This window comes from Scaptodrosophila lebanonensis, unplaced genomic scaffold (assembly GCF_003285725.1).
Source record: "Scaptodrosophila lebanonensis strain 11010-0011.00,11010-0021.00 unplaced genomic scaffold, SlebRS2 tig00000061-arrow-pilon, whole genome shotgun sequence".
Taxonomy (NCBI): Eukaryota; Metazoa; Arthropoda; class Insecta; order Diptera; family Drosophilidae; genus Scaptodrosophila; species Scaptodrosophila lebanonensis.
This window is the reverse complement of record NW_022060554.1, coordinates 4,474,261-4,534,747: the sequence shown is the minus strand read 5'-3', so window position 1 is coordinate 4,534,747 and position 60,487 is coordinate 4,474,261. Positions and strand designations below refer to the sequence as shown.

The 60,487-nt window shown below is 37.2% G+C and overlaps 4 protein-coding genes across 8 annotated transcripts; 3 read left to right on the top strand and 1 right to left on the bottom strand.

Annotated features, from left to right (window-relative positions):
* Positions 1–10,041: 10,041 nt before the first annotated feature.
* On the bottom strand, positions 10,042–11,637 carry LOC115624677 (zinc transporter ZIP1). Of its 2 annotated transcripts, none has more exons than XM_030519475.1 (5): positions 11,332–11,637; positions 11,031–11,278; positions 10,776–10,974; positions 10,253–10,625; positions 10,042–10,188 (listed from the first exon to the last, which is right to left on the bottom strand). In XM_030519475.1, the coding sequence occupies exons 1-5, from the start codon at positions 11,569–11,571 to the stop codon at positions 10,178–10,180; spliced, it is 1,071 nt and encodes a 356-aa protein (XP_030375335.1). In that variant the 5' UTR covers positions 11,572–11,637; the 3' UTR covers positions 10,042–10,177. The 2 variants fall into 2 exon arrangements, with proteins under 2 accessions (XP_030375335.1, XP_030375336.1); XM_030519476.1 differs by having other exon boundaries at positions 11,031–11,291; positions 11,332–11,443.
* Positions 11,638–12,753: 1,116 nt separating this feature from the next.
* Positions 12,754–14,171, top strand: LOC115624732 (nitric oxide synthase-interacting protein homolog). The gene is made up of 3 exons (XM_030519558.1): positions 12,754–13,542; positions 13,601–13,709; positions 13,766–14,171. Exons 1-3 carry the CDS (start codon positions 12,830–12,832, stop codon positions 13,835–13,837), a joined length of 894 nt encoding a protein of 297 aa, XP_030375418.1. The 5' UTR covers positions 12,754–12,829; the 3' UTR covers positions 13,838–14,171.
* Positions 14,172–24,197: 10,026 nt separating this feature from the next.
* Positions 24,198–24,722, top strand: LOC115624858. Its single transcript, XM_030519703.1, has one exon. The coding sequence runs from the start codon at positions 24,198–24,200 to the stop codon at positions 24,720–24,722; it is 525 nt and encodes a 174-aa protein (XP_030375563.1).
* Positions 24,723–31,265: 6,543 nt separating this feature from the next.
* LOC115624706 (protein jim lovell) lies at positions 31,266–56,796 on the top strand. 4 transcript variants are annotated; one of them, XM_030519527.1, is made up of 7 exons: positions 31,513–31,544; positions 31,667–31,834; positions 33,348–33,534; positions 34,685–35,008; positions 37,880–38,791; positions 55,713–55,765; positions 55,841–56,796. In XM_030519527.1, exons 3-7 carry the CDS (start codon positions 33,415–33,417, stop codon positions 56,259–56,261), a joined length of 1,830 nt encoding a protein of 609 aa, XP_030375387.1. In that variant the 5' UTR covers positions 31,513–31,544; positions 31,667–31,834; positions 33,348–33,414; the 3' UTR covers positions 56,262–56,796. The 4 variants fall into 4 exon arrangements, with proteins under 4 accessions (XP_030375388.1, XP_030375385.1, XP_030375384.1 ...); XM_030519528.1 differs by lacking the exons at positions 31,513–31,544; positions 31,667–31,834 and adding an exon at positions 31,266–31,286; XM_030519525.1 differs by lacking the exon at positions 31,667–31,834 and having other exon boundaries at positions 31,267–31,544.
* The last annotated feature ends 3,691 nt before the right edge of the window (positions 56,797–60,487 follow it).

Sequence of the window (60,487 nt, the reverse complement as noted above, 5' to 3'; positions counted from 1 at the left end):
ACCCCCCCACTCCCCCCCCCACCTATTGACGATTTTCTATAACGCCCGTAATTCTTGGAATTTTGGTAGTCACATTAGGTTAGTGATTATATAACCGTATACCAAGTTTTATTATGATAGAATGATCGGAAAGAAAGTTATAGCCATATAACCAGACCCAATGCACACATACATACATATGTACAAGTACACAAACACGCATAAGGTACGATTCTGATGTAAATGTATGTATGCATGCATGGAATATTTTATATTTAATTTAGTTAATTAATTAAATTAAATTAATTAATTAATTTAATGACTTTTTTATGGGGTGGTACAGGGTATTTAAGAGTTGAGCCTGCTCGACTTTAGCATTCCTTTCTTGTTTAAAATTAAGAAGTTCTGCATCATCCTTGCTTTTTAGGCATTCTTCATTAAATGCCAAGCGAACTCTATTGCATTGCAAAGTTGGCATGGCGACAGAGCTTTTTATGTTATTTTTAAGTTTAAGTTCTGCAATGCGCACCTCTTGATTGAGATGGTTATGCTCGCCTGATCTTGGATTTGCTGTGCAAACATGATTGGTTTCATTATAAAAAATTGAAACATTGCACCCGTTCTCATAGCAAACGTATGTTTTGATTTTATCCGAGTTTTTCTTTGTATATAAGCTTTTATATTTATATAGATGGTTTTCTGTGCAAATAAGTGCACTTCCTCTTCGAGCTCCTTCCAAAAACTCAAATTCCATTGTTCGTAAATCTGAGAAACAATTATTCCTTTATGTGTAAATAAAATACAATTTTATGCCTGTTTACCTGTTGACTTCCTTTGTTCTATTTTTTTGTCGCTAAATAGTCATTTACTTCACATTTACTACAAATACATACATATGTTCGATGTTACACGGATAAATGCACAACTTAAGAAACACGCGACGTAGTTGTACTATTTGGGTAATCCCCAAATTTAATTTAGAGGAATTAGACTTGTGCTTTTTCTTTGCATTATAACGTTGCCACCTTGGTAATACCGGTGATACCGGCATTGTTTACTTTATCAGGCTCTAAGTATTTTTCAAATCAAAAATGATCAATTTAGAATGGAAACAATATTGCGCTAATAGAGCGTATTGTATTTGAAAATGTGTAATATATCATACAATATTATACACAAAAAATGTTTTGAATTTATTCTGTTGCAGCTACAAATATGATTTCAACACTCAACTAAAAGGAAAATAAGTAGGAGTAACCAATACTATGTTATGTTAATTTATATATTTTAAACTGAGTAGTTAAAGTATTGCCCCATATTGCTTGGCTAGGGCTTCCTGAGATGCAAGTTTCGAAGCTAAAAAGTACGGTTTTGCCATAGTTTTACCGCTGGTCACTTTCAATGATAGTCGAGTTCTAGCCCTTTTTTTCCGTACAATGTTTTTTTTATCGTTTAAGTATTAATCTTCACCACTGAAATTTTTCTTAGCGGGTGACCGTTTTAAATGTAGTTTATTAACAAATTCTCCTGGCTTGATTGCTGCTCTGGTCCCATTTTACAAAAAAAATTAAAAATGGACCTTCAAAGTTACCAAATCAAAATGAAATGCTTGTAAACGCAGATCAAAGGCATCTATATACATAAAACAGTTTGTCCTGACTGACTGACTGATTGGTGATCAACGCACAGCCCAAACGGTAAAGGCTAGGAAGCTCAAATTTGGACTCAAGTATCCTTTTATAGTCTAGGTGCCCACTAAGAAGGGATTTTGGAAAACTCGAGCTCCAAAGGGGGGATAACAGGCTCCAACGTTTGTATGAAAAATCTACAGTTTTCATCTGATTAAGTTCTTAGTTTGTATACTCTCAGAACAATTCCAAGAAAAACTGTATACTTATTTTTTTGATATTTTTTTTGGGGCCTAAAAAATAGTTTTCCTGTAAAAAAATGTTGGGGCACAAAAGCAAACCGCGTCAACAGCCCACACGGTAAAAGCCAGGATGCTGAAATTTGGGCTCAAGTATCCTATCATGGTGTAGATGCGCACTAAGAAGGGATTTTTTAGCCGATCGACATAAAACTTGGTTTCTGAAATCAATAAAAGAATACAAAGAAAACTGCATACTCGGTTTTTAAAATTTTTTGTTGGAGCTTGAATTATTGGGGTTTTCTTGGGGCACAAAAGGAAACCGCGTCAACAGCCCAAACGGTAAGAGCTAGAAAGCTGAAATTTGGGCTCAAGTATCCTATCATAGTGTAAATGTGCATTAAGAAAATTCGAGCTCCAAAGGGGGGAAAAGTAGCTCCAAAGTTTGTTTGAAAAATCTGCATTTTTCAACCGATCGACTTAAAACTTAGTTTCTAAAATCAATTAAAGAATACAAACAAAACTGCATACTTAGATTTTCGTTAGGGTTTTCATTAATAACTTTATACAGCAACAACAAATATCAAATAGTTGGGGACATCACATACACACACACACACACACAACAAGTAACAGTTCGTGTCTATGTGTGCGGTTCTCTACGTACGGTTGAAAAAGTAAAGAGAAACATACATATGTATGTATGTATGTATGTATGCCTGTGTATGAATATAGTATGTATGTACTACACAGCTGCATGGCTTCATTCATAAGGTACGTTGAAAAGAATGGAATCGAATTGAGTTGAGTAAGTGGAACATTGAAAATTAAATGAATTTGTATGAATATGAATGCGACTTGTGTCTCATAGCATACGACATTCATTGAAATGAGTTAGAATAATTGAAACGTAAAACGGAATGAAATAATTGACATCTCGGAAAACATTCGAGTTATTCGAGTTACTCTATTCTAGTTATTGTAAAATCTGCTCACTTTGGTCCGATAAAGGCCGAAATTGAGGAATACAAACCTTTGGATATGCCATCACCAGTGATAAATGGACAGTTGACCAATTGGCCTATATTTTTTATAGCCTGTACCCAAAGGGTGAACGGCTATACTAGTTTTGTGCGCATGTATGTAACACACAGAAGTAGGCGTGGCAGACCCCACAAAGTATATATATGTTGTGTATTAGGCCGCGTATATTTCCAGAATCTGTTACAATTCAAATGTGTAGCTAGAGGGCACAAGATCAATGTGACCAGGTGACACTTTTAAAATAATACTTAACAAGGTATCGAATACCTAACATGCCTCTCCTTAGCTTTGTCATAACACGCAATAAAATATATACATTTGCATTAATACATGTTTAACATTATGAGATATTTAACAATTAACAAAACAATTATTCATGGAGTTCAATAGAAATGTCATCATAAATTCAGGTCTAAATTCAACTTAATACATTTCATTTTGTTTTCTTAATTGCAAATATTTGATTTATAAGTTTCATTTTCTATTTTTAATTTTTAAGTGGAATGCTTAACAACCTTTCCCTCTAACGTGGTCTTAGCTGTCTTCTGGTTGGTGTTGGTTCAAAAGGAATTACAGTATCATTTTGAACAATCACTTTCGATTTGATTATCTTGTTTTTCTGTTGCAATGTGTTTGCTTTCTTGATTTCTAAATTGATTTAAATGTCGTTTTATTTCACGATTGTTATGAGTTAAGATACAACAATAAGATCGAGGTCCCAATTGTTGGCTAACTGTTGCTTGAGTCCAACTTGCCTTGTTGTTTTTATAGTCCCTTCTTTAAATCTTATGTCGCGATTACCTCTGTAACTCATGACACTATCCTCCTGCTTTTTGCTTATTTGATCATGTACAATTGGAGGTTTTAAAAACGAAAATCTGGTCTTTAGTTGTCTACCAAAGAAAAGTTTGGCTGGCGATTCGCCGGTCGTGCAATGAATCGTATTTCTGTAATCTATTAAAAATCTATTCAGGATTATGTCAAAACTAGAATTGCTGTTAACTTTAATGCTTGCATTTATTGATTTTTTACAGTCTTTACAAAGTTTTTAGCTTGGCCATTTGTCGCTGGATGACCAGGAGCTGTCAAAACATGCTTTATGCCATTGTTGGCCATGAAAATGCGAAATTCCTCTGAAGTAAATTATCTACCATTATCAGACACTAATACATCAACTAGACCATATCTGCAAAATAATTCTCTTAACGTTTTTATTGTAGACGATGACGTAATTTCCTTTGTTTTAAAAACTTCTACCCATTTAGAGAAAGAATCTACACATATCAATAAATAAAAATTATTTATTGGTCCTGCAAAATCTACGTGTATTCTACTCCATACCTGACCATTTGATTTCCACGGTATCAAAGTAGACTTTTCTGGACTTGGTTGTGATTCCTGACATGCGATACATTCTCTTATTAAATTTTCAATTTCTAAATCCATATTTGGCCACCATACGTATGAGCGTGCTAACATTTTTGTTTTCACCATTCCTAAATGAGATTTGTGGAATTCTTGTAAAACTTGATTCCTAAGTTTTGTTGGAACTATTACACGATGACCCCATAAGATACAATCGTACTCAACTGTTAGCTCATTTGCTTTATTTATGAAATTTGAGAATTCAGCCTTGTTCAATTTTTGTAGCGATCCAATTTTAATGGCTTTGCACACCTTTGAAAGGATTGAATCATGTCTTGTTTCACGAGCAATACTCTTGAAATTCAATTTAAACGGTATATCAGATTGAATGAAGTTAATATAATTGTATTCCTCATCTTCGTTTGATTTGTATAACTGAGGCATCCTTGAAAGTCCGTCAGCCTCGTTTAATGAACCCTTTATGTGTTGAACTGTGTATTGAAAACCGGACAACATTAAAGTCCACCTCTGCAAACGTGCAGACGCCATAAGTGGCAATCCTTTTTTATCTCCAAATATTCCCAAGAGGGGCTTATGATCAGTTCTCAAGATGAACTTGATCCCTAGAAGGTATTGTTTCAACTTCATTACACTATATACAATTGCGAGAGCTTCCTTATCCAGTGTGCTATAATTAATTTCACTTTTTGATAAGGCTCTGGAAACAAATGCTATCGGTTTAAGACCATCAGCAAATCTATGTGCTAGTACGCCAGATACGGCATTACTACTGGCATCAGTCGTTAAGACAATAGGCAAGTTTGCGTCATAATGCACTAAGACTTGTTCTGACGTTATCTCACTTTTAATTCTCTCATATGCTTTGTTACATTCAACTGTCCAAACAAATTTTGAATCTTTCTGCAACAGTACATATAATGGACTCATTATCTGTGCGAAGTTTTTAACAAACTTTGAATAATAACTCACCATTCCAATGAATGCTCGTAATTCAGATAAATTTTTAGGTGTGGGTGCTAGTAAAACGCTGGAAACTCTATCAACATTTTTGCTTAATCCGTACCTGTCTATTGAGAACACTAAGTAATTTTAGATTTGAAAAATTCACATTTGTTTGCATTTAAAGTTAGTCCGGCTGATTTCAGCTTGCTAAGAACTGTTTTTAAATTTGAAATGTGTTCTTGAAGATTGCTTCCTGTTACTGTAATGTCGTCCTGATAAACTACGACTCCTTTTATTCCTTGGAATAAACATTCCATTGCCTTTTGGAATATTGCTGCTGCTGTTTTTATACCAAAAGGTAATCGTTTGACTTTTAATAGTCCAATATGTGTGCTCCATGTGCACAACAACTGAGATTGCTCATTTAGGTGCAACTGGTTATAAGCATTGCTTAAATCAAGTTTAGTGTATAATACACCTCCTTGAAGTGCTGCAAAAATATCATCAATTCGTGAAACTTTGTAGTCCCCACAAATTTTTATATTGCCATTTGGCTTAAGAATCGGAACCAATGGGGTTCCCCAATCAGAACTATCAACTTGTTCTAAAACTCTTAACTCAATCAAAGCGCGTAATTTTTATTCAACGCGGTCTTACCATGCTAATGGTAGTTGCCTAGGCTTGAAAAATTTTGGCTTAGTGTTTTCCACTATTTGTAACGTAATTTTGCTCCCATTAAAAGAACCTAATTCGGGTCTAAACACATCTGCAAATTTACTTTTTATTTGTTTTGTAAGTACAGAGAATTGTTCACTTTCGCTAATATTGTTAACTTGAACTAATTCAAAATGAAACGATCTCAAAAATGTTCTACCAAGTAAAGCTGGACTCATTGTTTTCGCAACTACTATAACCATTTCTTTTCTTACGCATCGATATTCAATTGTTGCATCGTACTCACCGACAATTTCAATAAGACGACCATTGTAGTCCATGTATGGAACATTAAATTCTCTGAGCGGCTTCTTCATCAATGCTTTCTCATTAACTGAATATGGAATAATTGTACAAGATGCTCCAGTATCGCAAGTGACGTTCATGTGACAACCATCAATTGTAACCGGTAACACGTAAACTTCACCAGAAGAAGTTGGGGCCACGCTAAATACAGAAAAATTAAATTCATTTAGCTTAGTATCTAACATAGAATCTTCAGATTGTAAATTCGATACGCAATTTATTCGGTTTGAATTACATACGCTCGCCAAATGACCCTTCTTCCCACAAGTGTGACAATTTAGATGTTTGTACTTGCACTCTTCAGATCGATGATTTTACCAACCACAGTGCACACAGAATTTCTACTGCTTTTTACCTCTGCCTGCGTCGCCGTCACTACCGTCGCTGCTACTGCTTTTGGAGTTCATCCCATGTAATCTTCCGTTGCCCTTGAAACTTCCAGTGTCATAACTGCCGTTGCTTCTATTATTGCAGTTTCGCTTTTTTCTTTGCTTTGCGCTGCTTCTGTTCACGTAACTGTTGTTCTCTCCTGTCCTGTTTGCAAAATCTTTGGTCTCCATTATCATTGGCTTTCTTAGTGCGTTAGAAAGAGATAGACGTTCATCTTCTTCGCACATGCGTTCAAATATTGCATTAGGAAGACACATCACAAATTGGTTAAGTACGAATGCTTCCAAATAGACACCAAATTTACAGCTACATGCCAACTGTTTTAAACGGGCATACCATTCTGCAATTATCTCATTTTCGCCTTTGACTGCCATATGAAACTTTTTTCGTTCTCGAAAAACAAGTGTAAGTGGTGTGTAGTGCGTTGAAAGTATTTCGCCAATTTCCTTGTATGACTTTGATACAGGTGAATCTGGACTGCATAAACTGTGTAATACACCATACGGGCCTGTTCCAATTGATTTCAACAACGTTGATTTTTTTGCATTTTCTTCACTCACACTTTGATCGCACATGTGTATTTCAAATTTTTCTTTCCAAATTGAAAACGTTTCACTGTTTGGCACAAACTCGGGTATGCTTATCATGTGATAAAATTGTGGAGTTATAGGTGCTGCTGTAGTTATGCTTTTTTGTGTATAAAATATTTCATACATGCATACATACATTTACATTTACATCAGAATCGTGTCTATGCGTGTTGGTGTACTTGTACATATGCATGTATGTATTGGGCATGGTTATATGGCTATAATTTTCTTTCTGATCAACCTATCATAATGAAACTTAGTATACGGATATATAATTACTAACTAGATGTGTCTACCAACTTTTAGTTAAAAATTCCAAGAGTAACGGGAGTTATAGAAAATCTTGAATAGGGGGGAGTGGGAGGGTGCATCGGGAAAAATGAACAAACTCGTCCTTTCTCGGACTCAGGAGAATCTGTATACAAAGTTTGTGTATTCTAGCTCTTATACTTTCTGAGATCCTTGCGTTCATACAGACAGACACAAAGCAGCAACATCAACAACAGCTGCGGGCAGCGCTGCCGACAGAGCTGCAGGCAGTGCATGAGCAGCGATTTTACTTATGGCTATAATTTTCTTCAGAATTGACCTATTATGATGAAAATTGGCATACATAAGCACTAACTGGATGTAACTACCAAAATTGAATTAAAAATTCCAAGAATTACGGAAGTTATAAGAAAAAACACAAATTTCGGGGGAGTGGGGGGGGGGGGGTGTATCAAAATAAAAAAAACAAACTTGACCTGCCTAGGGCTTAGGGGAACCTGGATGCCAAGTTTGGTAATTCTAGCTCATGTACCTTCTGAGATCCTTGCGCTCATACAGACGGACGGACATGGCTATATCGACTCGGCTTGTCACCCTGATCAAGAATATATATACTTTGTCATTACCGTCTACATTTGAAAAGCTGCTCTAACCAAACTTTGCACACATAATTTCTATATAATTATCTACTTTTGTTTTAAATTTCATCTAAATCGGATGTAAGTACATATGTATGTATGTATGTACTAATATTTTCATTTGTCTGTACATATTGCTAAATTATAAACAATGCAAAGTAAAATAAGATTTTCACACAATTAAAAGGAATTATTTACATAATAAGCAACAATAAGAAAAACGCCGTTATACACATGCGTTGTACTTGATCTTTGCTTCGTTTCGGTTTTCCTATGCGGTGTTTGCAGTACTTGGTCTTTGCTTCACTAATCATCACATTGATTTTGTCAACTCTTCTCTCATCGTTTCTAGCGCACGCAATATTTGTATTGTGGGCGTATGAGTATAAGTACGATTGCAGAAAACAACAAGAATGTGCCATGAAAAAGTAAAGCATACACCGCATACACCCATGATAGAGTATAAAAGTGATCCAGTCATAGCAATACAAAAATGCCTTTTAAGTCAGTGACTGAATAGACAAAAAAGTATGCGGTGGCGATCACACCGCAACCGCTTTTTCAGTAAGTATACTTAGAGTCACAAAAATAGGCACTCATGCAGTTCTCTGATATGTACATATGTATGTAAACCAGATCTTTAACTGAAAGTTACTTCCCTGCTTGAAAGTACACACATACATATGTATTTGTTATTACTAAACCCTTGCTAGGAATTGACTTTCTGGTTTTTAAGCGGCACCTCTCGCTGATGCCAAATGATACACACCCCGTATTGTTCTCTTGGGATAATACATAACACATATGTATGTACATACGTATGTACAAGGTGTGTTCCAAAGTAAACAGGACTTTTTTAAAAAAAAAAAACAACAAATGGTTTTTTCGACAAAATCAATTTATTGTATTCAAAATAGTCTCCTTCTGCTTCAATACAGATTTTTGCACGATCCAAAAGCATGTCGGGCGAGAGTTTTAGCTCGTTGGCCGGTATGGCCGCCAGTATGCCGGTGCAAGCCTTTTGAATGGCCTCTACGTCTGCATAACGCTTTCCTTTCATAGGCAAACGCATTTTTCCGAAAAGGTAGAAGTCGCACGGTGCCATATCAGGTGAATACGGCGAGTGGTTAATGGTTAAAATGTGATTTTTGGTCAAACAATCGGTCACAAGCGTCGATCGATGAGAGCAATTTTTGGTCGTCAGTCAATCTGTGCGGAACAAACCGTGCACACACCTTTCGTAACCCCAAATGTTCGGTCAAAATGCGATAAATCGATGTTTTGGAGATGTTTAATTCCATTTCCATTAATTTCAATGATGATTTCGGGTGATTTTTATTGAATTCACGCACAGTTTCGATGGAATTTTCGGTGATCGCGAATTTTGATTGGCCCACATGTTGATCGTCATTTATGTCCTCACGACCACTTTGAAAACGTTGAAACCACTCGTGCACTCTGCTACGGGATAGGCAATCATCGTCATAAACTTTTTCCATCAATTGGAACGTTTCGGTAAAAGTTTTACCAATTTTAAAACAAAATTTAATGTTGGCTCTTTGTTCGAAGCTCATTTTCGCACCGATAACACAAACATACTGACACTTAAAACGCAATAGCTTCACTTCCAATCGATGAAATGTCATGAAATTCTCACTGGACAATCGATAAAGATAGCAGATTCTAACGCACCAGTCGACATATAGATAGCGCCACCAAGGGGCGCTGGATTCAAAAAGTCCTGTTTACTTTGGAACGCACCTTGTATATACGAGTACTACATTTCTTTTTTGTGGTTCCCATGCTTATTATAATGCCCATTTATAAAAATTGATGTGATAGATTTGATTTCGATTTTAAAATGCTATTCATGCCCAATTTGTTGCAAGACCCACACAGTTTTACATATAATCCGTTTGTGAGTTGGGCTATGGATTTATGGCTAGGTTCATACATAAATGGATAAAAACATTATCTTTTAAGGTACATAAATATATAAAAACATAATATTTGCAAGAACATTAAAAAAAAACATTACAAAAGAGATATTTCTAATCACCATCTAAAACCAAGGAAAAAAGTTATCTGTTAAATTAATAAAGTGGGTTTATTCTTGTTATACGCACCCGAGAGATAAAAGTTTATTATGCACATTGCTGTAAAGCCTGTGCCAACAGAAGCAAACTGCGCAAGTCCCGCCGCGCTCCTCCCTGTATTCTGATGCCAGCGTGCCTTTTCACGAGGAATCACTTCACAGACTGTGACGTAGAAAAGTGTACCACCAGCCAAGGCCTGAATAATTGGAAGACTCATTTTAGACCACCCAGTGGGCAATTCCACGATAAGCATGCCTATGCCAATGCCAAGAATGGCTCCAAAAGCGAACACTAATACACCAAAGAATTGGGAGCGAATACTCGTACTTGAACGCAACTCTAGGCCCAGACAAAATCCCATAACAAATTTATGGCAAGCCACAGCGCCAAGCAAAAAAAGCACCTGCCGGGTGGAATTTATGAAATTAGTTGCTTATCTAAAAAGATTAAAGCTACAGACACATAAGATACAAATGCGTATATTCTGGCGAGAAGTTTGATAAAACAAGACCAATATTATAAGCATTTGTGTCGCGATCCGTGGCAAACCAACCTTTGTTGCAGAATTTTGCACCCCGATTGTCAAGCCTTCTATGGCCGCATGCATGGATAAGGCCACAAAGAGACCCAAAGTACCAGTCATTGATTGCACACACGGCTCTTGGTGATTAATGTGGCTTGTGGGCATATTTAGATGCTCAACTCTGGGTACATCGCATATATAAGTTGAGCTCATCGGATCATTATTACCGCTGCATGAAATTCAACTAATTAAATAACTTGTATATTCTATCAAACACGAAATTACTTCTCATTGCGATGTGACGCCACTTCAGAAGCTAGCAAGGGTTCACGTTCATCGACTGCTCCATAGCTCTGAGTCGAAGTGGGTGTTCTTGTAGAAACTGTTTCACTTGATGAGTTAACAAATTGAGCGTGCTGATGGTGCGTGGCCCCGCCACAAAAATAATTTATAAATTCATCGATAAAATAAACAATGAAGAAGCCGGCGCACATAGAAACTTCGGCGAAATCTGACTCCATTTGACGACGTACCTGCTTGCAAAGACTGTATTTAAATAGTAAATAGTGAAGTAAGTTAAAATTACCTCCGGCAAAATGTGAACAAGGGCTGTGGCAAGCAACACGCCCCCACCGAAGCATAGTAGCAGCGAAGTTACAAGTGGAAATCGTTGACGATTCCGTTCCGAAATTATGGCGGGAATCATTCCGAACAAAAGACTCCCGAGACCAAGAACGAACATAGCTAAAAGCTTTTCATTGTCTCCGCGGCCAGTACGTTGCCACTCTGTACTGGTGCTACTATTTATGCTGGCAACCAAATCCATAGTCTACCGTTTAGTAATCCAATTCCAAAGTAGTCATATAAATATACAAACAAGAGCTGCTACACTACATATCAACGTTCCTTATCTAATAGAGATGAGAAATATTTATGTAACTGTTGTCACGGTGACAAAGAATGGAATCGATGTACCGAGCGATGTTTTAACGCGATGCATCGATGTTTTTTTTTGTTTTTTGCTTGCATCGCCGATCCATCGACGTTTGTCCAAACATTGAACATTTTTCATATTTTGGTGGAACGTGACATTTCTTTTCGTGGTCCACCGGAGAGGGTATTTTTATAATATAATTTTTTTATGATTTTATTGTATATTATATATATTATTATAATATTATTAAAATGCGCAACTCCAAAGCGCTAGATTGATTTGTTTTTAAAATACAAGTTCATTGAAAGTCAGGATTACGATTACTTTATTAGCTAATAACATTAAATAAAATAATATTTACACTATTAAATACATTTTTGATTCGAAATATCCTTGATGATTTTTTGCGTTAATGCTGCGTCAGAGTTATGGTTATGTATTTACGTACGTGTATATACTCGTGTGTGGGCAGTAATTCATTACATCATCAGCAACTGATACCGTATCAGTAATACGGCATTTTTTTGGCATTTCCACCATTTTTAATACCAATACAAAAAATATTCATTTCAAATTTTACTTAAATGCTTATAATAACTACAACCGAAGGAAATGACAACTTAGTCATCACTTCGCAAACTAAAACAGCAGATTTGTTCACTCATCATTGATTCATTTAAATAAAACTTCTTCCCATATTGGTTTTAAGTAAGAATGGTGGAATTACAAATCGAAAAGAATGTTCTTTTGTAGACATGTGGCAGCGCCGACTACGGCGCGCAGAGGCTAAATTTAAATTAAAATCTATGGTTAAATTTTCAAATAATTAACGGCTGACGATCAAGACGGATACCAGTTTTCAATATTATCGAACACTTGCTACATCAACAACACTAAAATTTCACAACACAGCTTCGCCACGCTGCGAAATTTCGGGACTGAGCATCAGGCCATCACTAGTTGGTCATTAAAAAAATATAGCAATCGATAGCACTGGTTACTAGTAATGATAACCGAAAAAGATTGGTGCCACCGATATGGATGTGGTGACCACCTCTATCTTATTATTCTGTCAGCTGTAACCATTTTACATTATAACTCTTGTTTGAAGGAAAACATTCGTTTGTGGGTATAACTAATTGTTATTAAAATGACTCGCCATGCACGAAATTGCACTGCCGGCGCCGTTTACACCTATAATGAAAAAAAAAGAGATGCGACTGAGTCAGGATACGGCACAAATGCTCAGCGGCTCGGAAAGGATTCAATAAAGTCTTTTGATTGCTGCTCACTTACTCTGCAGCCCTGCAGAAACCCAGTGGTGACCAAGCAGGGTTATCTTTTTGACAAAGAAGCCATTTTACAGTACATCATAACGAAAAAAAACGAGTACCACCGCAAACTTAAGGAGTATGAGCGCCTTCGAAGAGCGAAGGAGAATGAACTGGCACAACAAGCGGATAGCAAACAGCGTGAACGCATGGACGAATTCGTAAAAGCAGATAAACCTACTACTTTATCAAAAAAACATAAACTTACACATAATGCGACGACAGTGGTAGAAGCAGCTGGAAGCTCTATTTCAAACATGTCTAATGGTCATGAAAAAAAACTTCCCAGCTTCTGGCTTCCTTCGGAGTGCCCAAATGCCGGCGCTGCCATGGCAAAAATGCCAGATGCTACAATATTCTGTCCAGTATCACAACAGCCCCTAAAGTCAAAGGACCTAATTGATGTTAAATTTACGCTACTTAAAGATGGCGACACCAAGCGATCTCTTATAGCTAAGGATGCACGGTTTATGTGCCCTATCACTCACGATGTGCTCAGCAATGCAGTACCGTGTGCAGTACTAAGACCAACGTGAGTAGACTGGGTTTTTTAAATAAGTAAAGAATCAATATTGGTTATTTTATTACAGAGGTGATGTGGTAACCATGGAATGCGTAGAAAAGCTTATTAAAAAGGATATGATACACCCCTTGACAAATTGCAAGCTAAAGGAAAGGGATATAATACCACTACAGCGTGTAAAATAGTGAATGTTTACGAAAATTTCAATTGAAATAACCATTTTTATTTGCAGGGTGGTACAGGCTATGCTATTACCAATGACCGCTTGGAAGGCAAGGAAAAACGGCCAATGCTCCAAGTTTAAAGGCATTCTATGTTTTATATTTTCTTATGACACCATGTCGATATCACCAGCTAACAGGTGTTTCCCGTCGTCGCCGTTTTCATATTTAACTGATTTCCAGACAAAATGGCTGCCGAGTCCTACCACGTATTTATTTACTTTTCAATTTTGCAGTAGAAATTTACCTTTGGTCAGAACAACTTCATACTGATTGTGCGGCTTAAGCCGGTAACTTGCCGGTATGGCAAAATCAAATGGTTCACAACAATTTTACTTAAAAAAGAAAGACTTGTATCTTTCTATGCACGATTTATTGGCTCAAAAATAAAAACACGTTCGCACAGTTCAACTTCAATATTACAAGTGTTTTAATTATCGCGTTGGTATAGACAAAAAGGCCACCGTAAGCACAAACATAAGTGATCGCTTAGATCAAGCAAAATTGCCGGTAGGCAAAAGTATAAATGGTCCCTCGTCGCGACGGTCAAAGCAAACTTGTATATATGTATCCTTTGTACTTATATACAACGAACGCACTGGCTTATGCCAAATGCCTGTGGAGAGAATGTGTGTGTGTTCTTTTTTTTATAAAAAGAGTTTCGCTTTGTTGTTTTGTCAAACATGTATATAGATATGCTGGAATCGGTTTTGGAAACGTAAAGATGAAATCCTCTTTTATGATTTTGTTTGGCTTGTGTTGCATTTAAAGTTAAAACTTAAGCTAATGATATTTTTTTTCTTTGCGTTTTAAGTACAGTAATTGGGAGAGAACTCTGAGCGTCTGTTGTGGTAATTGACTCGGAAAATATGCAAATTATAATTATATAGATAGAGTTTAGTTTAGTTTTATTGAGCATATAGTTCGTATTCATGGCTGGCAAATAAATGGTTGGTTGTCTTTGAAGCTGCCTACGGAAAGTTTTCATTCATGAGTTTTATGCAACGTGATTTTACATATACAAAAAATTAATCAGTCTAAGTACATTTTTTGTATGTATTTCGTTTTTGTTTAGACCCCCCCAAGAAGATATTTGTATACTCGTATTTAGTTTTTTTTTCGTCTTAAACAATTTAGTTAGTGCCTTAAATAGAGCGAACCCCCGAGCTAAGCTTATGCGACTTTTTAACTAAAGTTTATAGTTGAACTTATTGTTTAAACTTTTTTCATTTTTGTAATGCCCCATTGTTATGCATACGCATAACAAATGCTGTGGACCTTATGTTAACAGCGATTCAGCGATAATTCAAATGACTTAAATCTGTAAATCTGTAATTAAAGTGCACAGCTTTGGAGGCAAAACATACAAAAACCGGAACACACATTGTCCACAAAAGTGAACCAAGGGCTCAGGAATTAGCATAGGCAACACAAGCAGTAGATAGGCTTAACAGAATCTCGGCCTAAAAATAGCGGCATGCAGCAGTGCTGCTGACCAATGCATCGTAGGCATATGTATATGAAACGACAGCATTTACGGGTGGGTGCGCAATACACTATATAAGAAAGGCTTCGAACAAGAACATATGGAGGGGAAATCCACTTGACACAGGATAGAATAAGACAAAAATTTGAATAAAAAAAAATTTGTCCGCATTGTACAAAAATCACGAAAAAAAAACAACTATTTTATGGCTACGGTTAATTTATCAGCTAGATTGCTGTGAAGATATTGTGTTGAGAATATACTTGTATATCTATATATATACATATATGGGCATGAAAATATTGTGTTAATATGCTCAATTTATAACCCTTAACTAGCCCTATATTTGGTGCTAAGGTTGATTTTGGGCAACGGGACAAACGGGGAAAATAAGTTGTTTTTGCGGCCACCAGTTCGCTGATTTTTTCGAAACCTGAGGCAATTTATATTAATGCGACTAATTTTAAAACGTTGTGCATTATTGTCTCTTCAAAATAGTTTTGGTTTAACAGTTCAGGAAATGCAGTTTCAGTTCTGAACTGTCGAAACAAAAACATAATTTCAAATTGTTAAATTTTACACGTTCGATGTCGCACGGGACCAACTTTATACAAGTATTAGTTCCACGATCACAAATCTTCTTATTTTTTAGAAAGTTTGTTACGTGTTATTGCATTTAAATGTTCATTATTTTGAATTTTTCCCTATTTTTCATGTGTTTTTTGTATAGTGCAAATAATTTGATAGTAAAAAATCGGCCAACAAAATCTTGCCCCCTGGACTAAATTCTGGCTACGCCCATGGGAGTAAGTACAATGTTTAGAGAATTAGAGTCAAATATTAAATTATTAGTACATAAATAAAAACTAGTAAATAAGACAAAAATTGTATAAATACTGAAGGAATTTCGGAAATAAAATTAGAATGAAATTGGAAATTTAAGCATTGGTTCCTTTTTGTTCTCCCAGAGATGCGTTTACACGGAAATTAAGTGTTAGCCCCTGGTAGTAAATAGTTTCTAGCTGTATAGCAAGCAACTATTTACATACACCTTGAGTGGGGCTCTGCCATGAATTCCCATCGAGACAGGTATTGGACCATAAAAGACCACTCCGCTCACCTCAAATGGCTACAGCCATGTAATCGGTCAGCGGGCTAATTTCCCATTATTTGGCTTACTAGAATTGGTTTATACCTAAAGCAATGCACACACACTGTCGTGCATTGACAAGTCAAAATAGTTGGCGAAGAATGCTAACTAGCGCAAATACTGCAAGTATAACATCCCAAATTGGCATCCCTTTGGCATAAGCAATGGAAATTACGAGGCCAAAGGGAACAATCTAGTTTTAAGAATCGTGGATCCTTAAACCAGTGCGAATCAGTCAATTCGGCCGTGGTGCAACCACGTGAAGCCAGAGCTGCTGGGTTATCTTCTGTAGGAAAATTTTTTTTTTTTTTAATAGCAGAGTGTGTTTTATTTAAAACTGTCCATCGTGGACAATCATTAAATTGGTTAAATAAGCTTGACAATTTATTATTTCATTTATTATGAAGTTGGAATATCTCGCTAGTCCCTGGAGAGGTCCAGAGGATGGGTCCTGAGCAGCCTCCTGGGCCGTTCGCTGTTGTCCAGCAGTTCATCGCCAAATTGTTGGGGTGGTCATGTAGCCTCTGCATGTAGAGCTTGCTGCTTTTCTTAATTTCGTCCTTCACCCAAGGCAAGCTGAGGACTTCATGAATAGTGTCGTTGTCGTGCAGAGGATGAGCGCTGGTGACGGTGCGGAGAGCTTTGTTCTCAAATGTCTGCATAATGCGGACTGGGTATTTGGTCGTTCCGAGAAAATTTTTGAAGCCAAAGCTCCTTCATTAAAATTTTTTCTCGCGTAATTATTGGTCACAGCAGACCAAGTGGGTCTTACAACTTCGAAACACAGTACCGGAATACATAATCACGAGGACTCAAAACTAGTCCAAGCGTTTTGGTATCCGCCTACGCCTATGAGAAGGTCGTCAGAATTTGAAACTGTTCGCAATTTGATGACCATTTGGTGAGCATAAATCCAAATGGCTTTAAAACTAAGTTTAGTTCGACGTATGCTACTGCAACTCCTCCACAGTTTCTGCACCAGGTCCACATAAAAGTCGCTGGCCAGAGATTTAAAAGCCATTGGATGCGAATCTGCGTGCAGCTTAAGTATTTAAGGCATCGAATACGAAACAGTACCATATGTTACCGTGTTTAGTCGGTATACTTTAAGTGGCTCTGTGGAATCTTTTCTCCAAATAATCAATTGGAAATTGCGGCTGCATTTGTCGACTTGTGTGTATATTCAAACGTCAAGCTTGCGACATGGATGTACCTACATGCAAGTGCATAAATGTACATACAGTGCATAAATATACATATGTATAAATATATATAAAACAGTTTGTCCTGACTGACTGACTGGTTTTTCGCTATTTTTCCTGGGGCCAGAAATGTAGGGTTTTTCCCGAGGATTGGGATCACGAAAAGCTATCTGAAATCAACGCACAGCCCAAATGGTAAGAGCTAGGAAGCTGAAATTTTGACAAAAATTGTTTTTTATGGTGTAGGTGACTAAGATGCGATTTTGGAAAATTCGAATGCCAAAGGGGGGAAAACGGGCTCCAAAGATTGTATGAATAATCTGCAATTTTCATTTGATTGGCTTCAAACAGGGTTTGTGTAATCTATAAAAGAATTCAAAAAACACTGCATACTTGGGGGTTTTTCCCGTGTAAAAATTGAAACACAATCAACACCTCACAGCCCAAACGGTAAGAGCTAGGAAGCTGAAATTTGAGCTCAAGTATCCCATCATAGTGTACGTGTGCACTAAGAAGTGTGTAAAATTCGAGCTCCAAAGGGGGGAAAACGAGCTCCAAAGTCTGTTTGAAAAATCCACATTTTTCAACCGATCGACTTAAAACGTGGTTTCTCAATCTCTATATATGTAAAACAGTTTGTCCTGACTGACTGATTGGTGATCAACGTATAGCTAAAACGGTAAAAGCTAGGAAGCTGAAATTTGGACTCAAGTATCCTTTCCAAAGGGGGGAAAAAGGCTCCAACGTTTGTATGAAAAATCTGCAATTTTCATCTGATTAACTAAGAACTTAGTTTGTATACTCTCAGAAAAATTCCAAGAAAAACTGTATACTTGGTATTTTGAAGTATTATTTGAGGACTGAAATATAGGAGTTTTCCTGTAAAAAAAGGAAGCACAAAAGGAAACCGCGTCAACAGTCCACAGCCCAAACGGCAACAGCTATGAAGCTGAAATTTGGGCTCAAGGATCCTATCATAGTGAAGGTGCCCACAAGGTGTTCCAAAGTGTGTTTGAAAATTCTGCATTCTGCACCGATCAACTTTAAATTTAATTTTTATAATCTATAAAATTTGTTTGGGCGCAAAAGAAAACCAGGACAACAGCCCAAACGGTAAAAGCTAGGAAGCTGGGGTCAAGTATCCTATTATAGTGTAGGTGCGTACTAAGAAGGGATTATTAAAAATTTCAGCTCCAAAATGGGGAAAACGAACTCCAAAGTTTGTTGAAAAATCCACATTATATATATTTATAAGCACATTTTACTTAGCCCAGCAAAGACGGGCAAGACCTGCTAGTCTCTATATATATAAAACAGTTTGTCCTGACTGACTGATTGGCAATCAACGCACAGCCCAAACGGTAAGAGCTAGGAAGCTGAAATTTGGACACAAGATCCCTCTTATAGTGAAAGTGAGCACTAAGAAGGGGTTTCGGAAAATTCGAACGCCAAAGGGGGGAAAACGGGCTCCAACGTTTGTATGAAAAATCTACAATTTTCATCCAATTACCTTCAAACTTAGTTTGTATATTCTCAAAAAGAATACAAAAAAAACTGTATACTTGGATTTTCAATATTTTTCCTGGGGCACGAAAAAAGGGGGGTTTTCCGTGGAAAAATTGAAACACAATCAACACCCCACAGCCCAAACGGTAAAAGCTAGGAAACTGAAATTTGGGCTCAAGTATCCTATCATGGTGTAGATGCGCACTAAGAAGGGATTTTGGAAAATTCGAGCTCCAAAGGGGGGAAAAGTAGCTCCAAAGTTTGTTTGAAAATTCTGCATTTTTGAATTGATCAACTTTAAATTTAGGTTTTATAATCTATAAAAGAATACAAATAAAACTGCATACTCGGTTTTTCAAAATTTGTGTTGGAGCTTGAATTATTGGGGTTTTAATATTTATTCATTTTTTCAAATGAAAAGTTTGTGTTATAAATTTTGTCCGATCGATTTCAAATTTGGGTAATATAATCTACGTAATTAAAGTTACAACTTTGCATTTAACGATTTTTAAAATATGCATTTTACAAATGCAGGTAGAACAAACAATACAAATATCAAACAGTTGGGGACAACTAAGTAAGCAATATGTTTTTTACTTGCCATATGTATATCAAATATCAAATAGTTGGGGACATCCCATACACACACTCACACATACATACAACAAGCAACAGTTCGTGTCTATGTGTGCCCATGCATACATACATATGTACAAGCATATGTATGTATGCCTGTATATGTATGTAGCATGTACATACAAAACAACAACAACAACTTCAAGTTGTTGGCTCGCTCTTCTTCTTTCGTTGTGACCATTTAATGTTAATTGCAAAGGCAAAACGCCAAAAGTTAACAGTTACCGTCGCTAGGCAACGACTGCGTAAGCGATAGTAAAGCAGAAACCGAATAACGGAGCTACGTATATTCTGCTTCGCATTGCGGGCAGATGTATGTATGTATGTATATGATTTGTTCTTATTGATGTCAATAAATAATTAGATTTTGTTATTTAAATATTCTGCTTATTGCATTCAAACTTCGATATTTTGATGGTATCGGTGGCTTCAACTATCGAAAGTTTTACTCTAGCAAATTGAGATGAGAATTGTTAGTGCTTTTTGATCGTGGCTCATCGTTGCACGGCATTGACACGAGTGCCGTGTTTCATATTCCGAGTTTGTGCGTGACCGTATTGACTCAATATGGCACAAAAGACTCAAATGTTATTTTAAAATTAGGATAAACCCTTATAATTATTCTCCTTTTTTGCACATAGTCTATCTTAAAACGTTGCGTTATCTCTATATATAAAACAGTTTGTCCTGACTAATTGGTGATCAACGCACAGCCCAAACGGTAAAATATGAAATTTGGACTCAAGTATCCTTTCATAGTATCCATCATAGTGTAGGAGCACACTAAGAAAGGCTTTTTTCTAGCTCCAAAGGGGGGAAAACGAGCTTTAAAAAATATTAGTTATAGTGGTCATGTTCGTTGAACGAAATAGTTTGGCAAGAACAAAAATGTAACGGACTACTGAACAATTTTTTGTCAAGAACAGAATGTTCATTTAAATACCTTAAATGCCTTCCTACTGGTAACTTATAAGGTGAAAACATGTGGGTAGGTTATGCACACACAAAATAAATACAATTGGAAACATTATATTGAGCCGGGTTAAGACGGGCAATACCTGCTAGTACTATATAAATACATAAATATACATACATATGTATGTATGTACATATAACCATACATAGTATTTATTGTACTTTATGTCCTAACTCTCGAATCGTACCAAAGCAATTTACTGTTTGGGAAATGAACTCTTTAGAAACTTTAGAGAATGTCGGAAGAGAAATATCATATAGTAAATAAACGTATAATTGTAAACACAAATACTGAGCCAGCAAAGACCGGTAAGACCTGCTGGTGTACACATATAAAAAGATTAATATTTTGATTAAATAATGTACGATGCATTTAAAAAATGATTTATGCAATGAAGAAACTTCAACAAATCCAACTCAGATCCATTTTAAGGCGAAATAGTGCGTCATAATAATACGCAATACTCGAGACATACTCGAGTAATACCTGAGTATAGCTCGCGCAATACCCAAACAATACTCGACCAATAACGGCACTATACTCGTTCGATCAAACGCTCATTCTGCAAAGCCTGGTTTGTTTAGATCAGGACCCAGTCATCTTAAACGAAGTGACCGAGCCTGAAGTGTTTGAAAGCAAACCAATCAAGGCTGGTACCCGTTCGCAACGAGCAGAATACTTGAAGTGACCCAGTCTGAACTGTTCGAATGCAAACCAATCAAGACCGGTGCTTGTTCGTAAAAATAGAAAGATTGGTCATGCAAGTTCGATCATAAGAAAAATGCTGAGACTACTCAACTCGTTCGAGCTCGTTTGCAGCCAAGCAAAGATCTGATTTGATTGAATTTTCAGCAAGGGTGCTCGAACATACATGTTGCAGTTCTCTGATACATACATACAAGTGCAGTAGCAACAAATAAAAAAGCTAAAGTCGGGTGTCCCGACTTTGAAATACAAGGTGCGTTCCAAAGTAAACAGGACTTTTTGAATCTAGTGCCCCCTATCTATATATCGACTGGTGCGTTAGAATCTGCTATCTTTATCGATTATGCAGTGAGAATTTCATGACATTTCATCGATTGGAAGTGAAGTTATTGCGTTTTAAGTGTCAGTATGTTTGTGTTATCGGTGCGAAAATGAGCTTCGAACAAAGAGTCAACATTAAATTTTATTTTAAAATTGGTAAAACTTTTACCGAAACATTTCAATTGATGGAACAAGTTTATGGCGATGATTGCCTATCCCGTAGCAGACTGCACGAGTGGTTGTGGTCGTGAGGACATAAATGACGATCGACGCTTGTGACCGATTATTTGACCAAAAATCACATTTTAACCATTAACCACTCGCCGTATTCACCTGATATAGCACCGTGCGAGTTCTACCTTTTCGGAAAAATGCATTTGCCCATGAAAGGAAAGCGTTATGCATACGTAGAGGCCATTCAAAAGGCTTGCACCGGCATACTGGCGGCCATACCGGTCAACGAGCTAAAACACTCGTCCGACATGCTTTTGGATCGTGCAAAAAGCTGTATTGAAGCAGAAGGAGACTATTTTGAATAAAATAAATTGATTTTGTCGAAAAAACCATTTGTTTTGTTTTTTTTTTAAGAAAGTCCTGTTTATTTTGGAACACACCTTTTTGTGTGTGTCTGTGTATGTATAACTTCCTGTTAAATCGACCTATCATAATGAAACTTGGCATACGGACTCATAATAACTCACTGGAAGTATTCTTTAAATTTGAAAAATTCCAAGAAATACGGGAGTTATGGAAAATCAATAATTGCGGTAAAGACAGGCATGTCTAGATCGATTTCTCTCGTCATGCTGATTCAGAATATATATACTTTAATAATACCCTACGGGTACAGGGTATAATAAGCCTGAGAAAGTACGAGTTTGTGTTTTTATACTCTGTACAAGAAATGTACAAGAGTATATTAGGTTTGCGGGAGCTGAAAAATATAACAGGCAGAAGGAGGCGTGGCAGACCCCACAAAGTATATATATTCTTGATCAGCATGACAAGACGAGTCGATCTATGTCTCCCCGTCTGTCTGTCCGTATGAACACCTGGATCTTAGAGACTATAAGAGCTAGAGACACAAAATGTTGCACAAAGATGAGTTATGTGTGTACGCTGTGCAAGATTGTTTCATTTTTTTGATTTTCCCCCACTTCCCCCTATGGTGGTTTTCCCAATTTTTCATTCGTATAATCGCCTATATCTCGGAGACTATAAGACCTAGGGGCACCAAATTTTAGTGCAAGATGCCTTATGTGAGTTCGCAGAAAATGTATATTTTGGAATTTCCCTCCCTCCCCCCTCTACCCCGAAAATCGTAACTCCCGTAATTCTTGGAATTTCGAACTAAAATTTTGCAAATACCCCAGTAAGTTATTATTTGTCCGTATTTCAAGTTTCACTATGATAGACCGATTTAACAAGAAGTTAAAGCCATAAATATATTTGCTGCTCCAGCGCTGCCCGCAGCTGTTGTTGATGCTGGTGCTTTGGTGGACTGAAAACATGCTTACACAGACACGATTAAACGCGCATAGACATTTATACACTCACATAGACGTAATTGCTATGTAAATGTGCAATTATACACCCTTTACGTGAGTTCGAATACCAAGAGAGGTAAAATCGATCGAAATTTTTTGTTTAATTCTCTCAATTTTTTTAATTTCTATAATTATTCTAAACATATGTACAGAGTATTTCAAAGTCGGAACACCCGTCTTTAGCTTTTTTACTTGTTTTCTGATGCCCCCACTCCCCTGCCACTCACAAATTTTTATAACGCACCTAATTCATGGAATTTTTAACTCAAATATGGTAGTCACCATAGTTAGTGGTTATGTGTCCGTATATAAAGTTTCGTTATGACAGATCAATTAGAAATAAAGTTATAGCCATTAATGTGATCTCCGACTAAGCTCTGCCCGCAGCTGTTTTTGTCTTAATATCTTTGTTGACTTAATTCTGTACTTCACAAATATGTTCCACTTATGTATGTATGTATGTATTGAACAATCTTTATTGAATTAATTTAATTTTTTAAAATTAATTTTTAAATATGTTAAATTAAAAATGTTTGTTTTATATTTTGGAGTGGGTACCCTGTACCCTACTGTATTTAAGAGTAGTGCCCGCCCCAACTCTAGCATTTCTTTCTTGTTATTTTTTAAGGAGTGGGTATAGGGTACACATATAACATTTGCAAAGTTATAGATTTCCAATATTGTCGTTTTAAATAACAATCTGTTAATGAATGGCATTGACACAATTTCAGCGCAATATTTATCAATTATGTATATGCTGCCTAAACATGTAGTTGATAAGGCATCGATATTCTTGGGGCCAGATAAACAACAATATAGACCCTGAAACCCACTGTAGAGGTAGTAGTATAAAAGCACATAGCAACATTTTCACAGCAACTTGCAATAAGAGCTCAAATTTAAAGAACATCAAGATGCTCCCGCTACGCAAAACTCTGTCATTGTTACTTGTTTTAGGTGTATCTTTAAAAAGCAAAGCCGATTATTATTCTCAGTGCGACGAGGTAGAATTAAACACCTTTTTAATGATACCGGACGATTGTGCGGCTTACGTATACTGTAACGGCGATGACTCCTTTCGTGACAGTTGCCCCGATCAAACGTATTTTGACGCGCAAGCTCAGGAGTGTGCATTCGACGATGAAGGCTTGTGCATGAGAAGCAAAAAAAATACAACTACACAGGCGACAGAAATCAGCAGTGATGGCGAATTAAACATGGAACAGGTGTCAACGATTGTAGTGACAACGACGGCATCAACTGGGCGGCCGCAGTGTAACGTCTCCGGCGATAGCTACCAGGCACATCCTGAGCGATGTGAATACTATTACCGCTGTATTAGTGGCTACCTCACCATAGTGCGCTGTCCTTACAGCTTCGGATGGGACTATACGGCGGAACAGTGCCGGCCCATCGGCGAAGCACAATGTTTTAAATAGTTTTATAAAAGATAAATCTTGCTTGTTGGGGGATGAGTAATAAATATTTCTTGTATATAAATTGAGTTTGTATCAGAGAACTGCAATGAGTATGTTCGAGCACCCTTGCTGAAAATTCAATCAAATCAGATCTTTGTTTGGCTGCAAACGAGCTCGAACGAGTTGAGTACTCTCAGCATTTTTCTTATGATCGAACTTGCATGACCAATCTTTCTATTTTTACGAACAAGCACCGGTCTTGATTGGTTTGCTTTCAAACAGTTCAGGCTGGGTCACTTCGAGTATTCTGTTCGTTGCGAACGGGTACCAGCCTTGATTGGTTTGCTTTCAAACACTTCAGACTCGGTCACTTATTATACCCTGTACCCAAAGGGTACAAGGGTATATTAGTTTAGTGCGAGTGCACATGGAACACACAGAAGGAGGCTTGGTAGACCCCACAAAGTATATATATTCTTGATCAGCATGACAAGCCGAGTCGATATAGCCATGTCCGTCTGTCCGTCTGTCTGTCCGTCTGTCTGTCTGTATGAACGCAAGGATCTCCGAAAGTATAAGAGCTAGAATAACCAAACTTGGTATACAGATTCTCCTGAGACCGAGAAAGGGCGAGTTTGTTCATTTTTTCTGATCCACCCCCCCACTCCAACCTATTAACGATTTTCTATAACTCCCGTAATTCTTGGAATTTTGAACTAAAATTTGGTAGTCACATTAGGTTAGTAATTATATAACCGTATACCAAGTCTCATTATGATAGAATGATCGGAAAGAAAGTTATAGCCATATAACCAGGCTCAATGCACACATACATACATATGTACAAGTACACAAACACGCATAGACACGATTCTGATGTAATTGTAAATGTATGTATGCATGCATGGAATATTTTATATTTAATTAGTTAATATTTAGTTAATTAATTAAATTAATTTAGTTAATTAATTTAATTAAATTAATTAATTAATTTAATTACTTTTTTGTGGGGTGGTACAGGGTATTTAAGAGTTGAGCCTGCTCGACTTTAGCATTCCTTTCTTGTTTTAAGATGACTGGGTCTTGATCTAAACAAACCAGACTTTGCAGAATGAGCGTTTGATCGAACGAGTATAGTGCCGTAATTGGTCGAGTATTGTTTGGGTATAGCCGAGTATAGCTTATTACTCGAGTATTGCGCAGGTTTTACCCGAGGATGACCGTATAAAAAATGCATGTATGTACATATTTATGTATTTGTAAGTGCATGTGTTGTTTGCAATTATGCGCAAACATGTACATATGTTGTGTATATTTTAAATAAAGAGGCACAGAATGAAAACAAAACATATTTATTTATTTGTATATTATGATATTCAGCATGATTTTATTTCTTAAACAAAAAAGAACGCTACAGTCGGGCAAGCCCGACAGTGAAATACCCTGCACCCATAGCAGAAGCAAAAAGAGGAAGAAGGAGAGCGAACTTGATGCTGCAGTTTGTGGGGGTTGTACTGGAGAGAATTTGTTTCGCTAATAACTTAACTTTAAACAACAGTAGATAATTATATATTCCAAAAAATAAAATAAACTCGTCCTTTCTCGGACGTAGGAGAATCTGGATACCAACTTTGGTTGTTCCAGCTTAGTTTCTGAGATCCTTGCGTTCATCCAGACGGACAGACGGACGGACGGACATGTCTAGAATATAGTATATACTTTATGGGGTCGGAGATGCCTCCTTCTGCATGTTACATACCTTGCACAAACCTAATATACCCTTTTTACCCTCAAATATCTTAAAGTAAACAAATTAATATAAATTAAAATAGCATAATTATTTTTAATTTAAATTAAAAGGAAGGTATTTCTTTTCGCTAATAGTTTTGTTGGAATCTTAATTTTTATGCATATACTTGTACTTGTGTATGAAGTTATTATTGAACTAATAGCCGAAAAAACAATAGAAAATGCAAGTGCAAGTCATTTCGGTCATACGGGCATGATTTAAATACGACGTTCGATCATTTTATACACGCAGGCAAAAAGTTTCGGTCACCGCCGCTCATTCTGAGTCTTTGCAGTTGTGAGTCGAACTGACTGGTTGGTGAGGGTTCGTTTAAAACCAACCATTGCTTGCATTCATGCAAGAAGTTTCGGTTACAACCGCTCACTTCTGAGTTTTTGCAGTTTTGATTCGAACTGAGTGTTCGTTGAGGGCTCGTTCGCAAGCAGTCATTGCTTGTCACTATACCCAAATGAAATAATCATACTTGTACCTAGTATGGGTAAATACTCGAGTATGACCGAAAATTTAGTACTCGTTGCAGTTCTCTGGTTCGTATGTACATAAGCTACAAATAGGTCCAAAGAAAACGGGCCAGCAGCCGACCTCCGTCTCCATTCGTTACCGTATGTATGTACTTGTCTGGCGTGTCATTATAAATCATCGGCTTTTCTGGTCAGATTTATTTTTGTAACTTTGTCGATTTGATGTTCATTGCAAATTAATAATCTGCCCGGCATAGACTGTATGTAGTACACAATTATTTTGCAATAAGCAGAACAACACAAGGCGATGAGCATGTATGTATGTATATATGTACATATAAATTTTTCTGGCAGTCCCTGCAACAGCGAAAGCACCACTCACATGCTGTGATTATAGAGCTACATACTCTTATAAGCAATTTCGCGACCGGACAACGAAACAACAATAACGAAGCAACAATAAACACTGACCGAATTTATACTAGTTTTGTGCGATTGTAGTATGCAACACACAGAACTCCTTCTGCTGAACCGCTACAGGGTGACAAGACGAGTCGATATATCCATGTCTATCTATCCGTCTGTCCGTCTGTTGGAACGCAAGGATCTCAGCAAGTACAAGAACAAGAATAACCAAAGTTGGTATCCAGATTCTCCTAAATAAATAAATATATAAAATAAATAAGTACGTTAGAGATTATTTGCCCCTATGCCACATTTCTTCTTGATAGCTCAATTTAAAAGGAAGTTAAATTAATTATTTGTATTTATAATTTATTTTTACCCGTACCCGTAGGGTAAAAAGGGTATATTAGGTTTGTGCAAAGTATGTAACATACAGAAGGAAGCATCTCCGACCCCATAAAGTATATATATTCTGAATCAGCATGACGAGAGAAATCGATCTAGACATGTCCGTCCGTCCGTCCGTCTGTCCGTCTGTCCGTCTGGATGAACGCGAGGATCTCAGAAACTATAAAAGCTAGAATAACCAAAGTTGGCATCCAGATTCTCCTAGGTCCGAGAAAGGACGAGTTTATTTTATTTTTTGGAATTTTCCCCCCCCTTCCCCCGCTACAGAATTTCGTCAATAGCGTCCACATTTCAAATGCTTTCAATGCTAAACCAAACTTTGCACACATAATTTATATATAATTGTCTAATTGTTGTTCAAAATTTTATTCAATTCGGTCAATTCTAAGAAAAGTTATTAGCGAAACAAATTCTCTCCAGTACAACCTCCCCAAACTGCAGCAACAAGTTCGCTCTTCTTCTTCCTCTTTTTGCTGCTGCTATGGGCGCATATAACTCAGTGACGGAAAATTACCTGGGTACAGGGTATTACACTGTCGGGCTTGCTCGACTGTAGCGTTCTCTCTTGTTTTTATTAAGAGTTGAGTCTAGAAACAAGAAAGGATGTTTTTTATAGATCCCCCCGCTTCCCAGCTATTAGCAATTTTCCATAACTCCCGTAATTTTTAGAATTTTTAACTTAAATTACCATTTAGTGCTGCTTTGGCTCAACTCTGTACTGCACAAATGTATTACCTAATTGTTGTATGTATATTGAATTCTACTGAAACTCTACGACTCTGTTATTAATTTTATACTTAATTTTATACTCCTTAGCAAAAGCCAATCTTTTGCATTTGTTCACCAGTTACATGTAATGTATGTGCATACATATGTATGCATGTACTCCGCTTTGTTAAACTGTAAATTTTTGACTGAATCTATGATTGGAATCTTGGTCGACCTATTATATTAATTTCATATTTCATATTTATTAGGAATGTCATTTTTATAGCCTGTACCCAAAGGGTAAATGGCTATATTAGTTTTGTGCGAATGTATGTAACACACAGAAGGAGGCGTGGCAGACCCCACAAAGTATATATATCGATCTAGTCCTGTCTGTCTGTCTGTCCGTCTGTCCGTCTGTATGTCTGTCAGTCTGTCCGTATGAACACCTTGATCTCAGAGACTATAAGAGGTAGAGACACCAAACTCACTCAAAATCAATGGCCAAGAGCTTGATCCGGTCCCTAAGCGATATACTATGTATAACATATATGCACCCAGTCACATACATACACAATTCAATTATCTAAAAATTTCAATATTGTACCTTCATTTTCAATGTCTTGTGCATAATTATCTTACTCATAAAGTTCACCCGCAAAAAAAAAAAATTTTAAAAATTCAATTAGCATTTTATTTTATTCGCCTAATGAGAATATGTAAGTTAGAGTAATATATGTGACGTATTGTGCTTAATTTTGCTAAGCATAGAAACTTACCGGGCTTTGGGTTCTTATTATTCCGTTCGGGGCTATTCCCAATGGCTGCCATTAACATTTGGGACACTTCTGTAATATTTATACACATGAAATGTACATGAAATGTACAGAAGTATATTAGGTTTGCGGGAGCTGAAAAATGTAACAGGCAGAAGGAGGCGTGGCAGACCCCACAAAGTATATTTATTCTTGATCAGCATGACGAGACGAGTCATGTCTCTGTCTCTCTGTCCGTCTGTCCGTACACCTGGATCTCAGAGACTATAAGAGGTAGAGACACCAAACTTTGCACAAAGATGCCTTATGTGTGTACGCTGTGTAAGTTTGTTTTATTTTTTTTATTTTCCCTCCACTTCCCCCTATGGGGGTTTTCCCGATTTTCCATTCGTATTATCGTCTATATCTCGGAGACTATAAGACCTAGGGATATTTAAAGTCCAAGGTGCCTTATGTGAATACGCAGAAAATGTGTTTTTTTGAATTTCAGTACCTCGCCCCTCTCCCCCGCAAATCGCGAATTTCTCTAACTCCCGTAATTCTTGGAATTTCGAACTAAAATGCAAATACCCCCAGTAAGTTATTATGTGTCCGTATGCCAAATTTCATTATGATAGACCGATTTAACAAGAAGTTATAGCCATAAATATATTTGCTGATGCAGCGCTGCTGCAGCGCTGCTCAAGCGCTGCCCGCGGCTGTTGTTGATGCTGGTGCTTTGGTTGACTGCACACATGTTTACACAGACACGAATAGATGCGCATAGGCATACATACACTCACATAGGCTTGGTAGACCCCACAAAGTATATATATTCTTGATCAGCATGACAAGCCGAATCGATATAGCCATGTCCGTCTGTATGTATGAACGCAAGGATCTCCGAAAGTATAAGAGCTAGAATAACCAAACTTGGTATACAGATTCTCCTGAGCCCGAGAAAGGACGAGTTTGTTCATTTTTTCTGATACACCCCCCCACTCCCCCTTATTAGCGATTTTCTATAACTCCCGTAATTCTTGGAATTTTAAACTAAAATTTGGTAGTCACATTAGGTTAGTGATTATATATCCATATACCAAGTTTCAATGATCGGAAAGAAAGTTATAGCCATATAACCAGGCCCAATGCACACATACATACATATGTACAAGTACACAAACACGCATAAGGCACGATTCTGATTTAAATGTATGTATGCATGCATGGAATATTTTATATTTAATTTAGTTAATTAATTAAATTAATGTAGTTAATTAATTAAATTAAATTAATTAATTAATTTAATTACTTTTTTGTGGGGTGGTACAGGGTATTCAAGAGTTGAGCCTGCTCGACTTTAGCATTCCTTTCTTGTTCCATATTTTTCATGTGTTTTTTGTATAGTGCAAATAATTTGATTGTAAAAAATTAGCCAAAAAAATCTTTCCCCCCCTGGACTAAATCCTGCCTACGCCCATGACTCGTCGTGCCATACTGATCAAAAATAAGTATATATACTTTGTGGGGACTGCCACGCCTTGTAACTCGGTAATATAATATTGATAGATATGTCATGTGCGTTTAAATGTTTATGCCAATAAATGCGTTTAGCTCAGCACTTAACTATCCCAGCGAAGACAAATTTTTGAATAACTAAATCATCTTGAAGCTTTCTTATTAGTCAAGAGCAACTTTTAGTGTTAAATTATACAAATTTCTCTTAGTCTTCTGTTGGCCAGCAAATTGCTCACTAATTAGAAAATGTATTTTTTGCTGAACATGGAACCAAAAAATACACACTAACACATCCGTCGTGCCAAAGAGTCTGGGGCTGATTAGAATTAGAGCGCAATAATCAAGCGAATAGTGGCGACGACGACAGCGCGCGCTAGCAAATCAAATCAGAAAAACAAATGGCAGCAGCGGCGGCTAAAGGCAACCACAAAAATTGTCAAGAGATGGACATTCGAAAAATCTCCAACTAAACCGAAAGTTCGGATTTTTTCATTTAGATGCGAGCAAACGGGTAACAAAGGTGCACGGAAATCACGCGTAATGAAAACGCCCGTGTTGAAGTTCTTTAAATTTTTAGAGGAAATTTTCAAGTAAATTATTTATAAATAGATAAACAAAAACAAAAGTTAACGCTAAAAAAACGTCACTAACATAACATTGAAAACAAACTTGAGTATACTATGATAATATAAAACAATAATAAAATTCGCGAAAATTCTAAAGATGTTCACGTAAAGCAATCGGGAACAAAAAGCGTGGCTGCGCTAAAAACAAATCTGTTAGTATACGAAAATAATAATATAAATTTTCAAAAGTTGTTGCAATCTGAGCTCGCAGTGGCTTAAAGCTAAGCCCGACGGTCCTTTAATAGTCAAATCGAATTTTTATACTGTATTCCAGCGCAAAGCCCTTCGCCATTTGTGGTCTATTAATAGCACAGCTGACACCCGTTCTGGGCTGCTGGATTATTTCTGAACTTATTGGCACGTGTGGGCCCTTGCCGACGAAAACAATATACAAAATTATACTAATGTATTTGAAAATGGAATGTCGCTTGAGGAATGTCGGGTGAGGAAGACGTAACATTTGTGAGAGTGCACTTTTATGGTCATTAACATATGTACAAAAACATTAAAGAAATATACTCAAAAGGTTTTCCCTTAATCCAGTTGCGCCAATCTTGGAATCGATCTGGAATCAAATGAGTGATTATGTGATTATTACGTATCAAAGCATTCCGATGACTTTGATGATGAAATTTTTGTTTTGAGGACTCAAACAACAAATTTTAGACTAACGAACATCGGGAGATGCTCTTGCTCGTGCTCTTCGCCATTCTTATTGGCGACAGATTTTTAAAAATAACAATCAAGCAATCAGAGCCAACGCTCTGAAGAACTTATTTCGGAAAATCAAATAACATCCGAAAATATCAAAGAGTTACAGTAGGACAGGCGAAGGCAAGGCACTTAGACTTTGTATGAACGAGCGCCAAAACAACAGCACTGCCTCTAATAGAAAAACACATGGATGTGATTCTATCGTGCAAATAATGGAATGAAGAAAATTCCGTCGTGAGGCAGACAAAAACAGCAGCTACACGTTGGGTACCAGGCGACCGACGACTTGTCACTCTGGGAGACCTCCAATGGGTTGCATCTTAAATTTTCACACAATTTCTTTGCATGCTAATGGTATAAAAATAAACGCGCGAACAAAATTAAGGGGCGTTTACCAAATATACAGCCGTGTGTACCCACATACGTGTGTATATGCATGCATAGTTCACTTGCCAAAACAATGGAAACCCAGAAACCCAGCTACGAGCTAATAACAACAACAACTACAAAACTGCAATTGTTTTACAGGCGCTCAAGCAGAGCAAGCCAGCTAGCCAGGCAGGCACTGGTATGCAACAAAATTTATTTCTTTTAAAAAAGTTTTATTTAATTGCATCCACAGGCAACAATATACTTGACAAGGTTTCTCTTCCAATTTGTCGTGAAGAAGCTGGTTTGTTTAAGTGTGCGTAACACATATGTCTGTATATATTTTAGAATTTCACTCCCTCACTTATTTTATGCAATTCAAATTATAGAAGTTACCTTGAGACATTTATTTTAAACTGCTCTTTGAATTCGTCAGCAAAGTTAACCGCAGGAAAACATACATTTTATTTTTTATATGTATTGTATGTATTAGTAATGATCCAATCGTTAAAAGGCGCATCTTCTCTCATAATAATGACATGACGAAATTAAAATCCAATTTCGCCTGCGTAGCCAACTCAGCATACCACGCGAATGAATAATAATAGTCCAAGTGCACTGCCAAATAATACGAAGAGAAAATTGTCGCTCTTAACAAGCGCGACTCTTAAAAGAAACAAGTGTGTGCCAAGCTTTCTGAATAAATAAACAAAAGTTCGGCAGATCATCGAAATGAAAACAAACTCATTATGAACATAAAATATTTTAGCATGTGCGGCAAGACGTTTGTGGTTACCGGCACGCGACACTTCTCTTTTCCGGGCTAAATGAAATGCTTTTTAAATACATACATATATACGTGTAACTTGCAGCCTTCACACAGGTCTCTAAAGATTATTAAGAAAACTACTAAAATAGACATATTAAAAGCAATCAATTATGGAACATGTGAATATAAGAAACGCGGCACAAACTAATCACCTGCCACACCCTCAACTAGAGGAACAACTACAAAATGAGAACCAACAGCAGTTCTGCTTGCGTTGGCACAATCATCAGGTAATTGCAATTAAACCGAGCTGATTGTGTAAGATTTTATAATATAATGATCTTGATACTGTGAGTGTAAGGGTTGGTAATACCAAGTCAGAAACATCCGCCCGTACTTTATTTGTTCTCACAGGATCTATTCTTTAAAAAAAATATGAATATGAATGAACAGCAGCAAGAACAAGAGCTAATGCAACAAAATGATAATCAAAATCAAATCAAACAAATAGAAAAGCTAAAGTCGGGTTTTCCGACTTTGAAATACTCTGTAGATAAGTATAGAATAATCATAATAGCTAAAAAAAAAAGTATATGCAGTGCAAAACAGAAGTGCAGTGCAAAGCAGAAGTGCAGTGCAAAGCAGAAGTGCAATGCAAAGCAGTACAAAAAGCAACAACTACAACAGCTGCAGGCAGTGCTTGGCCTGAGATTACATATATGGCTATAACTTCCTGTTTAATCGGCCTATTATAATGAAACTTGGCACACGGAGTTGTAATTCCTTACTGGGCAGATTTGCTGATTTCAATGAAAAAATGCAAGACATACAGGAGTTATGGAAAATCAGTGATTGCGGAGGAGAGGGGGGAGGAAGGGAAATTCTAAAATACACATTTTTATCATATTCACATAAGGTATCTTGGACTAAAACTTTGTATCCCTAGGTCTTATAGACTCCGAGATATAGGTGATTATACGAACGGCAAATCAGGAAAACCCCCATAGGGGGGAAGTGGGGGGTCAAAAAAATAAAATAAACTTGCACAGCGTATATACATAAGGCATCTTTGTGCAAAATTTGGTGTCTCTAGCTCTTATAGTCTCAGATCTAGGTGTTCATACGGACAGACGGACGGACAAACAGACAGACAGTCATAGATCGACTCGTCATGCTGATCAAGAATATATATACACGCCTCCTTCTGCCTGTTACATTTTCAGCTCGCGCAAACCTAATATACTCTTGTACATTTCATGTACAGAGTATAATAATCTTCCCCGAAAGTGACTCTTCATAATATATATATATATATATTTGAAACGCTGACTGGGCTATCTAAGGCTGGGGACAAATTTAGCCAGCTTGCTTGGAGACATATTTTTATTTAGCCTGACCCATTTGGCAGCTGAGAAATATAGTATACTTATTATTTTCCAGACGAGCCTGCTGAGCACGCTGCCCATGTTGCTGGATCAGTCGCATCTGACCGATGTGACCATTTCTGCAGAAGGCCGAATGTTGCGCGCTCATAGAGTTATACTCAGCGCCTGCAGCACTTTTTTCATGGATATTTTTCGCGCGTTGGATGCCAGTAGCCATCCAGTCATCATTATACCGGGAGCCAACTTCAACGCCATCGTTGCACTGCTCTCGTTCATGTACTCAGGAGAAGTAAATGTCTATGAGGAACAGATACCTATGCTGTTGAGTCTGGCCGAAACGCTAGGCATTAAGGGCCTGGCCGATGTTCAAAACAATAACGTAAGTGTAAACCATCGGTACCCTTCTAATACCCAATTAAAAACAAGTAAAAAAGCTAAAGTCGGGTGACTTTGAAATACTCTGTACATATGTTTAGAATAATTATAGAAATTAAGAAAATTAAAAATAAAAATGTTGATCGATTTTACCTCTCTCGGTATTCGAACTCACGTAAAGGAAAAATATAACAAACTTGGTGTCACTAGGTCTTGTAGTTTCTGAGATCCAGGTGTTCATACGGACAGATAGTTTAATTCATTAAATTAAATATAAACAAGAAAGGAATGCTAAAGTCGAGTAGGCTCAACTCTTAAATACCCTGTACCTACCACAAAATAGGAAAATGTGAAAAAATTTTAATTAATTTAAAAACATTATATTAATTAAATTAAATACAAATTATTTAATACATATATGTATATATTCCAAGAATTACAGGAGTTATGAAAAACATGAACTGTGGGGGAGCGGGTGAGGGAGATGTATAAGAAAAAACAAGAAAGGAATGCTAAAGTCGAGCAGGCTCAACTCTTAAATACCCTGTACCACCCCACAAAAAAGTAATTAAATTAATTAATTAATTTAATTTAATTAATTAACTAAATTAATTTAATTAATTAACTAAATTAAATATAAAATATTCCATGCATGCATACATACATTTAAATCAGAATCGTGCCTTATGCGTGTTTGTGTACTTGTACATATGTATGTATGTATGTGTGCATTGGGTCTGGTTATATGGCTATAACTTTCTTTTCGATCTTTCTATCATAATGAAACTTGGTATACGGATATATAATCATTAACCTAATGTGACTACCAAATTTTAGTTCAAAATTCCAAAAATTACGGGAGTTATAGAAAATCGTTAATAGGGGGGAGTGGGGGGGTGGATCAGAAAAAATGAACAAACTCGTCCTTTCTCGGGCTCAGGAGAATCTGTAGTTTGGTTATTCTAGCTCTTATACTTTCGGAGATCCTTGCGTTCATACAGACAGACGGACAAACAGACGGACATGGCTATATCGACTCGGCTTGTCATGCTGATCAAGAATATATATACTTTGTGGGGTCTACCAAGCCTTCTTCTGTGTGCTCCATGTTCACTCGCACAAAACTAATATACCCTTGTACCCTTTGGGTACAGGGTATAAAAACAAACTCACCCTTCCTCGGACTTAGGAGAATCTGGATACCAAGTTTGGTTATTCTTGCTCGTGTACTTGCTGAGATCCTTGCGTTCATACAGGCGGACAGACGGACATGGTTATATCGACTCGACTTGTCATCCTGATCAATAATATATATACATGTATACTTTGTGGGGTCTGCCACGCCTCCTTCTGTATGTTACATACATTCGCACAAAACCTTTTTACCCTTTGGGTACAGGCTATACATATTCATTTCAATTTACATCAATATTGTGTCTATGCGTGTTTGCGTACTTGTACATACATATGTATGTGTGCATTACATAATTAAGTCAAAGCAGCAACAAATACAGCTGCGTGCTTTGTTTGGGCAGAGAACATATTTATGGCTATAACTTTCTTCATAAGAGACATATCGTAATGAAACGCGGCACACGGACACACAATCACTAACTGGATGTGACAAACAAATTTGAATTCGAAATTCCAAGAAATGGGTGGGTTAGAGAAAATCGCGAATAGAGGGGTGGTGTGGGGGGGGGGGGGGGGGGCGGGGAGGTGTCTCGTAAGAAATAAACAAACTCGCCCTTTCTCGGACTTCGGAGAATGTACATACTAGGTTTGGTTATACTAGCTCTTAAACTTTCTGAGATCCTTGCGTTCATACAGACGGACATGGCTATATCGACTCGTCTTGTCCTCCTGATCAAGAATATATAATTTGTGGGGTCTGCCAAGCCTCCTTCTGTGTGTTACATGTACACTTGCACAAAATTAATATACCCTTTTACCCTTTGGGTACAGGGTTTAAAAAGAAGTACAAGGACTGATGCATTTTTAAAGATTATAGGCATAATAGACGAAAAGTGATAAACATATATCCACATGTGCTCGCCACTGTATGTCAAAACAGCAAAAGCTGCGGGCAGAGCTTTGGCTGATTTTATATTTATGGCGATAACTTTAAAATTTGCATATCACGATGAAACGATATACGAAGGGTGTACTTTGCGACCTGCTGTACGTTACAACAAGAGAGAACGCTACCGTCGAGCAAGCCCGACAGTGAAATACCCTGTACCCAGGTAAACTTCTGTCACTGAGTTATATGCGCCCATAGCAGCTGCAAAAAGAGGAAGAAGAAGAGCGAACTTGTTGCTGCAGTTTGGTGGGGTTGTACTGGCGAGAATTTGGTTTGCTAATAACTTTTCTTAGAATTGATCGAATTGAATAAATAAACAACAGTAGACAATTATATATAAATTATGTGTGCAAAGGTAGGTAGGTTTAGGTAGCATTTGAAATGTGGACGCTATTGACGAAATTCTGTAGCGTGGGAAGGGGGGGAAAATTAAAAAAATAAAATAAACTCGTCCTTACTCGGACCTAGGAGAATCTGGATGCCAACTTTGATTATTCTAGCTTTTATAGTTTCTGAGATCCTCGCGTTCATCCAGAGGGACAGACGGACAGGCGGACGGACATGTCTAGATCGATTTCTCTCGTCATGCTGATTCAGAATATATATACTTTATGGGGTCGGAGATGCTTCCTTCTGCATGTTACATACTTTGCACAATAATAATATACCCTTTTTACCCTAGGGGTACAGGGTATAAATATGTACACATAAGATTAAATTTAAGATTACATTTGCAATGATATAAAATTTAAAGTCCAATAAGAAAAATATACTTTGTTGTCATTATTTTAGATACCTAAGCAAACGAAAGACAATTCAGTTGATACGATGCACTTCGAGAAGGCAGCAGACTTAGAGACCCCTAGCAGGCAACCCACGCCTGTAGCGCCCACTTCCCAACTAAGTAGCCCGTGTTCATTTCTAGGGAATAAACTTACCGGATGCACACCGTTGGAGAACCTTTTTCTTAAGTCCCTACAACTCTATCCTAACCTTCTGCCTCAACCGTTGAACTTCTCGCAAACGGCGTTAGACAGAACAAATGAATTACTGACAAAATATCAGCAACAGTGCCAACTATACCAAGAGTCTCAGAATGAGGATTTATATACTGCGAAGCGCCTTAAGACAGTGCCGTCTTGCAATGCAACTGAGAGGTCGAGCCCCCTCCAAGCTCCACAACAACTACAACAGAAGGATGTTAAACGCATAGACAAGATTGTCGAGAGTCTACGAGGGATAAATAACAATATTAGTAACAGTAACAGCATCACCAGCCAGTCACCCAACGAATCTACGCCCAATTTGGCTAGCTCCCCAATTACAATGGCCCAGTCGCACTTTTCTCTGCAACAGCCGGTCAAATCCTCATCGACTTTCACTTCCACAAATGCAAAGCACCATTATACGAAACCACTCAGTTACAACGTAAATACGTCATCAATGGCAAACCATCACAACAATCATTCACCCTATATATCGCCCGAGGATCAAGCAAAGCTGCAGCAGCACATAGAACAATATGCCGCTTGTCAACGAGAAGCAGTGGCTGCAGCAGCAGCCGCCGCCTCATGCAGCATGGTCAGCGCTAAGTCGGAGCCGAATTTGCTGTCGTTAACGGAAAAGTTATCAGTCCCTGTTACATCAACAAAGGCGCCATCGAACTCAAAGATGTATGCCACCTGCTTTATATGCCACAAACAGGTACGTAAGGTAGATTTATACTGGACTGTTGTCCCCTGTTTGAACAGAAACAGACTGAGTGACAGATATTTAGATTTGTAGATGTGATTTCTGGTATGCGGGCTATCACCCACTATTTGGACCAAAGTTTGTTTGAAAAATCATCAGTTTTCCACCGATCAACTTCAAACTTCAACTTGGTTTGTGATCTATAAAAGAATACGAAAAAGCTTCTCACTCGGTTTTTTGAAATTTGTCTTGGAGACTGAATTATTGGGGTTTTAATATTTATTCACTATTTTTCAAATGAAAAGTTTGTGTTATTAATGTTGTCCGATCGATTTCAAATTTTGTATCCGTAATCAACATAACTATGTATATTCGAAATATAGAAATATGTATGTTTTGCTGTTTTACTTGCCACACCACAGAGATGGGCAAATTCGGTGCTTTTTATTGTTCGTGGCACATGGCTGCACTGCGTGGACACGAGTGCCGTGTTTCCAATTTCGTGAGTGTTCGTGTTGACACAATAAAGCACGAAAAGACACGAACGTGAAAATGCAATGAAACCTAATATAATTAAAAGTTAGGAAATACGTTATGTTATGTAATTGTTAATATGTTAATATGTTATGTACATATATGTATGTATTTTATTGTTAAAACAACAAAGGAATGCTAAAGTCGAGCAGACTCAACTCTTAAATACCAGTACCACCCCACAAAAAAAATTTATTAAAGAAATTTAATTAATTAATTAAATTAAATATAAAATACAAAATAAAATTCCATACATTCATTTACATATACATCAGAATCGTGTCTATGCAAATGCAACAAATACACCTGCGGACACAGCTTGGGCTTGGTTATATGGCTATAACTTTCTTTCTAATCAACCTATCATAATGAACTTGGTATACAGATATATAATCACTAACTGGAGACTACCAAATTTTAGTTCAAAATTCTAAGAATTACGGGAGTTACAGAAAATCGTGAATAGGGGGGAGTGGGGGTGAGTCAGAAAAAATGAACAAACTCGTCCTCGGGCTCAGGTAAATCTGGATACCAAGTTTGGTTATTCTAGTTCTTATACTTTCCTTATACTTATATATACTTATATACTGAGATCCTTGCGTTCATACAGACAGACGAACGAACAGACAGACGGACATGACTATATCGACTCTGCTTGTCATCCTGATCAAGAATATATATACTTTGTGGGGTCTTCCACGCCTCCTTCTATGTGTTACATGTACACTCGCACAAAACTAATATACCCTTTTACCCTTTGGGTACAGGGTATAATAATTACGAATTGTTGACTTTTGAACACTATCCCATCCCTGGTCTACATAATGGAGGGCATCTACTTAGCTTTCATAAATTAAATTATGGATTTGCCACAGTTTACAGCGATCAGTTGTTGTTTAACCAATATACGTCTAATTGATCTAAAGGTTGCATTACAGCCGTTGTATTTGTTGGAATAAAGCAAAATTTAATATTTGTACAGCTTTCAACATTAACGTGGCTTGTTGCATTGTCAATAAAGAGCAATGTTTTCCTATTTTGCTTTTTCACTTCACCATCGAGATGAGTGATTATTCGTTGCTAAAGCCCACTAGTCATCCATGCTTTTTTATTGGCATGATATGGCAGGTTGGTTTTTTTTTTTTTTTTTTTGGGGGGGGGGGGGTGGTGTAATTCTAAAAAAATAAAATAAACTCGTCCTTTCTCTCGTCATGCTGATTCAGAATATATATACTTTATGGGGTCGGAGATGCTTCCTTCTGCATGTTACATACATACACAAACCTAATATACTCTTTTTATCCTAGGTACAGGGTATAATAATTTTAACTTTGCTTATCAACATAAAAATGTATACACCTAGCCCTCCCTTAACGCTAACTCTTTTAATGCTAGCTCCGATTGCAAAATTGCTACCTTTTCTCTTTTAACGTGGTGGAATACCTCGTTCTAACGCGATTGACAAAATCGATTTTTTTATTTTGTCGATTATTGCATGAGTATCTTTGGGTATAGTATGTATCACCACACATGAGATGTGTGTGTAAAAAGGGAAGTTCCACTTTCTACACCATCAGAGTAAGAATGAGTGCATACTCATAAATAGTTGCTAAGGTGAGCAAAACATTATTTCTTCAGACGCGCACATAGAAAGACTTAAGAGCCACTAAACAGTCGAAAATTACAGATTTTGTTGCCACGCAAGGGGAGCCACCATATAAATGTTAATTACTAAAGCTGCTATAAATGCCACTAAATTAATTTCCATTTTATTTTAATATATATGTGTTATTTTTTTACTTTTGAAAACTTTTGCCATTTGAATAACACGACGCTTTCAAGGAACGTAACCCTCGCGTTAAGCGAGGGCTAGGTGTATATTCTTAATCAGGGTGACAAGCCGAGTCGATATAGCCATGTCCGTCTGTCCGTCCGTCTGTATGAGCGCAAGGATCTCAGAAGATACAAGAGCTAGAATAACCAAACTCTGTATCCAGATTCCCATAAGCCCTAGGCAGATCGAGTTTGTGTTTTTTTTTCTGATACCAAAAAAGGTCATGCGCAGAACAAAACAATATGTACACATTTCTATTCTCACAGAAATAAAAGACACTAGATAATTTTAAAATCAATTTCATAGATGGCGCAGCTAACTTTGATAATATTCATAGGAAATTGCAAAAAATATTATCAACAATTCTAAAAGAGGCTTCTATTGAAACTAATGGCGTCAAACTCAAATTGTTACTATAAAATGCATATTAATTGATTTAATTAAGTGTTTTGATAACTAGCTTAATTAACTAATTCTTGGCTAATATTGGATTAGCCAAAGTGGTGACCCCGACAATTTAAAAAGTTTTGACCAGCGTCAATTTGGCATTGAATGAACAACACTCGTTATAACTTACGATCGCTCACGAGACGCAAATTAATTTTTATGGAGAACGAGCACAGCTACGAAAATGAAAGAGGATTATAAAATTCAAATACGCGATCTCCAGCATCAACACATTCATCAAGCTAGTAACTACAACGAAACTCGTGCATTTAAGGGACGCACTAACATACAATTGCCAAAATTCACGCGCAACTACCCAAACCTATGGTTTGCTCAAGTTGGGAGACTGTTTCGGTTGCATGATATACACCATGATGTTGACAAATTTGACCTTGTAATAGTGCAACTGGAAGAAGATATAATCTTGGATTTTTAAGAGTTGGTTACAAATCCCCAAATACACAACAAATTTGATACTCTTAAAACAAGCCTAATACTTAAGGATGCAGAGTCGCCAGCATCGAAGTTACGCCGTTTACTGCATGGGGGCGAAACGTCAGGCTTAATGCCTACTGAAATCCTGGCCCATATGCGTCGTCTGGCTCCAGGGCCAGAAAATGAACAGCTAATTCATTCCTTATTTCTTGCAGAAATGCCGCAATCAATTCGTCCGGTGCTTACGGTTTGGCAAGAGACAGATCTGAGTAAACTGGCGCAAATAGCTGATTCTATATTGGAAGCTGGAGGATCTTCGCAAATATTTTTCGTAGGAGCCCAGCAGACGTCGATTATTAAGCCGTGTGAGCCGTGTGTAAAGAGCTAACCCTAAATATCCGCAAACTTAATGAGAAATTCGAGGATTTGCAAAGCCAAGTAAAACGCTCACAAACAGCAAGCCATTCTCGGGCTCACGCAGTTCTACAAACCAGAATCAACAGGCAGACTCGCATTGTTTTTATCATGGAAAATTCGGCGATATGGCACGAAAGTGCTTGCCAAGCTGCTCGCGTTATCAATCATTTCAAGCGTTAAACTTGTAGAGCTGTCGTCAAACACGCTGGAGGACGATAGCAAATTAAGTTCCAGCGTCGCAGACGACTCTCCTGTTCCAAGAAAGGAGAGCCGCTTACACATTAATGATCTCAACACATATTCGTTTTTTAATCGACTCTGGATCCGTGGTCTGTGATACCACGCACAGTGGTTAAACAAAAAACTCGTCAGAATAATATGGTACTTTACGCTGCAAACCAAACATTAATTAACACCTACGGGAACTATATATATGAAATAGACATAGGACTACGTCGTAAATTCAGCTGGTCGTTTATTATAGCTGACGTGGAGACGTGTAGACTACCGAAAGCTTAATGCAATTATGGTACCAGATCGATATCCAATTGCTCATATACATGATTTTGCAGAGCAGCTATTTGGGGAAACAATTTTTACGACATTGGACCTGGTCAAGGCGTATTATCAAATACCTATGGCTGAATGTGATGTGAAAAAGACAGCAATTTCTACATCATTTGGACTCATCGAATTTCTTTTCATGCCTTTTGGGCTAAAAAATGCAACTCAAACGTTCCAGAGATTTATGGACAGTATATTTCGAGGCCTTGATTTTGTATTCTGTTATATTGATGATATTCTAATAACATCTACAAGTGCAGACGAGCCAACATGGGTTGTGCATCAATGATAGCAGGTGTCAAATTGCTCAAGAAGAAATTCGATTTTTGAGCTATGTGATTAATAAAGAGGGCATAAAGCCACCCACAGATCGCATAGATGTCATTACAAACTACACACAACCGTCAACAATAAGCGAACTTGGACGTTTTCTGGGAATTATAAATTATTACAGGCGTTGTTTGCCAAACTGCTCTCACATACTAGCACCGCAGTATTATGGCCGCAACTTTGTTATCGTTTCCTTCCCCCAAGGCTGAGCTTGCATTGGTATGCAACGCCTCGGATGTTGCGATTGGTGCAGCGCTTGAGCAGAAGGTAAATGGTTCTTGGGACACTTTGCGATTTTTCTCAAAAAAATTTAAAAATGCCGAAAAAATTACAGCACTTACGACCGCGAGCTTTTTGCTATTTACGAAGCGGTTAAGCACTTCAAGCATTTATTGAACGCTCGCATTTTCGTTATTAAAACCGACCATAAGCCGCTCATTTATGCCTTCAGTCAACGTCTGGAAAAGGCATCGCCTAGGCAGATACGTCACCTTAATTACATATCGCAGTTTTCAACAACAAATGTATATGTTAAAGGCAGAGAGAATTGTGTAGCAGACGCATTTTCAAGATTGTGCGAAATAACAGTGCCAAGCACCATAAGTTTGGACGACATAGAAAAAGTCCAGGCAACAGACACGGAGTTACAAGAGCTGCTTGGAGGTGAAACATCACTCAATCTTCAGTCCCAAAAACTCGAAAACGATATCGCTGTTTACTGCGATACGTCTTTTGGAATCTTGCGCGTATGCATTCCACAAAGCCTTCGGCCCAAAATTTTTGCATCACTCCACGGCTTGTCTCCCGTTGGCCAGAAGCAATACCATTATGTGATATGACTGCTGAAACAGTTGCAGACGCCTTCTCCGAAAACTATCACAACTGATCAGGGCTCACAGTTTGAATCAGCTCTGTTCAAGAATCTCGCCGCTTTTGTTGGAGCTCAGCACATTCATACAACAGCGTACCATCCCCAATCCAATGGTCTCATAGAGCGATGGCACATATCCTTTAAGGCAGCTCTTAAGTGCAACGTTGGTACTCCTTGGACTGAACTCTTGCCAACCGTGCTTTTGGGGTTACGCATTTGTTTTAAGGAAGATTTGCAATCCTCAGCAGCAGAAATGTTGTATGGTACCAATCTACGTCTTCCCAACGAATTTTTTATGATATCGACACTGCAGCAGATCCGCAAGCATTTATCACAAAGTTCCGAACACACGTACGTCAGATACGCCCCACTCCAACTGCACATCATATGAAGCAAAAGATGTTTCGTTTAAAAGGTATGGAGGATTGTTCGAACGTGTTTATAAGAACAGATGCAGTCAAGGAACCTCTGGAAGCCCCATATACTGGTCCGTACGAAATTACAGACCGTGTAAGCGATCGTGTTTTTCTGGTAAGAGTAGAGTAGCAAGGATGTAGCCGTTTCCGTCGACCGGTTAAAACAGCCTTTTTGGTTAGAGATAATAAAGCACTGGAGGAGGAGGCTATGCGAACGACAAATAAGCCTCTTCAAACATATGAAAGAAATCGCCGAGTCCTTCCTAGGAAATCGTGACATGGTCACTTGGGGGGGAGTACTATGGCAGATCTGGCAGCCCACTGGTGGAAAAAAACGATGATGATTATCAACGATTGTAAAAGAGGCTTCGATTGAAACTAATGGCGTCAAGCGCACATTGTTACTATAAAATGCATATTAATTGATTTAGTTACATAAGTGTTTTGATAACTAGCTTAATTAACAAATTCTTGGCTAATATTGGATAAGCCAAAAGGCTGTTAACGTAATTATTTTCATACGAAATCAACTCTTAATGCTGCCAAAAGGTAATTTCATTCAGCTATAGTATCTTGTCGATGCAGCTAAGTATCGAGGCAGCTAAGCTTATTATACTGTACATACGTACACTGCCATGCACTTGAATAGGGACAAGATTTTCTAGCATTTGTATTGTGTTTTTCTATTTTGGGGAAAGGGCTGGCTTTAGATGCTTTGGTGTTTCAATTAGAATGCAGCAGGAGGGAACTGTTAAAATTTACAGTTAGCTTTTAATGATTAACAGTTATGAATTATCACTATTTTGCTTTTGACTATGCCAAAAACACACCATTTTTGCCATGCACTTAAATAGGGACAAAAACTTTAACATTCTATATGTTGCAAGCTAATTAAAAAATGACCTTACAGTTTTTTTTATTATATTAATATTGGCTTTATTAATAATGTGTGTAACCGCCTTTATTGGAAATAACCTCGTAGATTCGGTGAGGAAGGGAATCATATAAGGACTTTATATAGTCTAATGAAATTTCGCTCCAGGCGCTTTCTATGGCTTCTGTTAATGATTGGACGTCTGCAAACTGTCTTCCAGACGCGTACACTTTACGTGTAAGCCATCCCCATACATTCTCAATTACATTGAGATCAGGAGAGTAAGGGGGCCACTCCAATAAGGACACGTTCTGCTTGCTTATCCAGTTTTTGACTACACGTGCGGTATGAACCGGGGCATTATCATGCTGGAAAATCCAAGATATAGGCTCAAAAATGTTGCCAAAGTAAGGAAATGCCTCCTCAAGCAAGCTTTTGTATGAAGTAGCGTTTAGCTTGATGATACAAATTTGAGCTCGCTTGTCCCGTAATATGAAATTGCGCCCCATACCATAATACCCCCCTTCACGGCTATGGTGACGAGCCAGGTAGTGTTCCTCCTTACGTATATCATGGAAATAGAAGTTGAAACCATCAGGTCCATCTAAATTGAATCGTTTTTCATCAGAAAAAAGCACTCGATGCCACTCCTTATTCCATGTCATATGATTTCGGGCAAAGAGCTGACGCATGTCTTTACGTGGCTTTGTCAGAGGTGGTTTTTTTTTTTAGTCTTAATCTTTTAAGGTGTTTTGCTTTCCGTATAACACGTCTCACTGTTTCAACACTTGCATTTATTCCCAAGTTTAGGCGAATTGCAGATGCGGAGCAATGTGAGTTTGACGCTTCCCGAAGAACGCGTCGTTCGTCTGAAGATGTAAGTGCCTTTAATGTGCGTCCTTTCATATTTTTCCCGTACATCAATGGGTTTTTGAGAAAATTTCCAACAACAGACTTGCTTTTGTTAATTTTTTCGGCAATTTGTCGTATATTCATGTCACACCCTAAATGCTAATATTTTGCCCTTTTCTTCAGAAGTGAGTGTTTGACCACGGCCCATTTTGGTTTGTTTTTAATCAAAATATATGTATTTTAATAAAATACAACCTTCTGTGTTCATAGTTGCACACACACTAAAGTTATCTTCTTTGTCCCTATTCAAGTGCATGGCAAAAACTGTGTGTTTTTAGCATAGTCAAAAGCAAAACAGTGATAGTCCATAACGGTTAATTATTAAAAGCTAACTGTAAATTTGTACAGTTCCCTGATGCTGCATTCTAAGTGAAACACCAAAGCATTTGAAGGCAGCCCTTTGCCAAAAAGAGAAAAACACAATACAAATGCTACAAAATCTTGTCCCTATTCAAGTGCATGGCAGTGTATGTATGTATGTATACGCATATGAGGATAGATAGCGCCTCCATCCAAAAATAGAATGTACATATCAGCGTTGCCAGACGTCGTGATTTTGGCGCGACGTCCCGATTTTTAAATCAAAATTAAATGTCCAGGCTCAGTCTGGCTTTTCGGGAATAATTCGACCATGCATGCAGCGTGCTGAGGAATTTCGGACGGGTTGCACTTATAAATGAGGACTGTATGTATGTCGTTGTTAAATTTTACAGTGTTTAATTCTAGGAACTACTAGGCCTCAATGTCACAATCTATGTATATATTTATGCATATGTATGTACATATATATTTATGTATTTTATGTAGATACATGTTTGTGTATGTATACTTGTATGTACACTGCCATGCACTTGAATAGGGACAAGATTTTCTAGCATTTGTATTGTGTTTTTCTATTTTGGGGAAAGGGCTGGCTTTAGATGCTTTGGTGTTTCAATTAGAATGCAGCAGGAGGGAACTGTTAAAATTTACAGTTAGCTTTTAATGATTAACAGTTATGAATTATCACTATTTTGCTTTTGACTATGCCAAAAACACACCATTTTTGCCATGCACTTAAATAGGGACAAAAACTTTAACATTCTATATGTTGCAAGCTAATTAAAAAATGACCTTACAGTTTTTTTTATTATATTAATATTGGCTTTATTAATAATGTGTGTAACCGCCTTTATTGGAAATAACCTCGTAGATTCGGTGAGGAAGGGAATCATATAAGGACTTTATATAGTCTAATGAAATTTCGCTCCAGGCGCTTTCTATGGCTTCTGTTAATGATTGGACGTCTGCAAACTGTCTTCCAGACGCGTACACTTTACGTGTAAGCCATCCCCATACATTCTCAATTACATTGAGATCAGGAGAGTAAGGGGGCCACTCCAATAAGGACACGTTCTGCTTGCTTATCCAGTTTTTGACTACACGTGCGGTATGAACCGGGGCATTATCATGCTGGAAAATCCAAGATATAGGCTCAAAAATGTTGCCAAAGTAAGGAAATGCCTCCTCAAGCAAGCTTTTGTATGAAGTAGCGTTTAGCTTGATGATACAAATTTGAGCTCGCTTGTCCCGTAATATGAAATTGCGCCCCATACCATAATACCCCCTTCACGGCTATGGTGACGAGCCAGGTAGTGTTCCTCCTTACGTATATCATGGAAATAGAAGTTGAAACCATCAGGTCCATCTAAATTGAATCGTTTTTCATCAGAAAAAAGCACTCGATGCCACTCCTTATTCCATGTCATATGATTTCGGGCAAAGAGCTGACGCATGTCTTTACGTGGCTTTGTCAGAGGTGGTTTTTTTTTTTAGTCTTAATCTTTTAAGGTGTTTTGCTTTCCGTATAACACGTCTCACTGTTTCAACACTTGCATTTATTCCCAAGTTTAGGCGAATTGCAGATGCGGAGCAATGTGAGTTTGACGCTTCCCGAAGAACGCGTCGTTCGTCTGAAGATGTAAGTGCCTTTAATGTGCGTCCTTTCATATTTTTCCCGTACATCAATGGGTTTTTGAGAAAATTTCCAACAACAGACTTGCTTTTGTTAATTTTTTCGGCAATTTGTCGTATATTCATGTCACACCCTAAATGCTAATATTTTGCCCTTTTCTTCAGAAGTGAGTGTTTGACCACGGCCCATTTTGGTTTGTTTTTAATCAAAATATATGTATTTTAATAAAATACAACCTTCTGTGTTCATAGTTGCACACACACTAAAGTTATCTTCTTTGTCCCTATTCAAGTGCATGGCAAAAACTGTGTGTTTTTAGCATAGTCAAAAGCAAAACAGTGATAGTCCATAACGGTTAATTATTAAAAGCTAACTGTAAATTTGTACAGTTCCCTGATGCTGCATTCTAAGTGAAACACCAAAGCATTTGAAGGCAGCCCTTTGCCAAAAAGAGAAAAACACAATACAAATGCTACAAAATCTTGTCCCTATTCAAGTGCATGGCAGTGTATGTATGTATGTATACGCATATGAGGATAGATAGCGCCTCCATCCAAAAATAGAATGTACATATCAGCGTTGCCAGACGTCGTGATTTTGGCGCGACGTCCCGATTTTTAAATCAAAATTAAATGTCCAGGCTCAGTCTGGCTTTTCGGGAATAATTCGACCATGCATGCAGCGTGCTGAGGAATTTCGGACGGGTTGCACTTATAAATGAGGACTGTATGTATGTCGTTGTTAAATTTTACAGTGTTTAATTCTAGGAACTACTAGGCCTCAATGTCACAATCTATGTATATATTTATGCATATGTATGTACATATATATTTATGTATTTTATGTAGATACATGTTTGTGTATGTATACTTGTATGTACACTGCCATGCACTTGAATAGGGACAAGATTTTCTAGCATTTGTATTGTGTTTTTCTATTTTGGGGAAAGGGCTGGCTTTAGATGCTTTGGTGTTTCAATTAGAATGCAGCAGGAGGGAACTGTTAAAATTTACAGTTAGCTTTTAATGATTAACAGTTATGAATTATCACTATTTTGCTTTTGACTATGCCAAAAACACACCATTTTTGCCATGCACTTAAATAGGGACAAAAACTTTAACATTCTATATGTTGCAAGCTAATTAAAAAATGACCTTACAGTTTTTTTTATTATATTAATATTGGCTTTATTAATAATGTGTGTAACCGCCTTTATTGGAAATAACCTCGTAGATTCGGTGAGGAAGGGAATCATATAAGGACTTTATATAGTCTAATGAAATTTCGCTCCAGGCGCTTTCTATGGCTTCTGTTAATGATTGGACGTCTGCAAACTGTCTTCCAGACGCGTACACTTTACGTGTAAGCCATCCCCATACATTCTCAATTACATTGAGATCAGGAGAGTAAGGGGGCCACTCCAATAAGGACACGTTCTGCTTGCTTATCCAGTTTTTGACTACACGTGCGGTATGAACCGGGGCATTATCATGCTGGAAAATCCAAGATATAGGCTCAAAAATGTTGCCAAAGTAAGGAAATGCCTCCTCAAGCAAGCTTTTGTATGAAGTAGCGTTTAGCTTGATGATACAAATTTGAGCTCGCTTGTCCCGTAATATGAAATTGCGCCCCATACCATAATACCCCCTTCACGGCTATGGTGACGAGCCAGGTAGTGTTCCTCCTTACGTATATCATGGAAATAGAAGTTGAAACCATCAGGTCCATCTAAATTGAATCGTTTTTCATCAGAAAAAAGCACTCGATGCCACTCCTTATTCCATGTCATATGATTTCGGGCAAAGAGCTGACGCATGTCTTTACGTGGCTTTGTCAGAGGTGGTTTTTTTTTTTAGTCTTAATCTTTTAAGGTGTTTTGCTTTCCGTATAACACGTCTCACTGTTTCAACACTTGCATTTATTCCCAAGTTTAGGCGAATTGCAGATGCGGAGCAATGTGAGTTTGACGCTTCCCGAAGAACGCGTCGTTCGTCTGAAGATGTAAGTGCCTTTAATGTGCGTCCTTTCATATTTTTCCCGTACATCAATGGGTTTTTGAGAAAATTTCCAACAACAGACTTGCTTTTGTTAATTTTTTCGGCAATTTGTCGTATATTCATGTCACACCCTAAATGCTAATATTTTGCCCTTTTCTTCAGAAGTGAGTGTTTGACCACGGCCCATTTTGGTTTGTTTTTAATCAAAATATATGTATTTTAATAAAATACAACCTTCTGTGTTCATAGTTGCACACACACTAAAGTTATCTTCTTTGTCCCTATTCAAGTGCATGGCAAAAACTGTGTGTTTTTAGCATAGTCAAAAGCAAAACAGTGATAGTCCATAACGGTTAATTATTAAAAGCTAACTGTAAATTTGTACAGTTCCCTGATGCTGCATTCTAAGTGAAACACCAAAGCATTTGAAGGCAGCCCTTTGCCAAAAAGAGAAAAACACAATACAAATGCTACAAAATCTTGTCCCTATTCAAGTGCATGGCAGTGTATATGAGCCCTAACCACTGGTACTGCTACGTTTTTTTCAATAGTGCAACTTTTAATGACTTATATTCCTTTTTTGGTGATTATTGTCAAAACATATTTATACTTTTTAAAAAGGTAATTGAATTACCTTTAATTTCGTATCAAAACATGCAAACGTTTCACAAACAATAATGCAAAAAATCAATTTAAACAAGATAGAACGCTACAGTCGAGCAAGCCCGACAGTAAAATAGCCTGTACTCTCCACAAAAAAAGAAAAATTAAAAAAAAAAAAATTAAAAAAAAATTAAATTATTAAAAACAAGAAAGGAATGCTAAAGTCGAGCAGGCTCAACTCTTAAATACCCTGTACCACCCCACAAAAAAGTAATTAAATTAATTAACTAAATTAATTTAATTAATTAACTAAATATTAACTAATTAACTAAATTAAATATTCCATGCATGCATACATACATTTACATTTACATCAGAATCGTGCCTTATGCGTGTTTGTGTACTTGTACATATGTATGTATGTGTGCATCGGACCTGGTTATATGGCTATAACTTTCTTTCTGATCAACCTATCATAATGCAACTTGGTATACGGATATATAATTACTAACTGGATGTGTCTACCAAATTTTAGTTTAGTTTAGTTTCCAAGAATTACGGGAGTTATAGAAAATCGGTAATAGGGGGGGGAGTGGGGGGTGGATCAGAAAAAATGAACAAACTCGTCCTTTCTCGGTCTCAGGAGAATCTGTATACCAAGTTTGGTTATTCTAGCTCTTATACTTTCGGAGATCCTTGCGTTCATACAGACAGACAGACAGACGGACAGACAGACGGACAGACGGACATGGCTATATCGACTCGGCTTGTTATGCTGATCAAGAATATATATACTTTGTGGGGTCTACCAAGCCTCCTTCTGTGTGTTCCATGTGCACTCGCACAAAACTAATATACCCATGTACCCTTTGGGTACAGGGTATACAAATTAATGAATTAATTAATTTAATTAAATTAGAATATATGTTTATGTTTAGTTTTAACAGCATACATTTACATCACGTACCTATGCGTGTTTATATGCGTGTATGTATGCAGCACAAAGTTGAACCAAAGCAGCAACAACAACAACAGCTGCGGGCAGCGCTGCCGACAGAGGCAGCGCATGAGCAGCGATTTTACTTATGGCTATAACTATCTTCAGAATTGACCTATCATGATGAAATTTGGCACACGGACACATTAGTACTAACTGGATGTACCTACCAAAATTGATTTCAAAATTCCGAGAATTACGGAAGTTATAAGAAAAAACACGAATTGCGGGGGAGTGGGGGGGTGCATCGAAAAAAAACTCAAAGTCGTACTTTCTCGGTCTTAGGAGAATATGGAAACCAAGTTTGGTTATTCTAGCTCTTATACTTTCTGAGATCCTTGCGTTCATACGGACAGACGGACGGACAAGGCTATATCGACTCGGCTTCTCATCCTGATCAAGAATATATATACTTTGTGGGGTCTGCCACGCCTCCTTCTGTGTGTTACATACATGCGCACAAAACTAGTATAGCCTTTCACCCTTTGGGTACAGGCTATAATAAGTCAACTTTCATAATACACGGAATATTTTTGACCATTATTAATTGGTACGGCAACAATATTTACTAATTAATCCTGAGTATCATCTTTTTATAGCCTGTACCCAAAGGGTGAAAGGCTATACTAGTTTTGTGCGCATGTATGTAACACACAGAAGGAGGCGTGGCAGACCCCACAAAGTATATATATTCTTGATCAGGATGAGAAGCCGAGTGGATATAGCCTTGTCCATCCGTCCGTCTGTCCGTATGAACGCAAGGATCTCAGAAAGTATAAGAGCTAGAAAAACCGAACTTGGTTTCCATATTCTCCTAAGACCGAGAAAGTACGAGTTTGAGTTTTTTTTCGATGCACCCCCCCACTCCCCCGCAATTCGTGTTTTTTATTATAACTACCGTAATTTTCAAAATTTGAAATCAATTTTGGTAGGTACATCCAGTTAGTACTAATGTGTCCGTGTGCCAAATTTCATCATGATAGGTCAATTCTGAAGAAAGTTATAGCCATAAGCAAAATCGCTGCTCATGCGCTGCCTGCAGCTCTGCCAGCAGCGCTCTCCGCAGCTGTTGTTGTTGTTGCTGCTTTGGTTCAACTTTGTGCTGCATACATACACGCATATAAACACGCATAGGTACGTGATGTAAATTTATGCTGTTAAAACTGAACATAAACATGTATTCTAATTTAATTTAATTAATTCATTCATTCATTTTTTATAATAATTTTTTTTTTTTTATACTCTGTACATGAAATGTACAAGAGTATATTAGGTTTGCGGGAGCTGAAAAATGTAACAGGCGGAAGGAGGCGTGGCAGACCCCACAAAGTATATATATTCTTGATCAGCATGACGAGACGAGTCGATCTAGCCCTGTCTGTCTGTCTGTCCGTCTGTCCGTCCGTATGAACACCTGGATCTCAGAGACTATAAGAGATAGAGACACCAAATTTTGCACAAAGATGCGTTATGTGTGTATTCTATACGAGTTTGTTTTATTTTTTTGATTTTCCCCCCCACTTCCCCCCTATGGGGGTTTTCCCGATTTTCCATTCGTATAATCGCCTATATCTCGGAGACTATAAGACCTAGGAACACCAAATTTTAGTCCCAGATGCCTTATGTGAATACGCAGAAAATGTATATTTTGGAATTCCCCTCCCTGCCCCCTCTACCCCGCAAATCGTAACTCCCGTAATTCTTGGAATTTCGAACTAAAATTTTGGAAATACCCCCAGTTGGTTATTATGTGTCCGTATGCCAAATTTCATTATGATAGACCGATTTAACAAGAAGTTATAGCCATAAATATATTTGCTGATGCAGCGCTGCTGCAGCGCTGCTCAAGCGCTGCCCGCGGCTGTTGTTGATGTTGCTGTTTGGTTGACTGCGAAAATGCTTACACAGACACGAATTGATACGCATAGGCATACATACACTCACACAGACGCAATTGCTATGTAAATGTGCAATTATACGTGAGTTCGAATACCGAGAGAGGTAAAATCGATCCAATTTTTTTTTATTTTTTTTTTTTTTTATTTTCTATAATTATTGTAAACATATGTACAGAGTATTTCAAAGTCGGGACACCCGACTTTAGCTTTTTTACTTGTTTTTTAATTTTTCCTTTTTGTGAAGAGTACAGGTTATTTTACTGTCGGGCTTGCTCGACTGTAGCGTTCTCTCTTGTTCTGCATGTACAGCTCCATAAATGAAGTAAAGTTTCCCACACCCTTGGCTAACATGCACCCTCACCATTGTGATTGCTAGAAACTTGGTTGAACGCCTAAGACAGCTGTTGTGACATGTGTCCGTATGCTTTTGTACTACTCGTTTTTGAGCATCACCGACAAACACATAAAATATGGATTCCTCGCTAAAAATAATAGAGTTCCTCTGACTTTGTATCCAGTTCTATCTTCCTCTTGTCCATAGCAGTCGTTTTTTTATTGGCAAAGCTGTGAGCAAACGTTTTTCTTTGGCCTAAAGACATCGAAATTATTTGTTATGTTCAACAGGAGCTGCAATCATATCTTAAAAAAGCCATATTAAGTTCGTTTCATTTTCTGTCGCGTCCATTCATGTTTTACTGTTTTCCCAATATTTTCATTTTGCCGCTATATCTCTCACAGTACTTCGCTGATTTTGAATTATAGTCGACAAACTTATTTTTGTCACGTGTAGTCATTTTCGAGACTCGTCCTCCGTTTGCTGTATTACTATGAATATTGTCAATCTTTCTATACCTTTGCACTTCACTTCGTACCGGAGACTTAAAAGCATACGATTTTTTCTTACTTTGCCATAGATGTTGCCCAAATTCAATTTTTCTATATTTGACCTTACTCACAAACTGGCTTACCTCGTGCCATCGCGCTCAAAAATTAGAAAACTTACAACTCAAAGGCATATGTTTTTTATATAAGGTTAGTTTTCCAATTTATGTTCAAATTACCCTTTTTTATGGCCCTATTTAAAACAAGAAAGGAATGCTAAAGTCGAGCAGGCTCAACTCTTAAATGCCCTGTACCACCCCACAAAAAAGAAATTAAATTAAATTAACAAAAAAAGAAATTAAATTAATTAATTAATTAAATTTAATTAATTTAATGAAATTAATTTAATTAATTAACTAAATTAAATATAAAATATTCCATACATGCATACATACATTTACATCAGAATCTGTTCTATTCGTGTTGGTGTACTTGTACATATGTATGTATGTGTGCATTGGGCCTGGTTATATGGCTATAACTTTCTTTCTGATCAACCTATCATAATGAAACTTGGTATACGGATATATAATCACTAACTGGATAACAGGTATTAAAAATAATATTGCCGTACCAATTAATAATAGTGAAAAATATTTCGTATATTATGAAGTTGTCTTTAAATTTAAATTGTTTTTTTGCATTCTTGTTATGTGGAACGTGTGCATGTTTTGATATGAAATTAAAGGTAATTCAATGGCCTTTTCAAAAAGTATAAATACAAGAAAATACAAAGTCGACCACACGTTCATTATTATACCGCACTCTTTCGCCTTAGAATTGAACTGAGTTGGATTTGAAGTTTTTTCATTGATCATAAGCATAAAAATTTTTTTTTAAATGCATCGTGCATTATTTAATCAACATTTTAATTTTTTTTTTATAAATCCCATTGGGAGCATATTAATGAAATGGTAGATAAGGTGGCACAGTTTAGACATTGACTTATAATCTTATATCATTTTCAGATGAGCAACCAATACAATCTTCGCGTACATCTTGAGACGCACCAGAATGTCAGGCAAGTGTGACTGCTGCAAACTAAAAGCTCTTCTTGTCGAATTAACACTTATGTATGTATATATTTTATTTAAAGATATGCTTGCAATGTGTGCTCCCACGTGTCGCGTAGCAAAGATGCCCTTCGTAAACATGTTTCGTATCGTCATCCTGGGGCGCCTTCACCATGTGAAAATGAAGCTCGTCGCAAGCGGATCACAAAGTTATCAACTGCAGCAGTAGCTCCAATTCCTACAGCCACAAGCGTCGACTTAGGAAGTGTGGCTGGGGAAGCTGGTTTTACAAGCACCAGCAATGAGGGAATTTCTACAATGGCTAAAAATCCGTATATGTTTCTTCCCAACCAGTTTCAACTGGCAGCCGCAGCAGCTGCAGTGGCCGTGGCCGACTCGAACACAACTCCTTCTATGGACTTGCCCATTTCAATAAAATGTGAAGCGGCGACAACCGCTTTCTCTAAGGAACAGGCTGGCGAGGCGGACGCATCCATTGCTTAGACGAATACCACCACAAGGACTTGTTTCTATATAATTATTATTTTTTTAAAAGTCTAAGACACACTTATCCCTCCGTGTACCGATCCTAACCTCTTAGTCCCGGCTGTGATACTTAGAGCAATTAATCGATTTCTCCACATACATATAGAAGTGTTTAATTTTTATAATTTTTTATAAAAGACCGCAAAAACGTGTAAGTGTAGTCTTAAAAAAAAAACAAACATCAAAGATCCTTTACAGTCCGCAGCTTCTTTCTTAAGTTTTCATTATGTTATGTACGTAAATGCATATATCGTCCACAAGCAAACATCTTTTTGAACTTACATACTATATATACTGTGCTGAAAACTGCGAGGCTTCAAATGAACTAAAATCCAGCAAAAACATAGAATGCTTATACCTTACACATTCTAGTAATTTAAGAAAGTTTTATAAATATTCTATGTCTTTTATACACAAAAAAAAACCCAATGACACAAGCATGCACACAAAAAGACAAGGCCAAAGCCTATAAAAATAATTTAAACATTTTAAATTAAAAATTTTAATAAATCTTAAGTTCAATAATGGGGTCTGGCACAGCTCAACGAGCTAACCTTAATCCCAAAATTAAAATCCGTTCCTGAGTAGGCACTCGGTTCGCGTTTATCTGTTGTTGATTTTTATAATCGTAAAGGTGCAAAGTGAACAAGAGAGAACACTACAGTCGAGCAAGCCCGACAGTAAAATACCCTGTACCCAATCCCACAAAAAAGAAAAACATTTTTTTTAATTCATTGTAAAGAAAATTAAATTAATTAAATTAAATAGAAATGGAGACATGTTTATGTACAGTTTCAATAGCATACATTTAAATCAGAATCGTGTCTCGGCGTGTTTATATGTGTGTATGTATGCATTACAGAAATAAGTCAAAGCAGCAACAACAATAACAGCTGCGGGCAGGGCTTGGGCGGAGATTCTATTTATGGCTATAACATTCTTCATAATTGTTGAATTGATGAATCTTGGCATACGGACATGTAATCATTAACGGAATGTAATTGCCAAATTTTAATTCCAAGAATAACGGGAGTTACGAAAAATCACTAATAGCAGGAGAGTGGAGGGGTATATCAAAATTAAAAAAAAAACAAGATAGAACGCTACAGTCGAGCAAGCCCGACAGTAAAATAGTACTCTCCACAAAAAAGAAAAATTAAAAAAAAAAAAAAATTAAATTATTAAAAAAAATGAATGAATTAATTAATTAATTAAATTAAATTAGAATACATGTTTATGTTCAGTTTTAACAGCATACATTTACATCACGTACCTATGCGTGCTTATATGCGTGTATGTATGCAGCACAAAGTTGAACCAAAGCAGCAACAACAACAGCTGCGGGCAGCGCTGCTGGCAGAGCTGCAGGCAGCGCATGAGCAGCGATTTTACTTATGGCTATAACTTTCTTCAGAATTGACCTATCATGATGAAATTTGGCATACGGACACATTAGTACTAACTGGATGTACCTACCAAAATTGATTTCAAAATTCCGAGAATTACGGAAGTTATAAGAAAAAACACGAATTGCGGGGGAGTGGGGGGGTGCATCGAAAAAAAACTCAAACTCGTACTTTCTCGGTCTTAGGAGAATATGGAAACCAAGTTTGGTTATTCTAGCTCTTATACTTTCTGAGATCCTTGCGATCATACGGACAGACGGACGGACGGACAAGGCTATATCGACTCGGCTTCTCATCCTGATCAAGAATATATATACTTTGTGGGGTCTGCCACGCCTCCTTCTGTGTGTTACATACATGCGCACAAAACTAGTATAGCCTTTCACCCTTTGGGTACAGGCTATAAAAAAACTTGACCTGCCTAGGGGTTAGGGAAACCAAGTTTGGTAATTCTAGCACTTCGCTCATACAGACAGACGGACATGGCTATATCGAATTGTCTTGTCATACTGATCAATCTCTATATACATATATAAAACAGTTTGTCCTGACTGACTGATTGGTGATCAACATACAGCCAAAACGGTAAAAGCTAGGAAGCTGAAATTTGGACTCAAGTATCCTTTTATAGTGCAGGTGCCCACTAAGAAGGGATTTCGGAAAATTCGAGCTCCAAAGGGGGAAAACCGACTCCAACGTTTGTATGAAATTTGTGGTGGAGCTTGAATTATTGGGGTTTTAATATTTATTCACCTTTTCAAATAAAAAGTTTGTGTTATAATGTTTGGAGACTGTAATCTACGTAACTAAATCTACAACTTTGCGTTCAAGGATTTTCAAAATATGCATTTTACAAATGCAGGCAGAACAAACAATACAAAATATCAAACAGTTGGGCGACAACTAAGTATACATACACACACACACACACATACAAGCAGCTGTTCGTGTAGTTGCGTGCAAACGCTTGAAATAGCCAAAGCAAAATTTGAGACACTAATGTATGAATGTAATTTTTTCTTTGTTTAGAACATTTGGCATTAGGGTTTTCATTAGTAACTTTATGCAACAACAACAAATTACAAAGAACGCAAATATCAAATAGTTGGGGACATCATATAGGCACACTCACACACAGAACAAGTAACAGTTCGTGTCTATGTGTGCGGTTCTCTACGTACGGTTGAAAATGTAAAGAGAAACATGCATGCATATGTACATACATATGTATGCCCGTGTGCGTACATATATAGCATGTATGTATGTACATTCGTATGTATGTATACATTGGACAATCAAGCACTGTTGTTTGATTGTAATAAATAATTTTCTATGGTTTTAAATCAAATTTTTAACAACAACTGCAAGTCATTGGCTCGCGCTTCTTCCTTCGTTTTGAACATTTATGCCTGTTAATTTCAAAGGCAAAACGCCAAAAGTTTATAGTTACCGTCGCTAGGCAACGACTGCGTTAGCAATAGTAAAGCAGAAACCGAAAGCGGACCTACGCATATTCTGCATACATACATACATATGTAGGTTTGTATATGATTTGTTCTAATTGATCTCAATAAATTAAAAGATGTTATTATTTAAATTTTCTGTTAATTGCATTCAAACTTCGATGGAATTATTGATTGTATCGACGGATTCAACTATCGATAGTTTTGATGCTCTAGCACATAGAGCATCCGACACATGCCCATCTCTAGCATTTCAGCTGATCGCATATTTACAGTGACTTACCGTTTTAGTGTCAGCTAACAACGCTACAAATGTATTCTGAACAAATCTAAGAGTCATTTACCGTTAAACCTATTTTGTGAGTGTATTCATGCGATTTACAAAAGCAGAAACACACCTTTTACATTCGCAACAATCATATTTGGAATTGAAGACACAAATTAGTGTTGAATTAAAAAAATTAATACATACTTATATATATATATGTACTTGTATGTATGTATGTATATAGGCGGATAACGCCTGCATGAAAAATTTAAATGTATGTACATATCAGCGTTGCCGAATGCTCCAATTTTGGCGCGACGTCCCGATTTATAAATCAAAATTAAATGTTCCGCGTCGGACTTTTCGGGGATAACTCGACCGTGCGTACAACGTGCTGAGGAAGCACATAGTTAAGTCAGGACTGGCATTCGCCCGGTGCGTAACGAAGATATGTACATACTTGTATGTATATATGTACGTATAACCATACATAGTACTTATTGTACTATATTTGCTATTTGGAAAATGAACTCTTTAAAAAACTTTAGAGAGCGTCGAAAGAAGAATATCATATAGTCAATAAACTTTTAATTATAAGCACATTTTACTTAGCCCAGCAAAGACGGGCAAGACCTGCTAGTACCTTAATATAATTTCAAGGCAATCAAGTGCAAATATTTTATCTAAATGACCTGGAAGAGTGTCGAGAGGGAATTTTCTAAGCATTTGGAAATAATTTTAATTCTCGCTTTGGTATTAAATAAATGATGTTCCTCAAGACTTCTCCAGAACCTATAGTTAAGGCCTGAGAATAAAATTGATTAAATTGCAATCAAAACGCAATGGCTTCATATTTTAAACAAGAAATGAATGCTAAAGTCGAGCGAGCTCAACCCTTAAATACCCTGTACCACCCAACAAAAAAAAAAAAAATTATAATTTATAATTAAATTAAAATTAAATATAAAATATTTAACACATGCATACACAATTGTACAATTATATACAATTTCAACAGCATACATTTAAATTTGTTGTATGCAGTAT

Bases quoted from the DNA above. Each gene is read 5' to 3' on its own strand.
- LOC115624732 (XM_030519558.1), top strand. From the start codon at position 12,830: ATGACTCGCCATGCACGAAATTGCACTGCCGGCGCCGTTTACACCTAT. The intron at 13,543-13,600 runs GTGAGTAGACTG...ATTTTATTACAG, and splicing joins TGTGCAGTACTAAGACCAAC to AGGTGATGTGGTAACCATGG. The intron at 13,710-13,765 runs GTAAAATAGTGA...TTTTATTTGCAG, and splicing joins ATATAATACCACTACAGCGT to GGTGGTACAGGCTATGCTAT.
- LOC115624858 (XM_030519703.1), top strand. From the start codon at position 24,198: ATGCTCCCGCTACGCAAAACTCTGTCATTGTTACTTGTTTTAGGTGTA.
- LOC115624706 (XM_030519528.1), top strand. From the start codon at position 33,415: ATGGAACATGTGAATATAAGAAACGCGGCACAAACTAATCACCTGCCA. The intron at 35,009-37,879 runs GTAAGTGTAAAC...TCATTATTTTAG, and splicing joins CCGATGTTCAAAACAATAAC to ATACCTAAGCAAACGAAAGA. The intron at 55,766-55,840 runs GCAAGTGTGACT...TTTTATTTAAAG, and splicing joins GAGACGCACCAGAATGTCAG to ATATGCTTGCAATGTGTGCT.
- LOC115624677 (XM_030519475.1), bottom strand. From the start codon at position 11,571: ATGGATTTGGTTGCCAGCATAAATAGTAGCACCAGTACAGAGTGGCAA. The intron at 11,279-11,331 runs GTAATTTTAACT...CTTTGCAAGCAG, and splicing joins TTGTTCACATTTTGCCGGAG to GTACGTCGTCAAATGGAGTC. The intron at 10,975-11,030 runs GTAATTTCGTGT...AATTTCATGCAG, and splicing joins GCGTCACATCGCAATGAGAA to CGGTAATAATGATCCGATGA.